Below are 62,570 nucleotides of genomic sequence, written 5' to 3'. Positions count from 1 at the left end.
CATGGTACCACTTACCTAGTAGTTTTAACTTTTCAATAGGTACTGTATCTTCTGTAGGATAATCATATTCTATTTCTTTAGTATTGGAATAATTTGTTTCCTTAGGTGGCTCTTGTGGCGGACTACAGGGAGTTTCTTTGTGGATTTTATAACACGACACTGAGCAACTGTAATACGATGGGCATAGAATTAGTATAAAATCATTTTAAAAGAAGTAAACTATTATCAATATTTTCACTTACTATGGCACTCTACAGACGGGACATTTATATTTTGCAACTTGTTCGCAGTGTGTACAACTCATTTTGACAATAGATATATTTTCTTCTTAGTTACACAGTGTTTTATAATGATTTTCTTATAAACTGATCACTAGACTAGAATAAGTAATACAAAACAACCAAACAAACAAAATAAACCACACGTGTTAATGACACTGACACTGACGTTAGTAACAAGTTGACGTCAATGTCAAGAATAGTTTTGATAATGTGGCTTTTACGGCTCACCCAAAGCAAGCGCTTTTTTTGAGGAGGAAAATCATCGAATGATTCCCTGGGTGAAATGAAAGGTATGTCAGACTCTTACTTTACAGGGGAAATAAGGTAACTTCCTGCTTCGAGAATATTAGGGTTTGAATATTATTCGTATTTTATACACTCACTTTTTATTAAATAAGTAACGATGATTTATATTTAAATAAATTATACAGGGTGACTTGTAATTCAACGTATTTCTCTCGGGAGGTGATAATACAGCTAATTTCCTACAAAAGTCCAGGCGTATCTGGCCCGAAAGTTGCTAATTCCTGAGATATTATTCAAAAATTCCCGATTGCTGCGACTGTTCTGACGCGGCGACACCTTCTTTTTTCTATGAACGTCTTTTTATTTGATTTCAAATTATTTAAGGAAGAGGTTAGGTTAGGTAATGGCCCACAATACCAACTACCTACGATTTCAGACTCCGTGCTTTTACAAACATAATTATACCTTTGTACCATAGGGTAGGTAGAAATAAAGCGTGCTATTTATTATAATTGGTGCATATCTATGATAACGATTAACAAAAATAAAAGTTAAGTAATACCTGTCTGTTCTCATTGAGGAAGGAAATATGATGTATTATATAACTGATTGCAGTTTGGACCCTACCTACATTTATTTTACTCTTTGAATTAATTAAACTTATCCAGTCTGTCTGACCTATTTCATTGAAGTACCTACGGTAGGTACGTTTATGAAATTGATAATAATTACTGTAAGGTGTAATTTAAATCTGAATTAACTCTTATAATAATATGTTATACATAGCAGTGGCGTAGCGTAGTGGGGGCGGCAGGGGCGGCCCGCCCCGGGCGGCACTTTTTAGGGGGCGGCAAATTTTAAACAATAAATAATAAAAATATTTTGTAAATATTTCAACCATTTTATATTTTTTTCGCAACTAGAGATCGGAGAAAGTAGTGATAGTGGGGATGGAACCTTTAACGAGTGGTCCTGCCCCGAGAGGGAACCTTTAGATAGAGTCGACTGTACAAATTTGGACCGAATAAAATGAGCTTACTCTTTAGGCGTAGTCCCGAAATCATGGAAGACGGCCTTGGTCCATCCGATCCCTAAACAAAAACCGGCAAAGTGTTATATTTGCGGTTTTAAAATGTTTTATTTCTTAAAAACTAATAATGATATCTGATTCAAACCAATTTTCGTTGTTAGTTTCTATTGAAATCTACAGCATATATTTATTTTTGTTTTCTCCTTCTCTTATTTTAAAAGTTAGGGGGGGGGACACACTTTTTTCCACTTTAGAAGCGTCTAACTTTCAAACGGTTAATTTTGACGAAAAATGGTTTTAAGAACCTTAATGTCTTTTTTAAAGACCTATCCATAGACACCCATTATGGATATGTTAGCTGTTTTTTTTTTAATCAGTTCCATGTATGGAGTGCCCCCTTTTAATTTTTAAATTTATTAATTTTTATTCAAAATTCGAATAGCGGTTACCGAAATACATCAACCTTCAAAGTTTCAACTATGTAGGCTCAACAGTTTCGGAAATAAATGGCTGTGACATACGGACGGACGGACATACAGACAGACAGACAGACATGACGAATCTATAAGGGTTCCGTTTTTTGCCATTTGGCTACGGAACCCTAAAAAGGCGATAGAACAAATCCGTCCAACTACAGACCGATAGCCGTAACTTCCCTCTTCTCGAAAATAATGGAATCCATTATTAACTGCCCGCTCTTGCGGTACCTAGAAGATCACCAACTACTCAATGACCGACAATACGGTTTTCGTAAAGGTCGATGGGCTGGGGATCTTCTGGTTTACCTGACACACCGTTGGGCACAGGCGATCGAATCTAAGGGGGAAGCGTTGGTAGTTAGCTTGGACGTTGCGAAAGCCTTCGACCGGGTTTGGCATAAAGCGCTTCTTTCGAAGCTTTCTTCCTATGGTCTTCCCGAGAAATTGTGCGAATGGGTCTACTGCTTCCTTGCAGACAGAAGCATTAAGGTCGTTGTCGACGGGGAATGCTCCGACTCTCTGTTTGTAAACGCAGGTGTCTCTCAAGGCTGCGTGCTATCACCTACCTTGTTCCTCCTCCATATCAATGATATGTTGCAAATCAGCGGCATTCATTGTTATGCGGATGACAGTACAGGTGATACCTATTATACCGGCCGCGCTAAGATTTCTCGGGAAAACGTCAACGAGAACCGAAACAGACTTGTGTCTGAAATCTTTGCGGAGAATCTCAGATTGGCGTGAACTTAATTTGTTCCAGTTTAACCCTACTAAGACACAGGTCGGCGTGTTTAGCCCGGTATTAGAATTGGGATACTTAGCATCAACATTTCGAGCGACGTCCATATCCGTGGCCATCTAGAGGATAAGGCTAAATTATCCTCGAAAAAGCTTGGTGTGCTCAATAGATCAAGGCAGTATTTCACTCCAGCCCATCGCCTGCTTCTATATAAGGTGCAGGTTCGGCCCCATATGGAATACTAGTCTCATCTGTGGGCGGGGGCACCCCAGTACCAGGTTCATCCTCTGGACCGCGTTCAGCGGCGTGCGAATCGGATTGTTGAGTGGCAGGAAATTTAAAACCGACTTGACACTTTGGCAATGCGTAGAGATGTAGCTTCGTTGTACATTATATCGCCTATACCACGGGGAGTGCTCTGATTCATGACTGTTCTCGCCGAAAAGTTCTCTATTATGAATGTAATGTGTAGTATACATTAAATTAAAATACCTAAATAAGGGGGCGGCAAAATTGTCTTCCGCCCCGGGCGGCCGCCACTCACGCTACGCCACTGATACATAGTTACCTTTAGGTGTACTAATTTCTTTATGTTCATAACCAATTCGATTAATGGTAAGTACCAACATACCTACTATGTAAATTATAGTCACAGTACTTATTAGTTTAAAAATAGTTAAGGGAATAAAAGGTATATAAGGCAAGGTGCGTTTGTTCTTGGAAATAACGATCGCTTTTATTTTGTACTTTATTTGCATTACAATAAATATTTACATTTTATTTATGATATTTTTATAACTACAATAACAATAATTATATTATATCTAAAGTATGTAGAGTTGTACCACGCAACAACAAAATAGTTAGGCATTATGTAAGTTTAGGTCTCTATGTATGGGTTTCTGATTTACGTATCTATTCCTGATGACTTCACCGATTATGTGTAATGGAAAAACTATGTTTGGCTGGTAGAGGAAACTTATCACATTCAATTCCTTTCTGAATAGGTATTACAGTAGCTTTAATAAGAACTAGTTTTACGATTCACAGACCTAGGCTAAGACTAACTTTACTTCTTCCTTCCCTACAAATTGAAAATGATGTTGTACTGTATAAAATAAATTCTATCTTCTAAAAATAACATTGTTATTAATAATTCAATACATAAGGCATCTATTTGAATATTTTGGTCGTGTTATCTTACATATTTCGTAAACGCTAAGTAACTAAAGTAGTAGAATGAGCTAAGTTCTGTTAAGTACCAATACTACCAATGCATGGTCGCATTATTGTGGCACAAAATAGTTTAGAGCAAGTACTCTTATTGAAATCAGTCGCTTGCTCATTTGGTGTGACATTTGAACTAGAAACAACATAAACTAAATGAAATAATCGTTATTTATGAAACATTTTGCCAGTTACTTACATGTACTCTTTGCTCTAAATCTTCTATGCCACACAGGGTATTTTAATCTGCGCAAAATATTTCATAAAGAACTTAACTATCTGTGTACTTGTAGAACCTAACATAGATTTGGTGGTGATTATGGCAGAGGTCACAAGTTAGAGTTCTTCGTGCTTGGCGGGCTGTGAGTCGCTGATGTAGTACGTAGTCTCTGGGAGTACGACTCCATAGTCTGCGGTAGCGAGCGCATGGTACCGCGACCTCAAGTGGTGGGCGGCGGCTTTAGGCTGCCGGCTGCGCGTGAAAATACCCTTTTTGTTGCCACCCACCCGCGTTATAGCTGTTTTTGGAAAAAATAAAACAATTAGATATTTAAACAGTAACTAAAAAGAAGTCTTTCATTGTTTACAAAATTCAGTAATGCTATTATAGATGTCGTTACTTAAAGGTATTTCTTCGTAGTGCAAGAAAACATGCTACATAATAATATGCCTCCTAATTTCGAAAATAACAAGACAAAAGGAGAAATTAAGTGAAAAATACGAAACGACTTACGAAAAGTAAAAGCTGAAATGTTAGAAAAATGTTGAGGATACTAACTTTATTTTTGAGACGACTAATACTTTAACAGTACTTAAAATGTTAGGGATTAGATAATCAAGGTTGGTAAATAAGATATATTGGGGGTTACGAGAGACAACTCTCAGAATATCGCATGACAAAGAATACCGTGGATACTGGATGATCTTTGAAACATTTTGCGAAAAGTATTTTTAAGTATTTTCATTCACCTAAAAGGTGTGAGACCTATGTAATATCGTTCTGATAATTATCTTATTTTTCATATTCGCTAATTATTGTCGATATAATAGTTACATGCTAACGAAATCGTAGAAAGACTTTTATGCTCATGCAAAGTTCGATTCATTCTTCAATATCATGCATTCTGATCACAATAGGTTCTGAGACCACCACCATGTTCCATGACAAAAATAGGAGAGGTATCATTCTTATAGTGCCGTAACTAGGGCGGTACTATTACTACTATTTTGGTGCAGTCGTGAGGCACACAATTAAATTTATGTTTTGTTTTTGAGTTGTCTAGTAGTTTATTATTTACTTACGTTAAAAACTATTGTTTTGTGCTGCTGCTTATGCTCAAAAGTAATGTATGAAGGAAGGCTAGTTCTTCTTTCTACTAACTGAGCTGCGCCTGTGGCATAGGGCCATAGACCCCAAAGGCGACTTTAGGACTTTGCCCAGTGCACCTAGTTGTTTTAGATAACCCTACAGTTACGTTAAGCTAGTTACGGCACTGCATTCAAATAGTCAATCGTCTATGAAGGAAGTCAGTCGCTTACAGCGCAACCATTTGAGATGACGGACATGTGGCTGCAGACGGTCTCGAGGAAATTGGGGCTTTGCAACCGTCCCTAAATAATATTTAGATAATGCAAACTTTACAATTAACTCCCTTGAGAAATTTACGACGGTCAACCTCTAAGCAACTGGTATGAAAAGGTTAACTCACATTGCGGTGTTTTGAAGTCGGCAAAGTTCCATATGAACTCTCCGGCGAAGAATCCAGCCTTCCGTAGGAGATCAAACGCCTTGAAGTGTTCTGAGATCAGCAAACATTGGTACTCCTCCGACCAGATGTATTCAGGGTACTGAAAGAAAAAATTACAGAAATTCATTTCGATAATTACACCTGAAAAAAGGTTTACCAGTTAACGGCATTAGCCTAATCGAAAATGCTCAATCATGGGCACGAAATTATTGCGATTAATTTTTAATATAAGAATTAAAAGAGAAATTATTTTAGTATTACGTTGGTTTTTGTTGTTGGTTTATGGTAATTGATAATAAGCTTGAGTGTCATTTTCTTTCTTTAATCATGGATATTGTGAAGGTGAAGGAACAATGGAGTCAAATTGCATGAATATCGGTTGAGATGGTGGTGGAACTCACCAAGTGCAGCCCCGCAATAGTATCAGCCCCGTATTCAGTCATGATGACGGGCTTGTTGTGTATGCGATGCCAGTTGGTGGCCTCCTCGACCACGTTGTTGGTGATCTGCGCCGTCTGGCCAGGGTTCGCGTACCAACCGTTGTAGCGGTTGAAACTGATCACGTCCAAATGACGACCCTGGAATTTATAGTGTAGATAATTCGGATATTATGATAAGCAATAATATGTTTAAGTGAAGAACTTGAAGAAGATCAGAAAATACGTAATAGTTTTGTTTAAACTGCTTAAATGCATTGAATATCTTGAGTATATTTAGTAATGTCTAAGCGTCATTGCGAAATTTAATTTAATATTTTACTTACAGATTTATCAGTGGAAGCGCCGGCAGAAATAGCGATAGTGACGGGTCGAGAGAGATCCATTGATTTGACGTGACGTACCACTTCCCTAAACATAAATTAACAACATTTATTAAAAAGTATTCTACAAACAAAAGTATATAAACTTACTAAAATAGATCTACGTAATATTTTGTAAGGCAGTAGTTATATGGAGTCTTACCCGAAATATCTGTCAGCCAATTTGTTGGCAGACCGTGGTTCGTTGGAGATGGACCACATGATCACACTGGGATGGTTCTTGTCGCGTCGGATCAATTCTGTCAATGATTGCTTGTGTTTCGCCAACAACGTATCTGAAAATCCACTGCAAAGAAGAAAGCACCAATTAAAAACTACATTTACGTTTGAATTCTCAGACTTAAAAGGAATTTGGCTATTGGCACCCAACGTGGGACTCGTGGAATTCTCATTTGAGGTGGTAATAAAAGGGAATTTTAGTTGTGAAAATATGTCACTTACTCAGTATCAACGCTAGGGCATTCATCGATGATCATGATGCCGTATTCGTCAGCGAGCTGGTAGATTTCTTCAGCGTACGGGTAGTGAGATGTTCGGAACGCATTGGCACCCAACCATTTGATGAGATTGAAGTTCTTCACCCATAGTACGGGGTCCCACCCTTTACCTCGTAACTGGAAAGTAAAATTTATTAAAATTTGTAATCATTCAAGAGAGGTGAATTTAAGCAAATATATTACTACTATACTAATTTACTACTTGATCGAAGAGGATCTTATATTTTCCATTTATGTATTCCTTAGTAGGTAATGTATTAATATTAGTTATAGTATAAAAGAAAAATAAACTTACATCAGAATCTTCGTGCATGCCGAACCCTTTCAAGTAGAGAGGCTTTTCATTCAAATAGATGGTAGTATTCGACCACGTGACTGTCCTGATGCCGATCTTCTGGGAGTAAGTGTCCAGGGTCTCACCTTGAGGTCCAATTAGCGATGCCTGCGGACAATAGAGACATTGTCAGTTTTAATATTTTACTTAGTTTCCTATGACTTTAGGAAACTAAGACTTTACTTTTACACTCATATTATAAAGAGTATATAGGTACCTAATAAAAAAAAAACGAAACAAAATTGGATTATGAGTCCGCACATTCTTTAGACAGGACAGGAAAATACTGGAGCACATTTCTAGGAATTATTTCTTGTAATTTTATTTTTATTGAGGATAATGTTATATTTTGTTTCGATGATATATAATTTCTCTCCACATGATATCGTTATCCTCAACAATTGAGGAAATATTGTGTTTGCCACTCATTATTCACCATCTTGTATTTTAAAGATAGAGGTAACCGCAATGAGTTGACTATTTTTCAAATTAATTTACCTGTGGTAAATAAAGTGGGTAGTTATCGGTTAAGGTAAATATGTGGATATTATAAGCCTGTGTTTTCCCAGACAGGTATGCACTAGTATGCAGAGATTTGCAAAAGGACATTTTCGGTAAAATTATTGGTTCATAATAATTTTATCATAGATATTTATAGTATGATAAAGTTAAAAATTTTTCCGATCACGGTATCGAACCATCGACAGCTTCTGCATCAACTGTGCAGTTGATTTGGTTCGAGAATCAAAATAAGGATGTTTCATTTTTAATTAAACCTAGTTGTGTAGTCTAATGTGTCGGTATTTTTTATAAAAGAACATGGGTAAAGGTAGATTTGTAAAATATTAAATGCATTTTACCTTCAAGGTGTAGAGGTATCCAGGGTTGGGGTGCATCAGATAAGGCCACCAGAAGTTGGCGTTCCCGATCTCCAGTAGACCGGCGCATTCGTTGAAGGCAGTCACTTGGGTACCATTCTTGTCAAACAATTGGATTAAGCAGAGAACTTTGTCTGATACTGCTCCTTTCTGTGTTACGTTGTATACTACAAAACCTGGAAACCAAGATGATAATTTAGTCAATTTTATTGGTTCTACAATTCAGAATTAAAATTTACGCATGCTATTAGAAAAAATATTGTGTTGTTTATTTAAACAATGGACTGTATGTACGCACCTGTATGCCCCTGTATGTCAGTATTGACGATGACGTCATCAATGTACACTTGAGGCGTAGAGTAGAGGAACACAGTGCGGTGAATGCCAGCGTAGTTATAGAAGTCAAACGTATATTGTTGTTCTTGACGGATTTTGTTTGGTCTGTGGAATAAAAATAAATGAATTATTTAAATGTTAATGTAGAAGGTAAGCTATTAGAACAAGCTCAACATAACCTCCTCAAACCTCAGTGACTCCTGTAACCGAAATGTTCAAGTCCGGCGCGTCCCAGGGACATGGAATAGGCCGTCTTGGATTCAACAACGAAAAAAATCGGAAGATACTAATAGAGGTTGAATAGAAGTTAAGCATTAAGTATGTGGTTTCTGTTATAGATAATGTGTACTAAAACGAGTAATAAACGCGTTTAAATCTTTTGTATAACAAGTAGCTGTCTCGCTTCCCACGGTGCGTAGACAAAGGAAAGTGCAAGGTAACTTATCGCATCTTATAGTCTACCTATAAACGTACCAGATACCAAGTAAGATGCATTGTAATATGCACAGAGCTCCTTATGTTTGGGATGATAATGATAGTCCTGACAACCAATTACCCACTAAAACTTAACGAAAGTATTTCCCAACAAGCATTTTCTTCTCTAATGGGAATTAATACCTTTACAAAAACCGTAGTCAGTCGTATGCGCATACATCACACACACGTAATTATTCAATGAAAGATTTTTTGCGTGTGCCAATCGTAGACGCGACTCGGTACTTTACGTGGGTAAAATCGGATACCTAGTATTTTTTAGCCCCGGTCCGCGGCAGTAAACAAACAGACGGGTGATAGTAACCGATCAGCGCTGCGCATGGCCCCGCAAGACCAGAGTTCACCAGAGGAGTCACTAGTGCGTTAAGTCTTTGAAGAAAGAGTTACATGGTATTTAAAACTTACTTACCCAACATATACACTCTTGATAGCTCCTTGAGGCACAGTGTCGCTTAGCAACGTGTTGTCAACCACCACTGTGAGCAGGTTACTGCTGTTGAAGCTTACGAAGTCTGTGATCTCAGCCTCGAAAGGTAAGTGACCGATCTCGTGGTACATTACTGATTTGCCGTTTATAAACTGCAAAAAAGAAAACATAATTATATGGTTGATATAACATCATCATACTTTATATTTTTACCTAAAGTGAATGCTGTTGAATGCGTGTTTGTTGTAAGACGTGTGTTACAATTACTTTAGGGAACAGAGAGTAAAGTTTCCTAAGAAAAGGAGGATCCTCCGAACAGGCGAGGTAATCATGCCTGGTGGGCTTTCTGCCCAACCGTAGGATTTATGACACCATCTGTTGATTTGTTCGTCAATCGTCTACGTGCGACTTCTGTCATGTATCGCTACAGTTACTATAGGTATGTCGACCTGGGTAAGGTAAATGTACGGTACTTAAATGAATATAATTTTATCTAGTTACGCAATTCCGGTGAACCATATACTGGATATAATTCCAGACTTCAAGTTAGAACTAAAAATTTTGAAAATCAATAATCATTTGCTCGATTTGGATATCGTATTTTGTACCTACTTGCCAGTCGCGCATTGCAATGCAACCGACCATACGATTTGAGATATTATCAAAACAAAATATATAAAAACAAAAAAACCCTCTAGCTTTAACATTTTAATGATAATAAATTCTTGAAGTTGTTTGTTGACAGTTCAAATTGATGATAAAAATTAATGAGTCGTATAATTTATTAAGTTTGAATTAGGTATGTGGTGTGCCATTACATAATTTGAAATTAAAAGATATGTATTTATACCTTTATTGGGCGAAATTATTAACAGATCTCAACCATTGGATAAAACTCGATTATCAATGATTAGGGTTGAACTGAGCACTTAAATCCGCATGGCACAGGTAACACAAAACAAAATGGCAATGTTATTACTACAATATTTGCCATAACAGTAAAAAAACAACGGTAAGTAACGGGTACAATGGTTCCAATGACTCCTGCAATACCCATTTGTTTTAACAAAGACAAATGAAGTTGTTACGACGACAATATTTATAGTAATTTAGGTTTGTGGTTACCGTTATACCTAATATGTATTCTTATATGGTAACTACCGTACAACAATAATGAACCCAGTATGTTGGTTGTTTGTGTTTTTGCGGCAGTTTTTCTTAGTAATTTCATAAAGACCGGGCAGTAGTGCCGCAGAATACTAGTAGAGCTCTTTAATAAACCGGAACCTTTTAAACTGCGATCTCCGACAAACTTGCTTAGCGTGGAGGTTGTGGTAAATCCTCTTACGTTGAGGATAGTCCAGCAGTGGACTGTCAAGGGATCTTAATGTTCATTATTATGTTATCAACTTACTCACGTAACTGTTTGACGAGGAACTCGACTAATTTCAAGCCACGCTAGAGGATTTCTTTCATGAGCAGCAACAGTAGCAGAGCGACGTGGAATGCTGCTCATGAATATGAGCCTCTAATATACATAACATAATAATTAATTTAGTATGTCTCACGAAAGTTTTAATAAGATTTTGAAAGCCAGCAGCTTTCCTCGCGTTCCCGTAAGGTAAAAGTATCCTATCACCCAAGTCAGCTCATACCCTGTATGTATACCAAATTTCATCAAAATCCGTTCAATAGTTTCAGCGTGATTGGCGGACAAACATCCAAACATATAAACTTTACCACTTATAATTTTAGTAGGATTAATACAGTCAAACGAGTCCATGTTCAGTCGTCTTTAAATGATTAAGCATTTAGTTTACTTAGGTTTTTTCCTAGAATCTCTTGCGTAAAGTTAAAAGCATACCTAATCGTATATTGAAGAACAAACGTTTGATATTATATAGATTTAAGTTGTTTATATTGACACTTATTTACACAGATATGATAATACTTAGTGGCTGTTTGTCGACATTGCTCAATGCTGCGATATCTTTAATGGAATCAAGCTGTGAGTGTCGTGACTTTGTAAGTACATTTACAACTTAGGTATAGAGATAAGAACTTTGTTTAATTTTGTTAAACTATTAACGAAATTACTTAGCGTAGCAGCGGGTGTCAGACTGTCTGCTAGGTTAGTATCTATATCTATACTTTCAATGTGTGCGTGTGCGTAGCCGCTCCTTATATCTATTTGTATTTTTTCTACATTTACACATAGACTCTGTCTCATTTGTTCTACTGTCCGTTGATATTCTCAGTAGTCAACATCTAATAAGCTTTATTCGCATACTCTTGGTATTCGGTTTAAGCTTCAACTTAAATAATCCTGTTGTTCCACAAAAGGGAAGAGTATAGGTACAGGTTTCACATGACAAACCCAGCGATACTTTGGCCAATCCTTGTATTGAACTCAAGAACTTGTATTCATCAAATGCACTCGCGACAAATAGAGAAGCGTTGGAAGGATAGAATGTAAAGATGTTACTATTAAAGGTAATAATGTCTGAACAACGAGCTAATTTAGCTCCTTCGAAACAGTTTAGTTTGTAAAGCACGGTGTAGAACTGAAGACATATTATATTTAACAGTAATCACATAATTTAATTGACCTCTGTATCGTCAGATTTCCAATAAAAGACCAAAATAATACAGCTAAATGTGATCTGTTTCAGTATAAACATTTGCTTTCATTCGCGGCTGAAAAAATAAAGCTAAACAAAACATTAACAGGATCAGAATATATACGGGTATTACGGGTAATTTCAACAAAAGCTGGGCGCATTCAACTCACGATTCACGTGGGCGACGTAAAAATATACCCGCTACAAAGTTCAACGTAAGAACAAGGGCGTAATTTGAACCTTATCGGGGGGATTTTATATGGATTCTCTTAAATACTCGTATGTACGTATACTTAGGTATATGTATCGATCTTATTGCTTGTTATTTATCCTTTGTCACTTATGTTAAGGATAAGTTGAATGTGCCTTATACGTGCTCTGCGAAAGCTAAATCCATGTTTATTACCTCCTTACGTTATGTCTGTTATTTATTTTTTCGTATTGCCATCTCAGAGCCTGTCTGCATTAGAATTCTGAAGTAAACAAATTGTTATTTAGGTATTCCTCAAAATAACGAATTTTAGAAAGTACTACAACTCTTGCAGTAACAGAACTTCACTACTATGTCTTAGTATCCATGTTAATCCTCGGTTTCATTTCCATATAATTTAAATACAAATATAAACCTAACCCCGTAGGTGTTCGGTCCTGAATGATTTGTATCTGTTTATGTTAGCCAGATTTGTGCGCACTCGACCCACATTCTGGAGACATTGTCCTGCAAATTGGATCTTTATGTCCCACTTTATAGGAACCATTACTAAGTCGCCTCGTGGTTGATTTACAAATCATTGTCATGTAATGAGGTATCGCCTACAGGGCAGTAACTTTGAGATGCTTGACATTATTTACTGTGCTTTCCTTGCAGGTATAGGTCGGTAGAATGAATCTCTCTACTGATTTATTTATACTGTGATTTGCAGTTTGAGTACATTTTTTCCTTACGTTTCGTTTGCTTATTTTGACTCAGAACTGATAAATTGTTGAGAGACATTTTTACTTGTTGAGTCAGATAGTTTATATTTAGCTCAAAATTTAATTTAAAACATCTATATCACCGTCTACTTGGAAATTACTCATAAGGATTAGGGCCCTACAAACATTTTACTTAATCTAATCGATTTAACCTTCGAATTACCTTTCGCAGAACAACAGCGGCTGACATGAACGAGCCTAGTAGACAAGTCGGTCGACAGGAAGTTGATTGAGTAATATCAGTTAAGTGAGGTCAGTGATTCTTATTGCCCTCTAGTACAATTGTTGTGTCGTCGCCCGATACGTAAATTAAGCAGATTGTGATCTGACTACGCGTATTTATTGAATAAGGTAGTTTTAGTCAGTCGGAGTCTGACAGTCTGCTTCGTCTTGCTCATGAGAGGGGGTTACCATGAGGATTTTCCAGATTGAGGTCAAAAAGGAAAAATATCGAAACTATGAACATAACATTACCTCCTATCCTTTTCCTAAGTGGTAGATGTAGCTTCACAATAAATGTACCTCTAGTAATAGATAATCTACATACATTGGAATGTTTGTCGATGCTTATAGTTGATTTAAATCACTTTTGCCGTAGATTTCTATTAGACGCCTATCATCATCAGTAACAGTCGGCTTCGCTACAGCAACTATCTTAATTGCAGTCGTCGAATGCCTCATTGCAAGGTAAGTATCACGGGAATCAAACGCATCAATCAATGGAAGTAAGTAAGTAAGTAATACTAATCATTAACCAATGGAAGCAACCAATACTAATGAGTTAACAACTGTACCGTAATTACATGCAAGCATTCTGTGTTAAGTCTTTAACTGTCGTACTCAGAAAATGATTACTTAAACTATTCCTTAGTAACGATTTTGTTCCGAAAACAATTACTAAGGACTGGGTTAAGTAACCATTAAATGACTCTGAGTACGGTATAACGACAAAAAACACGGCTTACTAGTATAAACTAACTGTGAAGAATCTGATCGAAACGCTAGTTTTTCTAATGTATTTAATTGTAAAAGCTCAGTTCGTTTTAAAATGTGTGTTAGGTGTTAGTGGTCGGGCATCGCGCCGGGTCAATGGAGAGCGAACTCGCGAGACGGGTGACACGACACACGACAAATTGTCCAATTACCTACAATCGCTAGACCGCCTCGTGACAACGACACCTCTACTACAACAGTAGCCACCGGTTCATTGCGGACCCCGCCTCTTTCTTGTTACCAAGCTACATTTACAACGTATAAAAATAATTAACTATTTATTGGCACGAAATGTGAGCTTCGAATAGTAATCCAGAATATTTATGTATTCAATTCCATTTATGGTTGCTATCTAAATTGTATGTGTTTACAAATTAATGTGCTACTTAAGACATTGAAAACAAATGTATTTGAGTTATTTATTTAGTAATCACGACATATTGTCACTAAATAGAAAATTCTCATCATTGCCCTTGAATCTATTTTATAAAAATTGCGCGAAATTGCCAAATCTTCTCACATGTCATCACGAGCTACGTCAAATTAATAGCAGATGATAAAGACCAAAAGATTTCATTTTTACACGTTTGAAGGTTATTTACGAGTAAAATGGTATCTCTGGGAATATCTAGATATAAATAAAGGATGTCCTAATTTCCAAGCTTCCATAAGAAGCTCTGAATTAACTTGAGCAATGAATTTATTTGGTAAGAAATTCCTAGGCACACCGTACTGGGACGGTGGGACCGTCTGTTTAAAATTCAACACTTCTTTGGGCATGTATTTTCTCAAGAAGGATGTGTCTAAAAGATGAAATAGTTAGTGGGAGCCGTTTATATGTTAATCGTGTGAACTGCCGCTCTGCACAGCGCGTCCGTTAGCGTAAATCCCTTGAATTAACAATGCGTTCACTTTGTTTATCGGATGTATGGACGCTTAAGAAGAAATGTAGCTAAAATAAACGTATCGGGGTAAGTATAAAGATACATTCACTCATATGGATACGTATGGTATAAAAATTGATATGTTAAAACGTATTTTATTAACAGACTTTAAATTAAAGACTTCTCAAGTATGCTATTGGACCTAAGACTTCATGATTTCTAAGAACGGTGTGTGTGTGACAAATGCATTTCAATGATGATGAACCAAAACATTTGCAACTTGACAGTGTATATTCATAGATACTCTTTGTTTTATTAGTCTTACCACTTCAGTGGCATAGTGTACGCTGCTGAATCGCAGCCACACTCGCTGTCCAGAAGTGCCCCACCACGAGGGCACGAAGAACCGCCGGTCATACCAGACCACTCCCACGTGGTCTCGCAGGGAAACATCTTCACCAACGTCATTGTAAGATGAGGGCACCGGCATTTGAAGTACAGGACCAGTCTGTTCAAGATATAAAAATGATGAACGTTTAGAACACTTTTAACAAAATAGTAGCGTGAAAAAGATATTTAAGAAGAAAAATATATAAGAAGTATAATTTATGAAATTCTTATTTTTTATCTTAATGTTTGTATGACTATTCTTATGAATGTGAGTTTTAGAACAAACCTAGGTCAGTACCACACCTATAAAGACAATTTTATACTTGAATCACATGATCAAAGAACTTATTCGTTCATCATTCGTAAGCTCAAGCTATGTACGTTTTTTATATTGTGCTTCTATTAAACTTAATGAATCTATTACATTTACCTATGTCTATAAATTTGGAACAAAGGACAAACTGATTTGTAACGTGTTAAAATATATCGCACGACGTTAGCTGACTGCAGGGTCAAATATCTTACGTACTGCAGACGGACAGGCGAGGGCACTACGCAAATAATATAAAACATAATAGTCCTGGACATAGTACGTATCTACCTTAATGAAAGGCACTAGTATATTAAATGAAAGGTAAATGCAAAAGTCATACGCAAAATTTACATCGAGTATCGACAAATACTGTAAACTGATGGTACTAAGGTACTTGGATACTAAACCATTTTTCACATGACTTGTCTTCTTGTCTATACGTCATGCTTCAGCAGATTAATGAAAGTGTAAGAGTGAAGTAATTGTTGCAAAAACTTGTTATATTACACAAAGATTAAATGTTTTGTTGCTACATTGACTTCAATCCGATATTTCACTCACGTGCCCATCTTTAATTATTGTTATTGCTAGCATAAAATACCGTACTCATAAAAATATCTCTTTCATCAATGATTTTAAAACTCCGCTGTTAACACGACGAAATAAATTGCTAACATCGCCTTTGTGATATTTGTAAACATCATCGGAATATAATCTCATTAATATGATGAGGGAGGCCGTAGATTCCATAAACCACAATAAAATTAATGACAACAGAATACATAATACTAATAAATAGATACAAAGACGTTATCGGTAAACAAGTTTAGGATATTATCTAACAAAGAATACATATTTATATTAGTAAGGTAACGCATAGGCGCCAAGGTCGACAGGTTTGCAGTAAGAATCTATCACGATATATTTAGTTTAGTCATTTGACATTTTGTCTCAAATATAATAACTGAGAATGTACCTAGTGTCGTAATAATATCGAACATTGTTTTTTTTTTATCACAAATACCATCTGTTATAAGGAATCTAGTTTCATTGACATTATTGTGCACTATTAAAGTAAATAAAGGCGGTAGGGACTTTATATAATTGTCTGGAAATTCTTTGCAGATTGTCTCAATTACTATACTTTGATTTCTTCAAATATATCGCACGAAATATAAACATATTTTACCGATAAATTATTTATTAAAGTGTTTTAGGAGTGATAAAATCTTATTTATATAGCTTCGAACAACATTTTATCAGCTATTGTTGCCAATTCGGTGTAAGAGGATTTAAAGGTTGCAATATATCCACATTCATCGACCATAACTCCAGAACGGACCTCAATATTTTTTAGGATTTGCAATTTATTTATTTTACTCATTTCGTACTTATAAAGGGTTACGTGAGCGGATTATGGACCCGAGCCGGAGGCAACAACCCTTGAATTAAGTATACTGTTTATGTAATTTATTGAGAGGAGCTATAACAATTTCCTTACGTGGGACTTTATGTTTATAGACACCAAAACTGGGGCTTTTGTACTTGCAAACGTGCACTACATACATATCCGCACTTACATACCGACACGACTCGGGTGGTAACCTGGGGCTTATGATATCATCGGAGTAACTTTTTATATGCGTGCGGTACATTACCTTGTCGAGATCCTGCTCGAACCAGCCGGCTCTGTAGCCAGTCTCTGGATCGGCTGGAGATTTTCTGAAGTTCCATATCCCGTCTAGTGTCCGTAAGTCTCTTGTTTCTGTTGCTTTTGGATACAAGGGCCCTCCAGTAGAAGTCTGCGATTTTTTCGGCGACGAGTCGATTTCATTGCCTGTAGCTGCATTTTGGACTATTGCGTTTGCTACGCACATCAACGTTGTCAATGCTAAAAGTACTTTTCTCCTTAACATTATCTGTAACAAAAAAAGAAACGTATTAAGGAAAGATCTATTTATTTCATTGGCATAAATATTTACTAGCCATTTATCTCTATTTCGACGTACATCCGATTTCATTGCAATTTGCCAGAGAATTACTAATAGATAAGAAAACATCGTTCTAACGTAAACATGCGCAAGAAGTGAGGTGATGAAACATGCATTCATGGGCTATTGACATTGGCGATGCTTATTAATTGCCGTGCCGTGTAAAAGTGAAACAAATAATGAAGATGCGAGGCGGGTAGCACTATCAGTATCACCTCCGCAATACAAAATACTTTGTTTGTTTGGGTCCAAAGTAATTGGAATTTTACCCCTTGCCTGCCGACAGATTGATCTGATATTTGGTACACACTCTTATTCTTGGCAAACATACAACATCTGACATTTTCCTTGACTACCTCCATTATCCATGAAATGAAAGGGCTTGATTTGTAGAAGAAAGCTCGTTAAAAACGATTTAACATAAAAATATTTTATATGTATTACTTGTTTTAATGTCACTTTTTGTTTACTTGTCAAAGTCTCAAATTACAACAAGATTTGTAAATGCAAAATAAAACTAATTAAAAATTTTAACGTCAGGTATTTTACTAAGACAAGGACTGACGATGACGTTAAAAATGTTTTACAGGTCCTTGAAATTTTTTATTTTATTTAAACTGCAAGTCAAACATTTAAGTTTTTTACCACTCTATTCGGGGCAATGTTTTATTATTTTTATCGTATTTAACTTGTCAATTTGTCTGTGGCTGATCGTGATCAAATATTAAATAAAAAGTTTGAAGAAAAACCACGTAATCCCCGTCTATCTGTAGACAAATTAATTAACAATCAATAGTCTGTATTATTTATATATTATTATATAAACTGTGTTCTACACAATACCGACATTAAAATGACCAATAAGTTTCCTATTTCCGCGATATCGTCGCGGGCACATCTAGAATTTCTCTATTCCGCAATGTGGGAGCATTGAAAGTGTATCTCATCGATACCTTGACCGCTGTACCATAACGAACAGTATAGTATTAGTTGCACTATGCAATATGCATGTGTGAATTGTATTGGAGACTTGAAAAAGCCGGTTTACCCCTAACCAATGTTTGAACAAACATTGGGTTATAATACAAGTCGAATTCTTAAGTGCATACGCAAAAAATTGTATCTAGTCAAATAAAAAAATGTAACATATGTAGCAAATCTACGTGTCTATATTAAGTTGTAACTACAAGCAAGTCCGGCTTGGTATATTATATTATATACCTAGACATCGCTTAGGTAACTCGACATAAATAGGTACCTATCATATTTTGCTAAGAAAAATGACGATTCGTGGAATCACTTTATACAATTAACCAAAATTCAAGATGTTTCAAAAAACTAGTTTGGAAAACTCGTCAGTCTTGTTGAAGAAGAAAAAGTTTGTACCTAAATCAGCAATAATTGTATTAGAGTTTCCTATGACGGGCTGATAAAGATAATGAACATGGCATAAAAAAATGCATTAAACTATTTACATTAAGCATAACTATTTGCCACACTTTGGTTTTTATTAGGAAGACAGAGTTAGTTTATTAGTTTGCATACCAGTGTTACATGACATGGACTAAATAACTGAAATTATATTACCTAAACGAATGAGTAGTATTTCAAAATTATGTAAGTTTTGAGTTACTTGGAATAAATAAGTAAGCACCCATATAATGGTTATGTTAATGGCATGTATGGCACGTTAGTTACAAAACCAGTAGCTTTCTAGCATGCTCGTGCGCATCAAACAATACACTCTGAATTGTTGATCAGAATATTGTACGGATTCTAGGCACCATCGTGTAGGTAGAAAGGGTTGGCAACTAAAAATTCATCGCATAGTATAGTTTAACTGTAGTCTCTGTATTCAAACGAATTTACAATTTATTTATTTTTCTTCTATTTAACTTGTCGGCAATTATGTACACTCTTCTGGAATAAATAAGTAAGTAGGTTTTTTTAGATTTTGTACAAATGTACAACAGCTATCGTAAAATCATGAGATATACGAGAAATGCTCTACCAGTTTCAAGTTACACCGGGACTCATACCTATTCAATAATTGAAATATGGTATCATTGTCTTTGATAGACAACCCTAGCCCTGCCATAATGTAGTCATTGTACGTTAGATATTTAAGCGTCAAAAATATTCAGAGGACACAGGAATGCCGCAGTAGATCTGTCGATTACAGCTGTAGGTATCTGTTAGCCAATACCAAGTATTTAGCGTTACAACATTGTTTATTGCCGGAATAAAAATATGTAACCTTGCGTTGCTTGGTTGAAGGATGTGTTCCGCTAAAATTCTTGCAACCAATAGATTTATGGATTATTTAAAAAATGAAACACATGGACAAACAAGAACGTTAGGACGATGCAATATTTGATTATGAGCACCTAGGTGCGATACGCGGGATATATTTTTTTTAGGATTTTTCAAATATTTAATTATAGGTAGTTTAGTAGTAGACAAGAAATATTTGATTGGAAACGATCCTAATACTTTTTATCAATGGACAAACTAGATAATTATATAGTTTTGTCTGACTGTACACTAGATTATAAGTTCTCTAACATGTACCTTTTAACAAATAAAATAAATAAACAAATATCCTGATGACGTGATTTTATGTCAAATTGCTACATAATATATTCATGTTAATTAATAAGGTAGCGCCGAACAAATTAAACGATACCTATCTACCCACTCATCATAATAATTACATTTAGAAAAACTAATTTAACGACTACCTGCGTAATTTGATGTTTGTTTACTACAGATTTTATGAATTAATTGGCGGAACGGAACTATTTTTAAGTACATCATAATTAACGTTATTTACCTAAGAAATAGTTCCGCTTTGTACAATAAAATAATTAATTTAAATACAACGTAACGTTCAAGTTTTTTCTCCTTGAAATGGTTTTCCCCGATGCTAAAGTTGCATATACTTATTTCCACTTGCCTGAAGAAAATTCTGTTAGGTTACACATCTGCCGTGATTGGTAACGTATTTTTAATACATTTCGTCTGGAAAATAAATAAAATTCTCCATCAGTTACACTAACAGAAGTTTAATCAGGCATCGTGAAACAGACCTTACTCATGCCTTCTATTTATTATGTGCCTTTACCAGGTTTCCTCCACCCTACCCCACTAAACCATCCCCTAACTAAGAGTTGCTTAGCGTACGGGAAACCCTAAGTTTTCGTGTAATGTTGGGAGAGTAACACCGGACACAATCCTGTGACTGTAGTAAGGATTGTATCCAGGGATTATCAATAAAACTCATTTATAGAAAATTTCATAAACAAACAAATACAGTATGTTCCTCAATCGAAATGACGTTTGCACTCATTAATATCCCAACTTTTAAACAATTGAAACAGTGTGACAGCAATTAACACCTACACTAATTACAGTTTAATCTGGAACCGATTTCATTGTGTGTTAGTAGAACAAAAAAAAAAGTGTATTATCTCCTAAAGTATCAATGACTTGGGAGTTATTAACCCTAGAGATAACGGTTCAAATACCACAGTCATTAGAGTAACTAATTTCAACATGTTTTTATCACCTTGTTATGGTTTTTTTCCTCGTTGTGTCAATAGCCGTTGGTAATTGATTTTATCTTGTTTACATAAACAAAGAAACAAATAAAGGATCACCCTTGTTGTTCTTCGCAGGTTGTAAAATTGTATTGTAATTTGTAACGAATGATGAATGTCACTCCTGCTAATATTGTATTATTATGTGAAAGTTTGAACAAAGTTGTTTGACGGTTGGACAGACCTGGGTAAAATAATATTTTAAGTAGGTAAACTTAACTTACTTATGTGTACTTATTTTTAATTAATAAAATTGTTTAGTAGTTATTCATGCAAATTACCTTAATAGACAAGTTACTTTGAATCTTATACCATTACATAATTATACACTTGTAAGAATCTTATGAGGCACTTATGTTCAATCGACTTCAAAATAGGAGGAGGATCTTAGTTCGTCTATATTTTTGTGTACCTACCTATGCTATTAAACAAAGGTGCATATATAAATGTATATACTGCATATTCTAGGTATGCCATAATTATTCTTTGCGCAGTTTTCCTCAAGACAAGAAAAATATTGACTTATAATACACGATTTTTGAATTTATTATATTTAATTAACTATTTCAATATTGTTAAATGGTGGGTCGCAGCAGAGGTGGATGACCTATGATCCTTTTGATTTTATGAACATACCCACTGTTATTTCTATGGAAAGTAGGTAGTTAGACATAATGACTTTTAACACATTAAATAAAACACTTTATGCGCGTGGGTGATCGACCGCTTAATTGATCTTTCTTAATTTAATAACAAGTCTTTTTATTTGGAGGTCATATTATAATCGCATGATATTTTTGTTAAATATCATCATGGAATGTGACAAATGGGGCGTGAGATGTTATATAATAATTATATTTTGGTCTTAAATTCCAGTTTTTAATAAATAGCTCTAAATAGAAGTCAATTAAGGCTTCTGAATTTAGTAAAATATTAAATTATATAATAATATATACAAGTTCTATTAGTAGACGTTTTTAAAAGAATATTTTTATCGGTACTCACATATTTTGTCAGCTGTATGTATTTCAGAGTCAGCTGTACATAACTAAGTACGTGTATGTACTAGTCAGTAAGAGCACAACGTTTTAAATAAATGCAGTTAAAAGTATTTTTGGAACAAAATGCAATTTCTTAAAGATAAAAATAAATTAGTTTATTTACAAATGCAATATAAAACATATTAATCTATTTTAACGAGACAATGTTTACCTACATAGGTAGGTACTTGATAGTGGGATATTGAGAAATTTAGCACGGTTAAATAGGAATTACGGTTAATTAGACTTTAATTAGGAATATAGAATTGAAAAACATTTTTTTTATAATACATACTACAAAAAGTCACGACATGACAAATCGTTCGAATTACAGACTGCATGATATATGTATATGTATAAATGGTCACTTAAGCCATTTATTTGTTGTGGTGGGTAAAGTACTATGTGTTATACTGGCTATGACCTGGACCTCCAAGCAGGACTAAGAACGAGGTGGATTTTAATAAGTAAGAGTCCGATACTCTCTCTTTCGCCCCACCTAGGGCGGGAGAAGTGGAAAAAGAGCCTATACATTTATATACTAGTTACCAACAAGCGTATTAATTACGCTATTGTTAGCGGCATATAATTATTAATTTATCGTATCGATAATTACCACAAACTGTTAATAATGCCGCTAAGTACACGCTAACTCTTATTCATAAATTATGATTAAAGAATTCCTTTTCTAATCACCGTGACTGCTTCGTTCGTATAGTGATTGTAAGTGTGATTGCTGAAGTCCCAGGTTCAATCTCCAAGACGAGTAATGTTGTATGATATAATATTTTGTTTGTTGTATAAATCTGCCTTCATAGACATCTTTATTTGCTCCATGAGTGACGTGATGTGTTATTTATTACCACATACACTAGGAATAAACTTGTTCTGCCTAAAAAGCTACAAATCTAAGTTGATACAGATACCAAAACTTAATAAAGCAAATTGATACCGAGATTTACCAATATATTTTGCTTACCTACAAAAATTGCGTTCTGTTCATAGCACAAATATTATTGTGCATTCAATCTGCCCCTATGAAGCACGCCTCAATCTTGCTGAATAGGCTTATTGTGCCCGCAGGAACATTTTATCTTAGATCTCTCGACGTATAGTCGAAAGCAAAATGCTTTTTCTCAACTAAATATTAAATTCTTAACTAACAGTAAAAGTATAAAAAATAAGTTACGAAGAAAGCTATTGGTTGTCGTTAAAAAGAAAGAATTTAAAATGTATTCAAAAGATTTAACCTCTAGACTAACTTCATGTTGAATCCCAATAAAAAATAAACAAAGCCAGTGCCTATCATGAGTCGAGTGAGGTCAGTCGAAGCGCCCTGGACGACCTTGTTCTGCACCAATGAATGGCGATTCATCATAACTCTTGCAGCTTTTGTTGGCGACTGTACTGACTGGCATCATTTAGCAAACTTATCAAGGGATCAGCCGTCAGTCCGCCGACATACCGTCTTGGAAATCGTGGTAACTCGAGATTAATGCAGTACTATGTAAATGCACGTGTTTATCCTACAATCTACCCAGAACAGGCGATCTTGTTCGAAGATTATCTTAATGTAGAATCATGTGTATCGTGGTATTACTCTTATAATGATGATCTAATGATAATGGATGAGAACACGAGTCATTCACAATCGACAGTTTTCTATAATGAAGTATTTTAAGTTACCAATAAATAAGTTCTATAAACCTCTGACTTTAACTTAAAATAAGCATGATGATGTTGTTGCCCTTTGCGAATATTACTATTAAGTAGTCGTGAACTCGTGACTGCGTAGGATTACTCCATGGAAGCTCTCATTGTATCATCAACGGTTCATTCAAATATTTGCAAAATTATGCAGCGGTAGTGTGGCGCATGAAGTGCATCGCCCACGACCGCAGTAGCCTAGTTTACGCTTACAATTTGCGCGGGATGACAATCAGATTAGATTGGAAATGTGTTAATGTTCTTTGTTTGCTCCCCTGATATACATAACAATTGATACCGTTCTATTTATTCAGTGTACTTACTTTTGCATTTTTTTTTCTGTTACCTACCGGTGTCGTCTACGAAAATAAAGCACGTATGTAAATTTTAAATGGGGAAATTGCATCAGTGCCAGTAAACAGAGATAGATGCATGTGATGAGAATAATTTTATTGTAATGCTAACTTTCTTTTCTAAAACAAAACGTGCCTGTTATTTTCCGATGTGATAAGCAGAGATGAACCTGTAGAACATCCACCATAGTATAGTACACATGAGTACACAACTTAAACTTACATAATACCCAAAGTACTTACTTTTATTTTAAAAATGTTATCTAGGACTACATAACTATTAAGTTTATAGCAGTGGTTACAGTACCGATAGCTAGGTAATACAACGTGCCATGGCTAACTTTTATTAAAGCCAAGGACGTAGTTCACTGTTTCAAGTGTTACACTCAACTATAACGCTAATCTTATGTAGGTTATATTTTTATTACAAATACCACGACAGTTTCTCTTTAGACTTGATTTTATACAATAGTAGACCAATAAAGGTCTTTTATAATGAAACGTTTCAATTTCTTTTTCATGTCTCGAACTTGCAAGATAGTCGGTAGCTTTGAATAAAAAAGCAAAAATAAATACGTAAATATACGTTGTATTATGCAAATGAGGACGGATAAGTGTATGTACTTATGTAGATATTAATTGTATACACATGTATACGTATGTCTTATTTCACGATACAACATTATGATAATAAAATTGAGCCATGATAAGATCACATCATTAAAAAAATGGCTTAATGAAGTTCCTCAATATGAACTCTTAGTATAATACTCCAGAATGATATTATACTGTAATATTATAGATCTTAGTGTGCCGATATCTTATTAGATATCGGCATTTACTACAAAAACTACATAAGATTTTTACTACAAAAACTCACAAAAATATACGCAAGAAAAATGTGATCAGCTTAAACATGCAACACGTCCTAATATTTTAACGAAATACAACTAAGGATGAGAAAGTTCAAACAATTATGGAGGTGAACCCGAACTGAGACAATTAGGCATAGCATTAAAATATTTAAAGCACTCCAACACGTTGTGCTTACGTCGCCAGTAATGTTAAGGCAGACGTAATTAGTCAAAGTCCTTTGTTCGGCGATGTTCTCAAAGTAAGTACGATTATGAAGTACTCGACAGCTGACCCGGTTCAGTAAAATGTCTCATTAAGCCAATGAGCTTAATTACTAGCCCAACGCTTCCGCAGTTCCTTAGAGCCCACTCTCAAATTCCCTCTTGAGGAAATCGAAATTTCGAAGAAACGTGTGAAGTTATTTTGCCAATTCAGGACACGATTCGGCGCGAAGCATGATTGTCATACTTAAAGCGTAATTTTTGATACAGGAAAAATATATTATTTTCTTACTTTCAACTCGATGACGCAATGAGAGGATATCGATATCAAATCACCAATACGAATTAAATAATTTAGGTACACTAAAACATACCACTTTGTTGTGATTAACTAGAAAAAAGCCATTTACCTGTGAAACTCACAATCAATATAAAAATCATTGAACTAAAAGAAATATTCATGAGAGACAAAACAGAGAAGAATACTAATCCTCCATCGGGCGGGAAAGTGGATCGTAAAGCCTTGGGTATGGCCAAGTGGTAGAAATCTGAATAGATATATGCGCACTGATTGTGCGAGTCGGAACTTCGAGAGGATCCAAGATATGACTATCAGTTTTGTCCCGTTTTATTAGTCAACAACTGGAAATCATAACTACCAAGCCCTTGTATTACATGTGTTATTATAAATTACACATGTTTTGTATGTCTCTTGAAGACTTGTATTTAAGCAACTGGTAATAGTTACAAGTACTTACAATAAACAAAAACACCCTGTTTGTGTTTACTTACGGTGAACAAAGGATATATTATATTTGTATTGTTTTGTTATATTAGGTACAATACAAAATGTTTTAAGTGTGTCCGTCACGGAGGTTCACGTGCGTAGACTATATTGTTAAAATGAAAAATGTTAACACAACCTTTTCATGTACAACTATGGGCAATAATAAACGAAGTGACCCAGTTTGCCAGAATAGCAAACACAGGTTGGCTTTATAGGCAGTATTACTCATTCTTACTAACAAATTTTATCAGGATATTTTAACTTTTACGATTTACAACGACACGAACGCAGCAACTAGGAATTCTTTTCAGAGTAATTTGTTTGTTGATGATATGACTTTCATAAGGTAAATATGAGCTATAATTCGCTCGTATAGCAAATGACAGTGTAAAATATCCTCTGCATATTTCTCACGAGTGATTGATGACTCAGCATTGTCTTTTGATACTGTCTTTGTTCAAGGTAGGATTGTTGTAGTTGCATCGCAAATACGAGTGTATTAATCTAATTTATAATCTGACAGCAAGTTTGGCCCTGTTACTGAAGTTGTCGTAGGTCATCAGATGTACTTATGCTTTAAATGCCAACCACTTTTTCTTCGGCGAGATTAACTTCAAATTTAGGGTATTCGGCGCTTTTGATTCATGTTCCAAATTGTCAAGGTTCACATAATTAAATGGTATATCACTCAAAATTGCCCAATTTTCAAGTTTCATAAAATTAAAGGCTTGGTAATTATTTTTAGAGGCCAATTTAAAAACTGGTATTAATAAACTTGATTTGTTAAACGTACAAATCAATCCTCGGAATGCATCTGTATTGAACGTAGAAATCATTGTACTATTTATAAGTTTACGCGTCGTTGACCGAACGCGGTTAAAATGGCTGAATGTAAACAAACTCTTACATGCGTTGCACATTAATACGTCACGAAAGTTTACCTCTTTATCTGATTGAACATCTGCAGCATGTAGGTCTCACTGTTTACTTTTATTTTCGAGATCCAGACTCGCCCGTGTATGCATTTGTTCTGTCTGTTGGTACCTTTTGTTTCCACAACGATTCCATTAAAATTTTTCACATCACGCAATGCGTCTTTGTTCTTATCGTACGTGTTCTGTTTTTACTTCGCACTACATCGTAACTAGTGAATGTGAAAGTTCATAAAATTGTAATTGAGACAAGCCGATCAAATTAATCTTCATTTCGTGGATGTTACGTTGCGAGTTTTTCTTTCATACGTAGGTTCTTAAGTAAACTGAATAAATATGTTTGAAGTTAGCGTTCTGTTCAGTGAATAGATTTAATTGTCTTATAATTGGATAATATAATTTTATCTTTTTGCAAGGTTTTTGTCACTAATGAACATGCAGCACGTGAATGAGTCAAACTTGTTAAATTAATGTTTTATGTTTACAAACGGCTGGTGTAGGTCACGTAATTCGGTAATGTCGTAAATTCAGTTTTAACCTAATAAGAGGAACATTTGGCACATTCGAACATTTGTTCTATCGACTACGAAGCCAGTGCCTGGAATCAAAAGCGTGGTGCTCTGAAGTTGTGTCGTGAATTACACATATCCACAATTTAACATAGTAACAGACAATAATAAACCTATAATGGAAAAGTTGCGGTCTCACAGATTTTAGACATTACCGAGGGCACTAATAGTCGAGGTGTTACAAAATATTATCTCAGGAGGAGTTATTACGAGAAAATTGCAAGTGGAGCGTGGGTAACCCAACGCCGGCAGTTGCAACTCACGACGTGTCGCGCGACGCGCTCAAATCATGTTTTTGTTCGTATATTTTGTAATAAATCATTTTCCTATGGATAGCATGCAATATGAACGCCATGACAGCAATTGGAACAATGAATTTCTTGCCTAATTTTGCAATAACCACAGGCATAATGTATAGTAATCTTAAAAATTCTCCTGATTAAGTTAATTTACAACCGCAATTCATATGTCATACTGAGTACTCGTAAAGTTGCTTCTAAGTAATTCTAACAAGCCTTTTGTCACAAAATTTACTATTCTTTGTTCAACTTTATTATTGCTAATAAAATAATAGATTCAATTGTTTCATGTTTGCGTTAAAAATATCTTACAAACTGTAATTACCTTGTCATATCAAATTGTAAAGTGTAATTAATAACATATAAGAGTTTTTATATGGACATAAATGTAATTAAATACATTTTAACGAGATGTTTTATTTAAAGTTATTTTATTTATTGTGTTTATTAATTTATAAAGTACGATAACGAGAAATATAGAGAAGCTACTGAAGTAATCTATTTAGGTTTATGAGTGGTTACTAAGGTGAGTTTGTTAAGTAAATTAAGTTAAACTCAAGTAATGATAGTTATAATTATAATATGCGCCTCCATAATGCAGTATTTAATAGGTCGTATATTAATCCACATTACATTCAACCTATTTAATATTAGTACCAAACTTATAGGGATAATTATATCACCGAGTAACGGAAAAAGTGTATTAAATTAAAATCAGGGAAAATTTTAGAACAATACATTATTTAATTACTAAGTCTACAATTATAATTGCAGTAACTATTATAAAGTTGCTCCTACAATTGAAATATTAACTGCCGATTTTAATAACTGATTTTACGTAATACAAAATTGCATTTGATTGCACAAATTTCGATGATACAGCAGCATTTGACACACGACAATTACGTTGAGCAGATATAGGGGTATGGTAGTAAAATAAAAAAAAGCCAATGATTAATATACCTACACATACCCCTTTTTTAAGGGGACATAGCAAAATCATCTAATGACTTTTCTCGCCACGGCAAGGCGAGGGGAAAGTGTCAGAGTCTTACTAACTAAAAACCACCCCGTTCCTACTCCTGGTTTTCGGGCCGGAGCCCAGGTAAACCCGCTAGGTAGTCCGCAGCTTCGGATACTAACTACGGAACCCTAAAAAGGCATTTTTACTACAGCTTTTTTCTCTCGTTAAGTAAAATTTCGTTTATTTCCTTAAGAATATCAACAAACTGACTCTCATTACGACATTTGGGGTCACGACTAGTCATTTGTTTACATTACATTATCGCTGTTTATTTACTCATATTTAACGAGTAACATGATATATTATGTAGATAGGTACATACATTGTGATACAGTTATGTAAATTATGTAAGGAATATTTTTTTTAGGTGATAACTTATACTTACTGCTGAACTCAGAAACATTTAATGATAACTTAAACTATTCCTTTGTAAAGATTTTGTATCGAACACTAGCTTTTGCCCGCGACTTCGTCCGCGTGGTTGTGTTAGTGGTTGGTGGTCAAAATTAAAACAACTTCTACCCTTTTTATTCGCTATAAAAAGTAGCCTATGTTAGAGCTTTAAAAATGACGAATTTCCATATGACCATTCATCCCCTATTTTTACCCACTCTCCCCTATTTTTTTGCAATAAATAGTAGCCTATGTTGTTCTTCAGGGCCTATTCTATCTTTGTACCAAATTTCATCAAAATGTTCGGTTTACTGGTTTAGGCGTAACGGCGTAAGCGTAACAGACAGGTAGGGCCGTCTCGTAATATTTTAATTTCACCACAACTTCTAAACCAAACGTCCAATTTTAATCATTCAAAGACAAAATATTATCAACATAAACTGTACTTATTGATGAAATAATTTATTTTGATAAGGATTAATAGCATGAGTAAAATAAACGCGTTTAAATGTAGTCCAAAAAAAATTCAAGATTTTTAAATAAAAATTTTGTTGTTGTGCCTCACTTGACATAGATAGGTATAGTGTGTCGCGGACTTTTTTGTAGATATTTATAAGATCTACAATTAATTATAACATTTTATGGTTCTATCTTTTGTAGTTTAATCAGCGTACGCAAAATAAGTAACTTATTTGGTTGATTTTTTTCAGTTTGTGTCCGAAAAATACAAATATCTTACGGAACCCTATTTTTTCCAAAATAAAATATAGCCTATGTTACTCGTGGATAATGTAGCTTTCGAATGGTGAAAGAATTTTTAAAATCGGTCCAGTAGTTTTTGAGCCTATTCATTACAACCAAACAAACAAACAAACAAACAAACAAAGTTTTCCTCTTTATAATATTAGTGTAGATAATTGCTAAGGACTGGATTAAGTAAGCATTAAATGACTCTGAATACGGTGGTTAGGTACTTCTAAGTAAGTTAATAAGTGGTTTAGATATTAGACAATTTGATGAAGTAGTGAATCAGAGAAATGATTATTGGAATTTTCTTGTGAAATTTTCTGGTTAGTATAATTATTATAAGTAGAATATTAATAAGTTAGTTTTTGTAAGTGCAGTTCACTATTCATTTGATTTAAGTTTTTAAAAAGTTCCTGAACACATCCTTGTTTTACTTAAATTGTTTTTACTTTAGACATGTTGGAGAATTATCAACGTAAAGATATGGTGGAAAACAACAGAAATACATTAAATATATCACTAACCGTCATACTCAGAGTGATATAATGGTTACTTAACCGAGTCTTTAACAATTGTTTTCGATACAAAAACGTTACTAAGGAATAGTTTAAGTAATCATTAAATGTCTATGAGTGCGACAGTAAGTATAGTGTAGTAGTTGTAGTAGGTACCCATTTTTAAATTTCGAATAAAGATCATGGCTTTCATGGAAACATTCAGATGTTCAGAATTAAGACTGCAGTAATAAGTACCTATTTTAAAATATTATCTTTGGAGGTACTTTTAAATAAATGTTTACTAAATATTGTAAGTTAACAATAAAAATGAGATGAAATACTATAGTTTCTTTATCGGCTTCGTGAATTCTTATCACAATTTGAGTTCAAACTAAGCGGGTGTCGGCAAATTGTTATAAAGTTTTGTTATTTTTTAAATATATTTCTCCAAACAAAAACGACGGTGAGATATGAAACGAGTTTTAAACAATAACATAATAGCAAGAGTTACAAAATATTTACCTATTACAATAAAATAAGTATCGAATGTCTAATTACTCACATTTGGTGCATAAAACTTTCGTGGTGCGAAAAATTTTCAGGAAAGCGTTCGTAGGCTATCACCCGCGAAAATGAGAAAAACTAAAATTACTAACTTTTACAAGAAAAAACTTAATCGTAAATGATAGCTAAAACACAAGAACAAAATAAAATCAAACAATTTTTTTTCTATTCATCTGTCAAAATATTTCGCGCGATGTTTTTCTTTTCGAAAATTTGAAATTCGAACACAAGCGCGTTCTCCGCACGACGCGTGTCTGCGGACTGGCTGGATGTAAAAATCCGTTGTCACATATTATCGGAACGCACCGGCATAAACCAACCGAATCGGAATAAACACAATTAATTACTCGCAGCGTTGTCGGAGTGGGACCATTTCGCGTGGTCGGTTGTACGCTATTTCACTTTCTAGCTTAGCGTTTAGCGTAAATGCAGTCCCAGGCTGAGCAATAAAAACAAAGCGGTGTCGCCTGATTATGTCAGTAAAACATGATAATGATAAAATGCGATTAGGTTATGTGTCATATACCTTTAAAAGTAAATTCAGGATTTGTACCTATTTTTTTTTTTTATGAAGTGATAAGCCAGTCAATGGCCCCTAGCTTTTTTGGGTAGAAAGCTTAGTGTGTGAAGAGGAGTGTGGTATTGGAACCCCAATGGTGCAACGCCTATTACGGCACATCCCTAGGTATTCGTGCGTCTCCCATGAGCTTCGAAATTGTACTTTGGAATTACTTAATTGTTCCCTTATGCCTGCCATTCTTTTTCTAATCAATCCATGTATAGAATCAGGCGGTCCCTTGTATGTCTACATAGGTAAGTATTGTATAATGTTGTTTTTATTGTAAACGAGTAGTCATTCCTGAGTTAAACTTAATTAGCTTTAAAATTTAACTAACTGGGTACTAGGTAATACCACAGAATACTATATACTACCTTCTAACTCAATTGTGGCTATCAATGGCGTTCGAATAAATTTTTCAAGTTGACCTAAAGCAATAGTGAAGTCTTGTGGATGTGTGAAAATCTCAACAAGACTAAAATTTTGCAGTCCTAAAATTATACCTACACTTCTGCAAACCTTAGACCGTCAGAGGATCTCAGAAGAAATAATCAGGTTCATTCACACAGATATTTGCTCGATTACCTAAACCAATCAGTCTTATCAATTTGTCATGACATAAAACACTGACTCATGTTTGGCCAACTTGATAATAGATGCTGTGTTTTCCCACTTAAATTATCAAAATAATAAATAAAGTGTCTTAGATAAGAAAGCTTAATCATTAAAGAATTGGGTACGTTTTCATTAAATTTTGCTTTGGCCTTTATTAATTAAAATTGTTAGCAATTTAGGTATTTTAAAGCCCTGTAACGATTTACTTTCGAGTCTCGGTTAACCCGCTAGGCAGTCCGCAGCTCAGGAGGTGGGATGGCTAATATCCAGATTATCTATTAATGGTAATTATTATAAAAACCACTAACTACCAAATTGCCTCTCTAAAGTGAAAATAGGATTTTTTTCTGGTTAATCGGGTCATCAATGTATATTAGCTGTTTGATGAGCACAAAAATTCCTGAAAAACTATTCAATTGGATACTTATTTTTTATGTTTGTAATTATGTTGATACTGGCTTAGTTGGATACAGGAGTTGCGGCAGTTTTGAGATATTTTGGTGGGCCAAAATATTGATTTGTTTCTTTGTAAAATGCAGAATAGAACCCAACCCAGGCCGGGACAGGCAACTAGTTGTACCTACACCACAAAACCTAAAAACACAGACATACCTACAACACTAGAAAGACTCATCCGCCCCCTATCAAGACAATTTGATAAGATTCCAAACAATATGTCAAAATATTAGAGATGTTTACATGACTCATTTGAGATGACATGAGACGTCAAATATCATGAGCTGACCAATTCATGCACTTGAAAAGGTTTCCACTGATATCTGAAATGTGCGATTTTTTTAGGGACCTAAAAAGCGACGTACTTATCATATTTTTTGTATAGTATAGTATATACATATAGATACTGAAAAAAAAAACGTAGGTAACATTACGTCATTAATTGTTATTTCCAAATTTCTTACTAGGTTGATGGCAATGAATTAATAATATTGAGATAAAATGGAATTCGTATTATAAATGTCGAAAAAAATGTGTCAGATGAAGAATCTTAGCAAGGAACTCGTTGAAAAAACTGAAACTTGAGTATGCCCATTTTTAATTATAAAACTTCATAAAGTTTCGTATGAGTTTGTAAGTGTAAGACTTACACTAGAAGATAGAGGTTAAATATAGGTACTTTCTTTAATCACTATTACACGTAAGATTAATTTTCACTGACCACTCATCACTCATAGCAACGTACCCTACCATAATTTAGATCAACGCCCCAAAACAGAATTATCATGTAATTCACATAATAAATAAATTCAGTCATAATATATCAAAGAAGATGCGAACTAGCGGAACCCATTTGGTATTTTGTCGGGACAATAAGGAGTTGGGCTGGGCTGACCTCCGGCCACGACCTTGCCTCAGATCCGACCTAGTTGACTGTCACAAGTCAACCCAATTATGACACTGACTATCAGGTTACGCTTTATGTACTACAAGGTACATTGAACCATGTGGATAAAAGAATTATGAGGTGTGGGAACTATGGATCTCGAATAGTAGACGGTTTTATGGTTTTAAGCACCTTTACAAGCTATATTTAGATACATTGTATGTGTATTCAATATACATAGATCTATTCAATAGGTGCATTTGATTTCGGAAACTATCATCATCGTGCTGATAACTTACTAAATGTAGGATAGAGGACTAAATATGGACGGAGGCCCAATTACCCCCATTCCCAATTCCCCAACAATCCTTAAATTCCTAACTCCCAAAAGGCCGGCAACGCACTTGTAACGCTTTTGGTGTTTCAAGTGTCCCTGGACGACGGCGATTGCTTATCATCAGGTGATCCGTCTGCTCGTTTACCGGCTTATTTGAATCTGAATTGGAATTAGAGCATTGATTGCAACTCTAAAATTAAATGCAATCTTCATTTTCGGTGTCATCGGAGACAGTAAATTAGAATTTGTTTAGTGTTACTAATTACTGTTTACTAAGACACTGTAACATGAAATCGTAGTTTATATAATAGTTGTTTAACAACGACCTCATCGGATTAGTGTTGCTTTGATGCAACGCTGTGTACGCGACAGTTAAATCAATTAGGTATTTTGATAAATATTTGGAGGAAAAATGTTTCATGCAGCCATATCATATTTATTTATAGAAAAACATACGTTTCAAGCATTATTTCATTTAAAGCTGTGTTATAAAGAATGTCATTATCGATTTTGTTACGGAGTGTCATAATAAAATAAAAACACAAACAAAATATTGTGTTTTCATATAAAATTTTGTGCTTTTATGTTTTCGACCCGCCATTATACCTACAGCTTATTTTTGTAATAATTAAAATTTTCAACACTTTATGCATCATTGAGGGTTTTCGCGCTTAATTGATGTTTTTATTGTTTTGTTTATAAATACTTGAACTGCATTTCTCCTACGGTTTCACTCGCGTATTTAAGAGCTGTAACTTACCTATATCGAAAAGATTTTTAACCCATCATAATTCGAACTCATTGGATTAAGAGAGTTTTTATTTTATAAAACTTTGCCTCACTTTAGGATTGTCTCCTGTGTCGTGGGTGCGTTTAAAAACATACAAGTTCACATACACATGACACCCAGACTCTAAACAACAATTTGTGTATTACACAAAGAATGTTTCCGTGCAGGAATCGAATCCCACCACGCTGCGCAAAAGCCGGTTATGCAGCCAATCCAGACTCATTGGATAAAGATTGTTCTTTATATTAGTTAAACGGACATTCCTTAAAAAATAAGATCATTTAGAGAGTACAGTTTGAGATTGATGATTAATTTCGTCCGTAAAAGTAAGAAGAAAATATGCAGACAAACAAAATCTTCAACTGAGAACAATATACAGATGTAATATTAAATTCTCGGGGTGAACGTACATATTTGTCCGTGCGTTATCCTTCATTATGTTGTTAGGAACATATTTAAATAATTGAGCCATTTCTGTCGAGTTCAACACACCGCGAGATGATATTTTAATTGTCTGAGAGCCCATCATCCTTTTTCTGTTAATTTGAAAGTACACCTACATATTAAAAAATATATGTAATTTGTCGGAATTGTTTTATTTTAGTTTAGATAGGGTCTTTTAATACGATGACTAACTGACTATTGGTGCATTCAATGTCACGTAACAATAATTATGCAACAGTAATGCATCTACGTATTATTTTTATTTTTAATAAAACACTTATTTTGTTTTATTCCTGAACTCGGATTATTGAATGAATATTATTATTGGGCAATAACATAACATATGTTCGCATCTGGACAAACCTCAACCCATTTTAAAACTTGCTTAAATCATAATTCGATATTTTAGAAGCGTAAAAGAGATGTCCCAAAAATCTAAAGTAGGTAATTGTTATCCAAAGAAGTGACAGCATGTGTTCCGTGAATGAAAGAATAAAACTTAACGGTTTCCTCCCATAACCCGAGTATTGACAGCGTTACGATTCGCGAACCGACGTATAAAAGTTTATGAGACAATACAGACGATGTCGGGGAACGATTTCTGCGAATAGATCGATTCTTATAATTTTATTACCTACTTATAATCGTTTGTGAAAATATTCGGTGCAGTCAAAGAAGCTAGTCATAGTTTATAGAAGATAAAATTGTTTGACTTTTGCAGGTGACTTTGAAATCTAAATACATTTGTACATACCTAAATAAATACATGTTTCGTCTTTCTTAGTAGGTATAGGTTTCCTCCAAGGAAACTTCTTAACAGTTTCAGCGTTTTACGTCCAGTAATTTTGACTGTGGGTTGCCAGTAAGTTCAATAATGATAGTTTTATGATTTTTTTATATAAGACAACACTAGAAAATACAGCTTTTAATACCATGGATGGATAAACGAACAAACATACTTAGACATAATATTAGTTCGAATGGATTGATAAAAATAAAAATGTTCGTACATGAGCCTTGGCAATTTACTGCACTTTATCGTAAACCATCAATAAGTATTATAGTTACACTTGATTTTTATCTAAAACTTTTATTACTTACATTACATCTATACTTGTCCATCAATTACTTTCTTCGATGCTATCAATCACAAGATTGGAAGGTGACTACAGCCTATTATTTTCCAAAGGGTAGAGGAGAACACAATGCCCCTAATTTTTCTCTAGTTATTTTATTATAATCCAACGTTTAAAAACGAATAGCAGATGCTTCTGATTGCTACTGTGAACTAATTACTGAGAATTCAGAGTTCAAATACTTCGGAAGTCCATCCACAAGGTTCATCATCATCATCATCAGCCGAGACACGTCCACTGCTAAACAAAGGCCCTGAGTCCTCCAAAGGGTTGATCTGCGAAATGTGAAGCCATCAGAAGAAGGTAAAGATCGCTGGTAGCCTGAATCTGCTGGTTGAACATAGTACCGGTAGTATGGTGCGCTTGCGATCAGCCGATCTGGAAATTAACATACAGCAGATGACTTCTGCGGCTGTACTGATCATGATAATGAAAGACACGGTATTAGATAATTTTGGCTTGATTAAAATTAAAACTTACTCTTGTAACAAATATTTAGTAAGTACCTGCATTGATGCAAGATAATACCAGAGAACACAGTCATATTAACATTTAACTAAGTAGCAAGTTAAGAAAGCAACTTTGAGTGAATTAGGTGGCACCTACCATTTAGCTATTGGCTATGTTAATATTTGTGTAATACGAGTATGTCATACGTACATAATATGTCATTAAAATGAAAATTGATTACAAAATAAATTCAGTGATATATCTGCATACTAACAAATGTTAACTACATTGAAATGACCGTGTCTTTGAATGATTTATTTACATTTACACACTAGATTTCCGCCTGCAGCTTCACCTGAGTGCTTCTATCATAGTTTGTGTGGGAAATAAAATAAAAACTAGCGATTCTCGCCACCAAACTGAAAAGTTTGGCGAGCACAAATGTAATATGAAAACTGAATTGTAAGTTGTTAAAAATACATAGGTACCTTTTCTATGCATTACCTTATATTTACAAAGCAGGTAGGTTATTACAGAAATCGACTAAGTTGGTACCTCACACGTACGTATACTGTATAAGGAGATCCCCCTACCATCTCGAGTAAATAATATGTAAGTGAGTACTACATTAGTGCAAGAATCGAGTTCATTATTGAAACAAAGTGTTGACAAACAAACTGAAAATAAAGCACTAATTACTGAGTTACTATAGCTTTGACTACAATCAAACAAAAACTCACTTTTATGTGTATGGAATGAATTTTCCTGCGTGTTTGCGTAATAAGTTGGTAATATTTTAGATTTTATATTGATAATATGCGTTTTGTAACTAGTAACGCTGCGCCGGTCTCCCATTGTGGTTTTTAGAGACAATGGAATGTCAAATAGCTCATCAATAGACTTTAAACTTTTCATTCAGATGTCATGTAGTGTACCAACCAAGACCATTTTTTCAGGAGATAAATACTTTTCGGGTGATATTAATAGTAACTTAATTTACGTAAAAGTTTTTTTTTTTTGTTATTTACGTAACTGAGCTAAACCTATACGTGAATGATGCCATAATCCGTCTTATTGTCAATGAAACATAATCTTGTATGGAAGTTAGTCATAGTGCCATCTCTTTATCTCAGTTAGGTAATCAAATCTACCGACAGATTACTTTTTGAGTCTGGCCGTTAGTCATTCAAATATAGATTATGAAAAAAGATAAGATAGGTACACTATTTCCTTTCGATATCTTAAATCCCAACTTTTTACAAAAGAGGAAATTCATGTTCCGTAAATCCATTTCCCGATTGAAAATTAACTTAGTGACGTCAGTACCTATCTAATGTGAAATTGTACCTATATTTTGTACGATATTTTGATAAAAATAAATGTACTATTTTTGCTATTTTGAAAGTAATACCTGCTGTGATTTTGATCTGATCGTGTTATGTCCGGTCAGTAAATGCACTTACCTAATATAAAAGATATTTAAGTAATAGTTTTCCTTGTACAATACAATATATAGGTATTAATGTAGGTACCAGAGTACCAGACTATGTTCTTTGATAGGTCGACGTTGGGCCGCTATCTCGCCTGGTGGTAAGTGATGATGCGGCCTACGACGGAGCACGTCTGCCCATAAGCAACCTATTCACTCGGGCCTTGAAGACACCCAAGTTATACCCATCAGGAAACTGATTCCGACAATGAATTCCATTTTTAAGTTGATCCATTTCGAATTTTAACGGTTATCTTCATGATTTTCATATTTTTCAGAAAAAAAATTAATGTATGTTTAAGTACGTAATACTTCAGAACAGCAATATTTTGCTAAGATAGGTTAGTACCTAGGTTACAAAATATACTTAAATGAGGCTGAAACATTCTGAAGATTAACTTGCAACATAGAAGTTATATCGAGGGGTAACGGGCTATTTGGTTTAAGCGACATTTTTGCAACTTTACAGGAGAGCCTTTTAAAGTTTGAAATTTCGAAATAAAATTCATAACAAAAAAACTTCTGCAGTTATTTAAACGGGGTAAACTGCATTGAAATTGAATTAAAAATATCTAGTTGTTGATGCTAATACCAAATAAAGCGGACCTTTATTTACAAAGATAAATGTCGCTTAATACAACGTGCCCTTTTTTAGAGACAGGAAAAACGATTTAAGTGACTTCATAACTACAACTGGCTACAGGGGAAAAAGTTAAGCGACAACGCATTCTATTTACGGAGTAAGCCAAAAGGTATGAAGTAACGAAACCCAAAATTAGTAGAAGCAAGCTATTTATCTTAACTACCCATTTAGATTCAAATGACTGTCAGGCTAAATTACTTATGTGACATATAACATTGAAATTGTAACGTTTAATGTTTATGGTTTAATACATCTAAGACTATCAATGGCTGATAAAACAACCAGGATATTTTGCAATCACCGAAAATTTCAGGTGCTTACATTGAATAAATGAATAAATAAACACACAACATAAATAATCAATCAAAGTATTTATTTAGAGTAATTATTATTACAACAGTCTCACTAGGAACATCAATTATACTAATTTACTTTTCAGTCTTAATCAGCAAAATTAGGTACATTAGTATTTTGTATGATAATTAAGTAAAATCAGCCTCAATGTAGGAACATCAACTATAATTATTTATTAGCTATTCATTCAGTAGGTACTTGAGATCAGTTTTCATAAAACTTTCTAAAAGTATAATTTTGTTAATCTTAATCAACAATTGTAAAATAAAAATATAAAATCAACAAAGAAAACTTAATTATAAAACACAGCTGATGCCGATAATAGTCATAAGTAATTAAAAGTAACGTAGGTATTTAGTTATCATTTTCTTCGACTATGTCCTCTATATCAGTATCTAGTAAAACTTCTTTGGTATTACTTTGTTGGAGATTTAAATATTCTTTATGAAATATCTTGGGTATAACCCCAGCCTTCTGAAGAACTATCGACCCATTTCGCTTCTAAGCCACGTCTATAAGCTGTTCTCAAGAGTGATCACGAACCGTCTTGCGCGAAGACTCGACGAATTCCAACCACCGGAGCAGGCTGGATTTCGGAGCGGATACGGCACCATAGACCACATCCACACAGTGCGGCAGATTATACAGAAAACCGATGAGTATAATCAGCCCCTGTACCTAGCATTTGTGGACTATGAGAAGGCCTTTGACTCAATAGAAATCTGGTCTGTCCTGGAGTCCTTGAAGCGATGCCAGGTTGATTGGCGATACATCCAAGTGATGAGATGTCTTTACGAAGCCGCCACTATGTCCGTCCAAGTACAGAATCAGCAAACACGTCCCATACCATTGCATCGAGGAGTGAGACAAGGGGACGTCATATCCCCGAAACTGTTCACTAATGCAATGGAGGATATGTTCAAGACGCTGCACTGGAAAGGACGTGGCATCAATATCAATGGCGAACACATCTCTCACTTGCGATTCGCAGATGATATCGTCATAATGGCAGAAACGCTGCAGGACCTACAAGGGATGTGAACGACCTGGCTGACTTCCTCTGCACGCATCGGCCTACGGATGAACTTGGAATCTTTAACCAAGGTGAATAGTTACAATGAACATGTTCTATCGGAACCGATTGCGATTCACGGAGCCGTCCGTCGAACCTTGTTCAGAAATAGGTCTAACGACTCTGGCAAACGTTGCAGCATAGGTAGGAACAACTTGGAGGATGAGGTGAATAGGATGAATTCAGTTGGGTTGGGCAGCTTTCGGAAAACTCCGTCGAGTCTTCTCATCGTCAATCCCACAGTGCCTAAAGACGAAAGTCTTTAACCAGTGCGTCCTACCCGTAATGACATACGGTGCCGAAACGTGGACACTTACGGCTAGACTGGTCCACAAACTCAAAGTCGCTCAGCGGGCTATGGAAAGGGCTATGCTCGGTGTCTCTCTCCGGAATCGCATTCGAAACGAAGTGATTCGGCAGAGAACCAAGGTGATCGACATAGCCCACCGGATCAGCAAGCTGAAGTGGCAGTGGGCCGGCCATATTAGCCGCAGGACCGACAACCGTTGGGGTAAGCGAGTCCTGGAGTGGAGACCGCGTCTCGGTAAACGTAGTGTAGGACGCCCCCAGGCGAGGTGGAGTGACGATCTGCGCAGGATGGCTGGCAGGAGCTGGATGCGAGTCGCTAGCGATAGAGCAAAGTGGCGAACAATTGGGGAGGCCTATGTCCAGCAGTGGACTGCTATAGGCTGATGATGATGATGATGATGATGATAACCCCAGTGTCGCACAATTTCTTTAAGTCCATGTATTTGGCTTTGGTTATCGGTAAACTTGAAATATATCTACGATTGATTTTGGTGTGCGCGCGTCACATCTGTCTTCGGCACACTCTGGACTATGACTGAGGCGCCCGCGCACGATAGTTCAGTTGAATGATTACGATTTTTAACACCCGGGCGAAGGAAATAAACATGGTATCATATGTCATGATTGAAATGTACCATATTAAAATTTTGTTATTGAAATACCGACTTGTATTTTTATGAATACAGGCAAAATGTTTCAATATACATCATTAATTTTATAGTCTGTATTAAATGACATGCATTGAAAAAAAGTAGGACTAAAATGGTTTAACGACTAAACAAAATATCTGAACAAAAACGAGTATTTGATTCAAGTAGCACCCGGCGTGGAAAATAGATGCAGCTAAAAGAGTTTAAGCGACGAACCGTATCGTATTTAGGTGACGGACAAATGGTTTAAGCGACATCACACCGTGTGATTAGGGAAGACAAAATGATTCAAGTTACTTCTTAATAAAATTTAGTAACAGGAAAAACGCATTAACTCTTATTCACTTATTTATGAGAGATAGGGTGACTGGTTTATGTCACAGTTATTTGTATGATGGTATAGTTCAAGTACATGATTTAATAAAAAATGCAAAATCCACGTCGTTTAATACACTGCCACTTTGGAAACGACACGAAAATAGTATTGTTTGAAACGCCAAAAAAGTGCTCCGATTTTAATGAAACCGGCATCATTCGACGGAGAAAAATTCGCTGATTCCAAATATGTATATAACTCAATATCACCCAAAATGTCGCTTAAACCAAATAGCCCGTTACCCCTCGATATGTTCATTTATCTTAACGGATAAAGAACCGAAGCAATATTGGCGATCACTAAATTAAAAAAATATCGAAAGTGTTTAGTCACTAGTAAATAAATAATTTTATTATCTACGTCTATTTCGACCCTCTATCATAAGCATCGATGGTTCAGTGGTAGAATGCTCGCCTGCCACGCGGGCGGCCCGGGTTCGATTCCCGGTCGATGCAAGTTTCTTTTTGGTTTTTGTATTCTTTTTTTTTAGTTTGTTATTGACTTTAATTAAATATAAGAAAATCATATTGTTTTTTAAACATTATTTAGGCGGAGTTTAAAATTTAGTTTCGTTCTGTAATTATTTAAATGCGGCTGTATTTCTAGCGGTTAGAGGTGAGACGTGAATAAAAACTAATTAGTATTTTATAATGCTTGATATTTGTATTATTTCGAGATTGAAATGAAAATAAAATAAAATGAATAATTGAAATAAATATACAAAAAAGTTAGGCTGCCGAAACCCGGGATTGAACCGGGGACCTTTAGATCTTCAGTCTAACGCTCTCCCAACTGAGCTATTTCGGCTGATGGTAAAGGAGTTGAAATTATAAATCATGATTATAAGATACTTATTGTGTTTATAAAAGTCATTTGAAAATAATTCGAGCTAGTATTTTAAAGTAAACATTAGTTTTTGTAATTATAACTACATAGGTATTTGATAGAATAAGGAAATAACTTGGTCATCATTCATTGTTACCTTTATCATGTGATTTAAGTACTAACAACGCCATCTATATGTTGTATCTGGTACTAGTAAAACCCGTGGTAAATCTTGTTACATGCTACTTTAGCTACTCGACGCTAGATGGCGCTGACTACGGAGAATTCTTACTACTTATAATTTATATTTATATTTTCCAACAGATCGCGTTGATCGTCATTCAAAAATCTATATATTAATACGTGATGCAAAAACTTTGGACCGCTTTTTACGAAAATTGCGCGGCCGTAGGAGCATAAAATTTGGTACACTTATAGTTTATGTGTAGGAGAAGTGCAGCATGCTAATATTTTTTAAAAATAATGCTTATAAAGTACATTAAATCAATAAATAAAACATTACACACACATGCATAGTATCTGATCGTATTTGATAAAACGTCAAAATCAATAGACATTGTGATGATATTCTGACGTCTCATATGAATAGAGTTTTATAAAAGAGTTTGTTTGAGTTTGAGTTAAATAAAAATTATCCTTGAACGTATGTTAAGTGGTATTGTAAATTAAATCGTATATGGTCGAATTTCGACCACTAGGCGACCACTAGTATAGATAATGTATATCATCCAAAATTAAAAAGTTGTACTTATCTTTATTTTATTAAATTCTATTAGTTAATAAATATTTCACTATCAGCTGTTATTTAATTTACAAAATCAATAATCAATGTTTATTTTTAGTTTGTAAAAATATTCCATCACAAAATTTAAACAAATTCTAACCTTCTTTATATTAACAAAAAATAGCATATATGTACTTGAGTAACATAATGCAACGGATAACCGTTGGTACAATATTCGATTCCAGCCATTTAAAACTAGAGGACTGCCGACTGGACTGTTGTGCAGATTATAGGATAATTGGACACTATGTCGCTTTACAAAGCGGCTTTCAGCGATGATTGCCTAAAAAGTATCAGATTTTCGTACAAACAGCGCTCGTTTGCGACTACAATCCGGATTAGCGACTAATCGCCAGCGATAGTTGGGAGAGCTTCAAATACAATAAAAGTAATGTGCAGTTTTTTAAGATTACCTACCTATTTTCTTTTTAACGTAGTAATTTATTAACAGTACCTGGATAAAAAAGTATGTTTATTTGGAACTAAGAAGTAATTTGTTATACGTTACAGTATTTTGCTTACTTCTGAAAAGTTCATTGATCTTTTTTTAGTACTACTGTATTCATTGTGTGATCGTAATACTTTGCAATTTGCAACAGAATTAATTTACTCAGACGTAAGGCCTTTTCTTAGTCTTGCCTTTGTTTCTTCAATGGATGATACCTAGTAAGTTTTAGTTGTTTGGTCTTGGAGGCTAAGAATGGCATGGATGGCAATCGAGTCTCTAATTTAAAATTGTCGACTATACTGCCTGTGTCTTTCAGATACTTAGTACCTGTAGGTAATAATGATCATCATTGCTTATCACACTTTATACTACCTATCTATCGTCCACACTACAGTTTTTATTATGCTTCCTATCTGTAGCTTGAAAATTTCTAAATGGTCATTCTTATGTTTGTTGAGAAGAAAAACGAGACGTTTCAAGAGAACCAATTTTTATGAAGTAATTTCATCATGTTTATATAAAAGTTACGCAGTAACTTTTTATATACCGGCCTGGTTATGTACCTAATGAATAATTTGAGTTATCAATGCACTAGATAGTAACTGTCAGACAACAATGCGGCGCTGAGTCAGTCCAGTGTTGTGACACATCGTATGGCAATGTTATTGATTACCGCAAATAAAAAGTCAATTACCATCAATACAGAAGCAGTAAACGGTAAAAGGTTCGCTACATTTTTATTGTAATTAAAAATATTTCCAGAACTCGAAATCATTTCCACTACATATTCTTAGTAAATAAATGTTTCGCACAAAGCATAACTAACTAGTGTCAAAGTGTACCAATAATAATAAAATTAATGTTATGGCTTCTGCTGACTCTTACCATAAAACACATAGCCCTAAGTCTCATGAAAAATATAAGAAAGATAAAAAAGAGAAATAATTATTTAAACATTGATTTAAAATAATTATTTTAAATCAATGTTTTTAATAATGACATCCGAAAGAGGTAGACAGAGGTACACATATGTACTACTTACTCATTTCAATGTTATCGATCTTAATATTTACATGAAAAATGTTGTCCTGTCATTATTAGTCTACTGTGTTTCTGAATACTTAAGTATGTACAACTTAATAAGTTGAGCATGTGATGATTCATAGTTTTAGTTTTTTCAACTGATTGATTGAACCCTAAGAATTAACTCTGTCACTCAGTAACATCCGTTGATAAATGATAAATGTATGACAACCTTTTTTCGCAACTTAGTTTCCTTTGGAATATCTATTGTTATAAAAACGAATGTTATATAATATACTAGGTCGAGTTAGTATTTTACAAGAAAATGTTACGCAAAATTTGGTGTTGTCTATTTACGATCACTTTGTTGAAGTATTCAGAGTATTCTGTCCTGGTGTCTCTCTTGATATACGTAGATAGGTGTAGGTACTGGGCCCTTGGGGTCATTTTGTCCCTATCGCAAATTATCTAATTTTTATGTCTGTATTGTTCTTCATTACTATCGAAAATATATTTTTTCTTAATTTTTAACTTTAAACTTCATTTCTTCAAACTCTGTATGAAATTAGTTTCATAGTTCTGTATGAGTAAAAAGTATTGCGCCCAACGTGGGGCTCGAACCCACGACCCTGAGATTAAGAGTCTCATGCTCTACCGACTGAGCTAGCCGGGCATATATACATGTTGACAAAATTAACAGGTGCGTACCAATTGTCGAACATATTATAAATAGCTCAACGTAATTATTTTTTCTGAATTATATTTAACTTCATTGTGTATTGTATTTATATTTGAATTTAATGTATTTCTGACATTGAACTAAATTGAAATACTTACATAGTGAGGTATTTTTACCAATAGTGCAAACTTACCTATTTACAAATAGCTTTTAATAATACTTCACCCATTCTATCGTGTATATTTTATTATTTTATTTACACAATGTGTTATTTAGATAAAATATAATTACTCATACATTATATAAAAAAACAAAACATAATTTCAAATACAGTAGGTATATATTTCTATTTAACAAAAATACATAACAGCAAGTTATTAATTAACACACGTATTGATAACGTAAAGTGTAATATTCATTAGTTGTGCCACAGTTTTGTTAAGATTGTCGAAATAGTTACATCATGGCGCCAGCCACCAATAGCGTCGCGCCACCGTACAGTCACCGGCAATACACCTACAAATAATAATAATAGAAGTTTTTTTTATAAATTCAATGAAAACAATTTGCCAATTAATTCTGACCACGATTTCCTCCATTGTTGAATTTTGAGAATAAATAGTGACTTGGCAAATACCTAGGATCTAGGTATTGTAAGATTTTTTGGCAGACTATAATGCAAAAAGTGCTTTTCTTATTTCGTTGTTTAGATTATTTTTCTAACATAATCTATAACATTATATCAGGTAGGCAGAGGTGCACGCACTTTATGACACGTAATACCACTGTACACGCACAATTTACAATTTGTGTTGTAATGGGCGACAAGCATATTGCCATATACCGGGTACATTTCCAGAATCCGTGTTTTCAACTGACAAATTAGTTAAAAAAAAAAACTAAAAAATAAACCAGCAATGCTTTGCCCGACTCGTAAATCGAACCCGAGACCCCTTGCGGCGCAGTCGGACTTGCGACCGCTCGGCCAACGAGGCAGTCAAAACATTACGCCTATTATCCAACGAAAGCATTGACAGTGTATTGAGTAGGTACAGTGCTGCCATTTTCGTCTATAATTATTTAACTACAGTAGAACGATGACAATCTGGGAATATTGGAATAGAAAACGCCTTTGTACATAACATGTTGGGCACGAGACAAAAATTACATACAATAAAACTGAAAGTGTTTATTTAATGTTGGTAAAATTAAGGACCCAATCATAGGTTGATCATTTCGTAATAAAACTAATAAAAAAATGTACCGGCGTAACTCAATAGTAATTGTAGATTTTAGTGTCCCACAATTGGCCATAGCTCGCAGAGGTCAATTATACTAAACTCACAATACGACAGTTTATAGCACCACAGCGGCAAATTCCTTGCGGCGCATTCAAAGGGTAATAAAAATGAAATGTCATTAAACCTTTGTATGCGATTGTACGCACTATTCAATATTCTAGTAGCGACTGAAGGAAGCACGATGGACAGTTAGCTTCAACTTAGCAACACTGGTGACCTAAGCTCACACACGATCGCTTATTATATCGATAACCATCTGGGGTCTATGTGGGTCACTGGACCCCAGATAGCTTGCTTTTGAGAGGTCATTATTTTTAAGCGCCATGGTGATGATTAAGTTTTGTTTGAAGACCAATTTTATTTGTTAAGTTCTATTTGCTATACAACATATAGTAGTGTTTGAGGATTAATAGTCTGAGTGGCTATAGTGCGATAACCTTTTTCAAATTCTTTTCATAATGATAATGACTGCCTCGTTGGTCGAGTGGTCGCTAATGCGACTCTGCGGCAGGAGGTCTCGGGTTCGATTCCCGGTTCACGAAGTCTGGAATTGAGCCCAATATATGGCAATAGGCTCACCCCCCAATTACATGGGACTTATAATACATGGTGAAGAGTGGGTGTTTATTAACATTACACGCCGTAATGTGCAGGTGCACCTCTGGTCTCTGCCTACCAGCAATGTTGTGGTTTGAAGTTTTTGTAACGTTGTTTGACGGGGGTAAAAGGCGTGACGTTCTTAATTACAAAATATCAATTTTTAATTATGTTAGTATATTTCTTAATACAATGGAATCTATAACTAACTGGTGAAATGCCTGTGCAATTACTTCATCAGCCTAATTCTTCGGGGAATAAGATGTATGACGATTATTTAGGTAGCCGTATGTTTGTATTGTATCTGTAATGTACGTTTATCATAACAAATATATTTAAACTATTTCGAATGACTAACAAAATATTCGCGATATTTGGAATGATAAACATGATCTTCAAGTTTTAATAAGTTGGTCTTTTGACTCATTATTGGTTGTTTTTTTTTTTACTGCTGACTAAGTAACATTGCAATAGCCTTTATTTTTTACCTATATACTTGGTAGTTTATATTACTTTATCTATTCTGAAAATTTAATTTGATATCACCTGTTCAGCAGTAGCACTTGAGTTTACTCAAGCTATGAGGCAGTTTAATTTCCAAGTTCATCTTCTATACAAGTTTTCAATAAGTTGATCTGTTGACTCATAAAATCAATTATGTCTTGTTGACCCACTACCGACTAAGTCGGTACAAATGTACCTTTATATTCTCCTAATTGACGGTGTAGTATTTATTTATTTTGCGGTTTTATATAATAAGTGAGTTAGCACTTTGCGTACGGTTTTCCCAGTGACTCAGTAGACACGGACGTCAAAGAAATTAGGCGGAACTAGTTTTGCAGGGAACGTTGTTTTAACTGTATTTTTAAAGTTTAAAAGTAAGTTTACTAGCAGGTAGACATTGATAGATAATATAAGCGAGATATATGACATGCTCGTTCTTTTTGGCGTCGCGTTATTGTTTCAATTGGACACAGATAGGACTATATGTATATTAACGTATAAATATATTCATTCATTTATAAGCAATGAAAGTATATAAATATATATATCATGAGTTTTCCCTTTAGCACAGGCATTTTGGTAAATCCCCTCTTCGAGCAACACTTATATGTAGGCATTCTCTTTTAAGTAACTACGTGAGACATGACAGCTTTCTGCGACCATTTCAGTATTGGACTGTGTCATTATTCACTTAAGTTTATATTAATATTGATTGATGCATCAATATGATCAATACCGCCTTTAATAAAGCTTCTTCAGAAGAAGTTATAAAATACTTATTTGAAGGGTTTAAACCAACCCTTTTTTCCTGCTATGAATTGGTGTATGAGGAATGCACCTACTACCAAACACTGAGCATTTCTACTAATGAAATGTTTAAAAATAATTATTAATCATAAAATAATTATTGTCAATCACTGATGAAGTGATGACTGAATCGCTCTGATCCACATCTGATTCTTCGAAGCCTTTTTCAACTTTGGGCTTGTCCAAAGGCCTAATAAATAAGTCCGAGAATTAAATATTGATTTAAATTTTTAGAATTTGCTCTTCAAGAGGAAAATCACTGGTGCATTTCACGGTACCTACATATTTGTTATATTAGGGCCACAATTAAGTGTTAAATTGTAAATTTCCTGTGTGCTATATTGATTTCCTGTAATATTCATACAGCAGTATAAACCTATATGCGTAAGTAGACTTGGTAATACCAACTTACGTAGTTGAGTTAATTAAAAGTAACCCGTTTTAGAATAGTGGAGTCACCCTGTTAGTCAAGTAGCCGCAAAATAGTTTTTTTTTTTTGAGGGGGGAAATCATCCAATGATTTCTCGCACCTTGGGCGACTGGTGTCAGATTCTTATTAAAAACTTACTGCTTTTCGAGCCGGAGGTAGTCCGCAGTTCCGGATCGCAAAATAAGTGTAAGAGTACCTTTTAGGATTTTCAGTTTTTTGAAAATGATCAGTATGAGTGCGGTGGTTAGTACTAATAGGTAAGTAACTGTCGGTTGAGTGAGTCGATTACAATGCAAGAAACTTAATTAATTCCTTAAACCGAGTAGATTAGCAAACGACGGTTTCTCTTGAACATTTTCTTATCTCCAAAAATTTCACGATACCCATGGCATGGAATTGGGGCTGCGGAAGGCCTACTGGGCAGGCTTATGAATATGAATGATGAATGTAGACTAGTAGGCTACTAGCTCTTATTCAGTTTATAGTTATGTACCTATGTAGTATATAAAACTACGGTTAAATCAAAATAATGACACAGAATCATAGTAGTACTTAGTTCTGAGAAGTAACGGGAATATTAACCGCACTCATTATATTTAGTGGTCTAGTAGAGTTGTGTAATAAAAAATATAGAACTCATTTACATTTAACGAGAATCGGAAGTGTATGACTTGGAACACAGGTAGGGTATAATGAAACGGGGTTAGATGCTAGACACATTTGGATGGACGCAGCGAACAAGGACCTTAAACGAAAGATAATTTCGAACTGCATACTTAATAGACATGGAGTAGTGTAGTGACGGAGTATCTACATACATATTTTGCTTTTGCCACAGGTGTCTGTAAGACTAACTATACATTCAACAGGGACTGGGTAGCAGCACTCACTGATAAACCCGTAACCTTGTAAACTACGATCTTCAGCCCACCTGAAAAGCGTGGAGATTATGGTACACCTTCTTTCCTACAGCAGGTTGAAGGATATATCATAGTCCATCAGTGGATTGTCACGGGCTGTCGATGTTAATGTTACTGGGCGTTTCTAAAAATACGTTGGAGTCTGTGTAATCCTCAACGGTGTTGGTAAAGGGAGACTTGTTCTTAAGTTGCATACTTTTGACTGCACGGTTGGTGCGGTTTCATGGTAACTGGCTGCCGCACAACGTGAAGCAGGTAGATTCTTGTTTCGGGTCTGGATGTGAACTTGTATGTTTGTAAACGCACCCACAAAACAGGAAAAAGTCGTAGTGTGAGGCAACGTCTTTTTTTAATAAAAATCCCGTATATCTCTTCGTTCAAGTCAAATTAGGCATAGGTATACCTATGATCTAATCTTGGAACAATTTGAATAGACAAAACCTATCTATCTAGAATGCAATATACCTAACACAAAGACCGGAATATTCGCGTCCATAATACCTGTAAACAAAAAATCACACTAACAAAGTACCTTATGATCTTCGTAATAAAGGTTAATTTGGTTGTCATTACGTTCATTTCTCGGTACGATGACAAGATGCGAACATATCGAATCGTTCACCCCGTTTACGAGCGGGACCCGACGGTTTTATGCGCGACGTGCAACGTTATGGCGATGCGCATGCGTTTATTGTAATTAATTTACTATATGATTGTATGTTATGTTATGAGCAATCATATCAATCGAGATTTCTTTTAGTCGATTTTCTTTAGTGATGTGTCATATTTGTGGTGCAATGATTTGATTGTTGATTACTTCGATGGTACTTTGGTACTTTGGCACTGGTTGTTTTGGTGGACATAATAAACATTCTCACACGGATCATGAAGTATGGTTTATTACAATATACTACGTTTAATATAAATTGCGTTGTAAGGCTTATTCACACGCAGTCAACTGGCTCTGATTCTGATAATTAATAATGATGATGATGAGTGAGTACTCATGAATATGAGCCCCGGTTGTAGGTCGAAACTAGTCGAGTAATCCTCGTACATACGTGGGTAACTGTATAATTAATTTAATATGTCTCTATGTTTGTAAACGCCAAGTTTGTGTTTTATTAAAAAACAAAAAAAAAAAGTTTGTATAATATTATATCCTTTTGTCTATTCCCTTCAAGTGTTAAAATAAATAAAGAAAAAAAGATAATGGATTGGACTTCTGTGGTCGAGGTCATTATTGAATCATTTCTTGTTAATTAGGTTTTTAGGTGCTCGCGTGTATTTACTTAAATGAGTAACTTAACTAAGTTTTTGTGCGATGACCAAGCTAAAATTGGACAACTAATTTAAGACATACTTAAGTCGCCTTTGTTTTATAATGATTTATCTATATCAACATAATAATAGGAATTAGCATATCATTTAGACATAGTTAGGTACCTAGTTCTAGGTAGGTAACTTGGTTTAAGTACAATAATTGTAAAACAATCTTAAAGGTAAATAGGTAGGTACATTAAAATGAGTTTAAGAATCGATTGTTCCTTTTTTCTCATAAATGTGTTCATTAATTTCTTTCTTTGGAATTTCTTACGAAAATTATCACAATTCGATACTCTAATTAGGTAAAATGAGATGTATCGAGTCTTTTGTTTCGTTCATGAAGCCCTTTTAGTAAACAGAGGAGTGCGCATGCGCTGCGCGTGAGTCAGTTTAGTCGCGTAAACATAGTCATAACGCAAATATATTGTAATGAAAGATGATGATTGATTGCCGCTATAATATTTTATATAAAACAAACATACATTTAAACAAAGGAAATGACCTTATTATTTGAGAAAGGGAATTTGTAGTCTTGCCATAAATATTGTAATAAGAAAAAAATATTTACTGGGGGGAGGGGGAAACCTGGGTTTATATTGTTTCAGTAAATTTACCCCCTCGCCTCGCATAACCCCAGTAAAAAAGTGATGCAAATGAAGTGCAATAAATAGTTAATGAAATGGATGTTCCATATTTCTGCTTTCTTACAAAGGAAAATGTATTAAGTGTAACAAAGATGTACTATCCACGCATTCACTTACGTAATTACTCTGTATTTCTGTAAATGGGTAAAAACCGTGTTTTAAACCAATGGTTATTTATTTAGTTTGTTTGTTTGTTTCCTTATTGTGTAATTAATAATAAACTGCTAATATATTTTGTCCTGTTTGAATGCAGCGCCGCTGATCTGGTTCTATTCAAATCATTGAACTTACACGAACATTTTGTCAATACGTTTTTATCAAAATTAGTTCAGCTGTTTAAGAGTTTGCGAAGTGACGACATACACATAATTGTTATTAACTTAATGAATGTGTTAATAAATGTTTAATGGGAAGTTACATATATATAAGTACCTAATAAAGTATGTGTGAGAATATGATTTTTTAAGAAATAATATTTAAATTACCTAATACCTATGTAATCTAATTTAAAGTTAAAAGGTATGCCCGTTTTCTATTACAGCCCAGAACTTTAATACGGAATTGCAACGATCTATAATGTAATTTGAAACGCGAATGGGTACGGCAAACTTTTTTCCGACAAATTGCACCCATTTTTTGTGCCAAAAACCCGGTGACTCATTGGATTATGACACCTTCATATTTTTTGTGGCCATTTGAGGCATTCAAAGATTTCGTCATTGATACTCTTTCGTTGATAACTTTTTCTTTTATTTGTCGGTGGCTGTAGACATAACAATTCTTTTTTTTTATTTGCTGGGATGGAATACGGAATCCGGTGGTCAATTTCGGACGGTCATGTACAGCCCGGCTAGCTCAGTCGGTAGAGCATGAGACTCTTAATCTCAGGGTCGTGGGTTCGAGCCCCACGTTGGGCGCAATACTTTTTGTTCACAATTTTACAAATGTTGCAAATATTTTAATTAAAAATTTTAGTTAATTTCTAAGTTTATTAGTTCAGATGTTATTTCAAAATACGAATACATATAATATTTGAATGAATATTCCTTATTTTTTTATAATTTATACATACATACAGCATGTTAAACATATTGATCAGAAAATACATTGTACGTATTATAATATAGTATTAGGAGTGTATTTTATAATTGAAGGTATTAAATTTACTTTAATAAAAATGTGTATGTTTATCCTCCATCCTCCATCATCACTGTGCTTTAACGACCGGATATTTTTCAGTCAGGCTGTATACAGGGTGTAAGCGGAACGCTCCCGAAAAACGCCACAAATTGTTTATGTTTTTATAATTTTAATCGTTTTTGTGTTTGTATTATTCATGCTATATTAAAATTCAGCATTAGATTACAACTATTATTACTTAAAATAAACATTGAATTCTTAATTTTTTTAAATAATACACGTTTTTTACCATCACCTGTTTGCGACGTTTGGGAGCGTTCCGCTTACACCCTGTATTTGTTAACCTAGTAAGGTTTAGTCTGCGATACATTTGACGTGTGTGCATAAGTTTCAATAGTAATACAATGTTGATTCACAATTAATTGACGTCAAAATGTATGTCCAAGTATTCGTAATTGGACATACATTTTGACGTCAATTAATTGTTCTGCGGACGGCGAGCAAGGGTAGCTCGCCGCCCGACCAGAACCAGACCCGTGCGTGCGGCGCGTTGCGTTCCGCGCGCGCCTCAAAGAGCCATCAGACCACCACAGATGGGGCCCAGTAGGGCTGATGCTTAATCCGGAGCTGCGGACAACCTAGCGGGTTTACCGGGGCTCCGGCTCGACAAGCAGGAGTAGGAACGGGGTGGTTTTTAGTCAGTAAGAGTCTGACACTCCCTCTCGCTTTGCCCTGGCGAGAGAAGTCATTGGATGATTTTCCCCCTGAAAAAAAAAAAAAAGTATTCGTAATTAACATGCGGTTTACACCGTGAGTTGGTGGTCATGTGCCATTTCTGTGATCGCACCATTTTCCTTAAGTTTTGCACCGAAAATTAATAAATATTGACTTAATTTCAGGTTTTTTTCAGGACTATTTTATATGACAACAGTAACCTTGTTATATGTATTGTATATGCTCTCAATACATGGAACTTTTCATGGATTTTTGAAAATTTCTCAGTAGTAGCACGGAGACCAGAATTGTGCCCGGTATATGGCAATAGACTGGACCCCTATTATATAGGACTTAGAGCACCAATGGTGAAAAGTGGGTGTACATAATTATTATGTTATATTGTTATTGTAATAAGTTGATATATTACCTACATATTTTCAAATAATGAGTAGTTAATAAAAAGATTTTTCGTGGTTACTGCAAGTAATAATTTAGGTAATTACATTTGTGAAATGTAATGGGGAAAACCAAAGAATTATAATTAGGTATGTATGGCTACATAAATGTATGAATATTTTAATAATACTAATTTCCAGCTCAATTTTTAATACCACAAAATGTACATATTTCCTTTATGAATCATATTGTTTAAAATTATTAACATTTTTGTTTCCATACACAAAATGATTCCTAATAAGGTATTATCCTCGCATGTTATATTTTAGTATCTGTACCTAAAATCGGTTATAAGGGGTGCTTGATTTTCTTCGAGAGTTATGTTATGTTATGAAGTTTATTTAATATAGGCCAATAGAATAATAAAAAGTCACACACATACAAAGGCACTTATCTTTTTAAAATCAATATTAATAAAAAATATTTTCGTAAGATTTTTATTTGTAAAACTAAAAACACAAGTTCGCGAAGACATTTGTTCGAATTCGGTAAATGGCTCTTGACTGCCAGACATAACAAAAGTTGAGAAGATATTAAATATTTGTATAATGTAGTACTAAACTACTAACCATAGATTTTCTATCTATAAATATTTAACATTGCAAGTAGGTACGTGTAGATAGATGTTAGTTAAATAAAACTTAGAAAGAGTATAATCATCAATACCATGTTTCTGTCCTTGTCATAATATGCGTGACGTCACTAATATGCATTTTTTCTACAGGCGTGATATTAAATTATTTTGCTTGTCGTTTTGAGTGTAAAGTCATTAGTGTCTTAGTGTGTGTTACTAAGGAATTTTAGTTTATTACTTTTGTATTTCAAAAACCCGTACCTTACATTTTGGGGAATAAAAAAATCCATGAACTAACAATTCCTCTGAACTAGTTAGTTAACTAGTTGACCTACAAACATGGCCGCTAAATCATAAATGAATCGCACCTATGTTTATAATTATGAAGAAGGCATGGTGACACATCACCAATGGATCATTTCCTAGAGACCACGTGACCGTACGTCGTATAATTACAATTACAGGTACAATCCCGTTTCCCACAACGATTGGAGCGTGAGCTGTACTTCTATCCATATATACATTAATGGAATAATATTTTATTTTTATAAATGGGTTCCAAAAAATCACTTTTCCAGGTCAAATCTTTGCCTGGTAGCCAGCAGCCGGTTGCCCAGCCACAACGGTAAACGTGCAGTCAACTTTATGATTGTGACTCTTTATATTTATGCCAGGGATTGTAATAAAGTTATTACGATTGACTAAGGTTGGTAGTCTGTAATCAAAAGTGCACCAAAATCGGCACACAGTACATATCAAAACGGTACATTATAATGTGATATCAATTTGACATTGATGGTCAAAATGTAAGCGCAAACAATACTCTCGCATTTCCCTGATACGCAAGTCCACATCAGATCATTACAATGTAGCAGTAACTGCAGCAAGTTTTCCAAGCACTAGCATATAATGATGTCCTTGCATACACGAGATAGTGGGCACTATGTGCGAAAGGAAAGCTCCTAACATTTGCATTGTAAAATCTTGCCAAGATAAGGACTGTCAGCAAAAATTTTACTACGTTTTCCTTAGCAACACATTTGTGTGTTTACACTTATTTATTTATATACTAGTCCGTTTCACCCATGTTTTTATTTTTTTATGGTAAAAGTCAGTAAACGCGTTGATCTGATGGTAAGCAATCGCTGCCACCCATGGACACCCGAGGCGTTACAAGTGCGTTGCGGCTTTTTGGGGGTTAGGAATTTAAGGATTGTTGGGGAATCGGGGCTATGCATGATTGGGAAGGGGGTAACAACGAAACACAACAGCAAGCGTTGTTTCACGTCGGTTTTCTGTGAGCCCGTGGCATCACTCCAGTCGAGCCGGCCCATTCGTGCCGAAGCATGGCTCTCCCAAATTTAACACAGACTTTTCTTACAGTAATGAACAATACACAAAAGAATTAGACGTATGAATACATCTTCTTTCACCAGATAATTAAAATTTTCTAGATTCGTGTTTCCGTGAGAACAAACGGCCGGACATACTCGGCTAAATAGCAGCCGTGGTCTTTGACCGATATTTCTATTTTCGTCTCAATTCGAAATGCTTCTTCTATTAACAAACTGCCGATCCCGACCGAATTCTTTTCGCCATTTTTCCACTTTTGTGTAGTATACACAATTAGTTCACCTATGTTGAGTAAATATTTGAATACTTTCATTTTTAGAGTTCAGTCGCTCCAATTATTGTAAAAACGAGCCTTGTAAGACTTCGTTGTCTGTCTGTCCGTCACCAAGCTGTATTATTTATTATTTTCATGATAGCTAGACAATAAAAGTATTTACAGACCATGTATTTCTGTTATAACTGCAGCAGGAGTTTAATATTTAAGACTATATGTAATTCATCCTGTAAAGAAATTTTTGAAAAAAATATTTATTTATTTTATTTATTTATTTATAACACCAAATAAATAGTAATTAATACAAAATAAAATAATTATTTAAATGTTTTCAATTGCAAATTGCTGATAATTTGAAGTCTTTTATCAATGAAACGGAACCCTTCGATTTACATTTAACCATTTTTTATTTTTACCTAATAGAAAATAGACACACGTGTTATGTGGGCGGGTAAAGGGATATCGACGCTAATTCTGAGAAATAACAGCTTTTATCTGATGAAGGAAAATTGAAAGAGATTACCTACATAGTTATATTAGTATTTTTATATGTAGTATAATTTCTAAGTTTGCTATAGCTTCGAAATGCCTTTTTATATATGTGGATTAGGGATTATATTAACATACTGATAGATTATGCGTCTTCATGAAATATGTTTTACTATGTGTAGTTAGTAGGTACTGTTTATTTAAAGCTTTTAACTATTCAGCGCAGTAACGATTAAAAACGTAAAAATATATGTGAATATTTAAAAAATAATCGTTTGTTAGAATTATGTTTGTGTCAGCATTATGGTCTTGACAGCCGAAAATTAAAACTTTGCACGATTAAAAGCAATTATTGTTGCCTTTGTTTTATTTAATTATAATTTTTTTATTGAAATAATCTTTGTGATTCTCGAATATTTTGCTTTAACGAAATATTTCAAAAAATAAACTCCTTTACACCCACTTTTCACCATTTGTGTTATAAGTCCCGAAGTAAGAAATAGGGGGTGAGCCTATTGCCATATACCGGGCACAATTCTAGACTCGATCTCATGTTTGAGTGCGGTTACCGGAGGCCCAATACCCCCTTCCCAATCTTCCCAATCCCCGATTCCCCAACAACCCTTAAATTTCTAACCCCCAAAAGGCCGGCAACGCACTTGTAACGCTTCTAGTGTTTCAAGTGTCCATGGGCGGTGGCGATTGCTTACCATCAGGTGATACGTCTGCTCGTTCGTAAAACATATTCGTAAGTCTATCGATAATATAATTATGCTGCATATTGTCTTACATACTATGCGTGTATGTTAGTGTTCTAGTTAAGTTGTGTTCGGCCAGTTATCGCATCGGATGTCGAGCTCGCCGGGTCGACGTTCTGACAGCTCATTGCTAATTGTTATAAATTGTGTTGCCATATGTTATACGACCGATAAATTATGTTATGTTTGCAAAATTTATTGTTATTCTTTTAGGAATTGTACATTTCTCCGGCGGAGTAGGGAGAGTCCTGTTATTTTGGTTTTAAGTTCTTGTTGTGCCCAGTATTATCCTGTTTTCTGAGGGATTAATACTTTTTAGTTAGGTATGCATTGTTTATCAGTAACTTAGTCACTAGTAGCAGAAACCTTTTATTTACCCTGTTGGAGCTTTTTGTTAATATAATAAAAACACCATTTATATTGATTTATTAGGAATTTTTAAACGTCGTTTTGAATCGTGGTTACAATTTTGTATTCTTAATTTCTCAACAGATAGAATTAATGTAGCAAAACGAAGAAATTTTATAACCATTTTATTTTTATCACAACATTTTACTACACAATCAAAATGCGACTTCGGAGCCCTCTTAAACAAATGAAGAATTTAATTTAACCTCAAACTTCTTGAAGAATGCGTTCAATAACTTTTCTTCGTACAAATCTAGAGGTTTTGCTGCGAAGATATTTTATTTAGCAACATAAAATATCGATGTTGAAGAATATTTCGCTTTACGTAATACGTTGAAGCGTAAATATTGAAAGGGCTCCGGTGAGGTCGCCATGATATAGATTTTTTAACCTCAGTCAATATTGATGTACCTACGTGTCTACCTATTTACCTACTAACACTGATAGCAATACTATCATAGTATGCATATTATTATTTATACATATAGCCATGGAAACAAATTAATTTTGATACATCTTAAGCTGTTTTACTTACAAGGTGACGTCACAAACAAAGTATCAAAGACCAAATTCATTTCAAAATTAAACATCAATCATTTGAAAAGTGGGTCAAGCAATGGCGTCAAGTCAAATCGTATAATATCAAAAAGTTTAAAAAAAATCGCGGGGTCAAAATATTCCGAAGGGACGTCTGAATCATTCCGGTATCCGTGGCATCCGACAAGTAAACCATCATTAATCATCAAGGACCACAAATTAAGAAGTATTTATTTTCGTTCTTGATTCGCGGAACTTAATGTGAACTCGGGACAAAAGGCCGATGTTGTCCTTACTTAATAATATGTGTCAATATAAATAAGATGTAAGTTTGTTCATCAGTTTCATATTCATTACTATATAGTCGACTGATTATGATAATCGTAGTTAGCCCTTCCTGTTTATTAATTGTGGAATAACACCCTATTAAAAATATAAATATTTCTATTTTAAATGAACATATTTATTCTTAGACAAGAATTAAAAACTTTGTTCTCTTTGCAACACATTTAGAACAGAAAAGGCGATGGAAGTGATACCTAATTATGTTTAAAATCTTACTTTTTATAACTCTTATAGGTGGCTATACAAGAAGGTGATTAATAATGACCAAATCAGACGTGCAAAAACCACGATCAATAGTTAGTTTATTTATAATTATTTATTTATACTCCGTTCGGGCATTTTCTTTGTACTAAAAGTTTAATTATATTGATATTATTTTTTTCATACCTTTTTACTATTTATTTACTTTTTTCGATGAATTAAAACAATAACATGAACCGAAGTCGTGTAACGATCGACATAGAATTATCTATACTCCGTTAGAGCATTTTCTTTGTACTAAAAGTTTAATTATATTGATATTATTTTTTTTCATACCTTTTTACTATTTATTTACTTTTTTCGATGAATTAAAACAATAACATGAACCGAAGTCGTGTAACGATCGACATAGAATTATCTATACTCCGTTAGAGCATTTTCTTTGTACTAAATGTTTTATTATATTGATATTATTTTTTCATACCTTTTTACTATTTATTTACTTTTTTTCGATAAATTAAAACAATAACATGAACCGAAGTCGTGTAACGATCGACATAGAATTATTTATAAATAATTTATTTCTTATTTTTATTTTTTGATTTTTGAAATAAAAATATATCTATGTCCTTTCTAAGGTTCTAAACTATATCTGTACCAAATTTCAACCAAATCCGTCAAATAGTTGCGGAGATTAATGGTATAAGCATAGAATGTTCGACGTGATTCTTTAATTTGACATAACTTTTTTATTTATGAACCGATTGACATGAAACAAACACTAAATGTAAATTTAAGCATCCCACAATATATTCGTGAAAACCGCATCCAACTCGGATCAGCCGTTTCTGAGATTAGCGCGCACAGACGAACAGACAAACAGACAAACAGACAAACAGACAAACAGACAAACAGACAAAAAAAAAGTTAATTACATTTTTGGGTTCGACATCGACATAACAATAACCCCTGCTATTTTTTTTATTTTTATTTTCAATGTACAGACAGCACTTTTCTACGATTTTATTATATGTATAGATGATACGTTCAGATAATAAATGTTATGCGATATGTCTAAGCTATAAAAAACAAGGTTATCACCGCGGCATGTCTGTGAACAATACAACAGTCTATTCGTGATATTTTCGATCTAAAAACCAACATTTATGGATTTTACACACGATATTTAGGTCCCGTATGTGACTAGTAAGTAATATTTGAACTTTTCAAGCGCAGTGGCACAATTAGACTGAAGATATGGTAGAATTTGTGTTGAATTGAGAATATTTTAAAAGGAAAATTATATCACATAGGTATTTCGTTTATAATTCCAGCATTAAAACCATTTCAACCGTTTATCGAATGGAGATCAACTTCCCGGTACCTGTGCATATAGTAAGTACGGCTAGGTCAATGAAATAGTAAGTATATATTATAATTGACGACGTTGCTTAGTGCCTCCTGACCATAATAACTCACCATGTATGGTTTATTAATTTTAATACATAATTGAAATTAATTCATGGAATGCTAGTAATGTTAATTACTTAAGTCTTTGTTTCTCTGTCTACTACATACTTCACCATAGCTTCACTTATGCAGGAATTATTTCATAATAATAATAAATCTAGTAAAAAATATGTATATTAGAATATCTGCTTTGTCCCCATCATTAGTAAGGGTTATACCACAATAACAGTAAACTTTAGAATTATTAATGTCCATTTAAAATACATATATTGTGCTTTTAAAAGAACTTTTCTCGAATTATCGCTTTCTGTACCTTTAGTATGAGTTTGCTTTACGTTAAAAGTAATCGAAACAAGAGCGCGTTCGGCGCTCTGATTGACCGGCTCGAATAAATGGGCAATTGGGCACTAATAATTCTAAAGTTTACTATTGCCTGACGTAGCATCGAATGTCGTAGTCTTGTTGCCGCGTAGTAGCAAGTAACGAAGCAGTCGTCGTAGTACCATGGAATGTAGTAACGAAGCAAAACCCTTTAAATGTAGACCTTACAAAAATTCACTCATATCCCATTACGCTCAATAATGAGTATTGAAATTAAAACTTTCGGAGCAACTGTCGTAGCATATATCGTAGCCATCGTAGACGTGTAGGAACTGTCGTCGTAGAGCAACGAGTTAGAAGGTACTTCTTAATATTTTGTAATATATGTATCTTACAAAACATCAGTATCTTAAATCTAACCATTGCTGTTCAATCTAACATCTTAATCGCTACGTTGCAAAGCATTTGTAGTAGCTACGAAATCGTCGTAGTACGATTTGGGCGATAAATTCAAAATGTACAGTGTGTTAAAGTTTTGATTTCTGATACTTCACTTACGTGATCTGTGTAATATTACATACACTCTAGAAAAAGGTCATACTCCTCAAATCAAATATCAATCAAATATCAATTCGACAACAATTTGAAATCTAATCTAAATGTAATCGATTTCAGCCATATTATTTTATTTTTATCAAATCAAAACACTCTGTATATCTAAAAAATATATTTACGAACCTAGTCACCTACACGAGATTTGTGTTACACAAGATTATAAAAATATCGTTTAAATATGTAAGCACAACCCACCTATTGTATTCAAAATATAAGTACCTACGTATAACAAACAAAAAAATATATATTTCTTTTAACAAAGTAAGCGATGTGCTCCAAGATTATGCCCAAAACCTTTCTATTTGGGGCTTCGGATTTATCAATTGATCCCTAAAGAGAATCCCACGCAACTGGGGACATAGATTATTCAAAAGTTAAGAAAAAATAAACTTTAAATTCGTTCAGTACGCACTGACGCACCCTTGAGAGTTGATCATAAAGTTGTAAAATGGTCACAAATTTGTTTTAAAATAGAGACCACTAAATAATTACAATTTAATTTATAGATTGTAAATATTTTAATAGCTTGCTTTCTTGTTTATTACAAAGTTAATGTTATACATATTTCGATTCTTTTTTGATTACCTACTACCATATTTGGTATTCCTCGCGTAGTATTTTAACTATAATTAGGTACATGTCGGTACTTTACATTTGAAGTTCCCTTTTGTGTAGTAACATGAAAAAACCTGAAACATATGTGGTAGAAAAACCAAGGAAATACGCTTTATTGCTATGAACTACAG

General features: G+C 34.4%; 2 protein-coding genes and 4 non-coding genes across 6 annotated transcripts in view; 2 read left to right on the top strand and 4 right to left on the bottom strand.

The window, feature by feature from the left end:
• The window catches only part of LOC118269226 (zinc finger HIT domain-containing protein 3), an 810-nt gene extending 362 nt beyond the window's left edge, over positions 1-448 (bottom strand). The window contains exons 1-2 of the mRNA XM_035584231.2: positions 243-448; positions 16-167 (exon numbers count right to left, since the gene is read on the bottom strand). Coding sequence (XP_035440124.2) covers positions 16-167; positions 243-304 — 214 coding nt within the window. The 5' untranslated portion in view covers positions 305-448. The remainder of the gene's footprint in view (positions 1-15; positions 168-242) is intronic.
• Positions 449-3,505: 3,057 nt separating this feature from the next.
• LOC118269320 (beta-glucuronidase) lies at positions 3,506-31,571 on the bottom strand. The gene is made up of 13 exons (XM_035584375.2): positions 31,290-31,571; positions 17,372-17,632; positions 15,336-15,518; positions 9,520-9,689; positions 8,578-8,720; positions 8,262-8,455; positions 7,363-7,509; positions 7,012-7,184; positions 6,713-6,856; positions 6,514-6,598; positions 6,152-6,328; positions 5,712-5,850; positions 3,506-4,520 (listed from the first exon to the last, which is right to left on the bottom strand). Exons 2-13 carry the CDS (start codon positions 17,627-17,629, stop codon positions 4,339-4,341), a joined length of 1,995 nt encoding a protein of 664 aa, XP_035440268.2. The 5' UTR covers positions 17,630-17,632; positions 31,290-31,571; the 3' UTR covers positions 3,506-4,338.
• A 10,670-nt stretch (positions 31,572-42,241) lies between these two features.
• On the top strand, positions 42,242-42,312 carry Trnag-gcc (transfer RNA glycine (anticodon GCC)). Its single transcript has one exon. It is a non-coding gene; the product is annotated as a tRNA-Gly (tRNA).
• A 279-nt stretch (positions 42,313-42,591) lies between these two features.
• On the bottom strand, positions 42,592-42,664 carry Trnaf-gaa (transfer RNA phenylalanine (anticodon GAA)). Its single transcript has one exon. It is a non-coding gene; the product is annotated as a tRNA-Phe (tRNA).
• Positions 42,665-45,558: 2,894 nt separating this feature from the next.
• Positions 45,559-45,631, bottom strand: Trnak-cuu (transfer RNA lysine (anticodon CUU)). The gene has a single exon. It is a non-coding gene; the product is annotated as a tRNA-Lys (tRNA).
• Positions 45,632-53,010: 7,379 nt separating this feature from the next.
• On the top strand, positions 53,011-53,083 carry Trnak-cuu (transfer RNA lysine (anticodon CUU)). Its single transcript has one exon. It is a non-coding gene; the product is annotated as a tRNA-Lys (tRNA).
• Positions 53,084-62,570: the final 9,487 nt, after the last annotated feature.

The sequence above is a fragment of the Spodoptera frugiperda genome, chromosome 2, assembly GCF_023101765.2.
Source record: "Spodoptera frugiperda isolate SF20-4 chromosome 2, AGI-APGP_CSIRO_Sfru_2.0, whole genome shotgun sequence".
Taxonomy (NCBI): domain Eukaryota; kingdom Metazoa; phylum Arthropoda; class Insecta; order Lepidoptera; family Noctuidae; genus Spodoptera; species Spodoptera frugiperda.
The sequence above is the reverse complement of the archived record's forward strand: the minus strand, read 5'-3'. Positions and strand labels throughout refer to the sequence as shown.

What these genes read in the sequence shown, in the direction of transcription:
- LOC118269320 (XM_035584375.2), bottom strand. Translation starts at nt 17,629, where the DNA reads ATGTTAAGGAGAAAAGTACTTTTAGCATTGACAACGTTGATGTGCGTA. An exon ending in TGACATACAGGGGCATACAG is followed by an intron (nt 8,456 to 8,577) that starts GTGCGTACATAC and finishes CTTGGTTTCCAG; the next exon opens with GTTTTGTAGTATACAACGTA. An exon ending in GCGCTTCCACTGATAAATCT is followed by an intron (nt 6,329 to 6,513) that starts GTAAGTAAAATA and finishes TATAAATTCCAG; the next exon opens with GGTCGTCATTTGGACGTGAT.